At 37.8% G+C, this 72,089-nt stretch overlaps 1 protein-coding gene across 1 annotated transcript; it reads left to right on the forward strand.

The window, feature by feature from the left end:
• The first annotated feature begins 1,338 nt into the window (after positions 1 to 1,338).
• LOC127503714 (cytochrome c oxidase assembly protein COX19) lies at positions 1,339 to 39,448 on the forward strand. Its single transcript, XM_051877808.1, has 6 exons — positions 1,339 to 1,555; positions 29,771 to 29,882; positions 29,975 to 38,520; positions 38,646 to 38,720; positions 38,813 to 39,019; positions 39,135 to 39,448. The coding sequence occupies exons 1-3, from the start codon at positions 1,474 to 1,476 to the stop codon at positions 30,069 to 30,071; spliced, it is 291 nt and encodes a 96-aa protein (XP_051733768.1). The 5' UTR covers positions 1,339 to 1,473; the 3' UTR covers positions 30,072 to 38,520; positions 38,646 to 38,720; positions 38,813 to 39,019; positions 39,135 to 39,448.
• The last annotated feature ends 32,641 nt before the right edge of the window (positions 39,449 to 72,089 follow it).

Below are 72,089 nucleotides of genomic sequence, written 5' to 3' on the forward strand. Positions count from 1 at the left end.
AACTAAAATTTTAAATACCTTTTCGGCCGACGAAAGAGAAAACTCAAGGCCTCATCTGTGAAAATCACCGCAGGATCGTTAATCTACGCGCGTTGCCATGGATACATGCGCGTACCCTAAAGAATGACGTCACTCGATCGTCACTTGCTTGTATCTCCCAGTGTGGCTATATTATACTTTTTGCCACATGCTATACCTGTCTTAAGTGTAAAAACTAATTTTTTTTTTTTTTTTTTTCTAAAATAACTTTTCTTTAATAAAACCATGTTTGTCGCCTGACCAACGTTTGACAGGTATTTATGGGTATAGGAATTGTCTTACCTGTGTTATTTTCCGATTTCTTTGCCAGCAATGTGCTTTTCCATTCTTCATCTTTTCTTTGGCTGCATTCATCATTTGAAGTCAATAACATTATTTTAGAGCTCCATGGGATTAAATTTTCTTCATGCATGGGAATACATAATAAATTGTATAGGGTGAGTTCAGGGTGATTGGGACACTTTTTGCTATTGAGATGACCTGGATAATTAGTTAATTAGTTAATTAGTTTGTAGGTTGAAGTTACTCCGGGCATAGCAGAAGTGACATCTTTGGTACCCATGGATAGGAGAGGAAGAATTGTCTAAAATTGTTAAATAATCGTCTGCGCACATACACATTGAAACGCGCAAACATATAGACTAAACAGGTAAATGAACAGCAAGAATGCATTAAAGGTCTTCGGATTTCATTTAAGCGGCCCCTAAGTTAATAATTAACAATTTTTTCAACTAAAGTGATTCAATCAAAAACCTACTTTAGCTCGATAATAATATTTTCTTAGAGCTGCTGTAAAGTCAAAACAATCTCTGTAAATTAATTTTCCTATTATCACTGTGAAGCTGCTTTGAAACAATCTGTATTGTGAAAAGCGCTATTTAAATGAAGAAGACTTGACTTGACTAATAGTAATAAAATAATAATAATAATAATAATAATGTGCACTGATAAATCATTTTTTAATAAATACTGCAATATTCCATAAAAAAACAAGAATGGACGATTTTGATTTCATGGTGACTTTAAAGCAAAAACACAAAATAAATCATGAAACATAAAAAAACATCAAACTATCAGCAAAAAAAAAAATATATTAACTTACAAAATTACGACATATTAAATATGCATAGTTGACCCTTGTCTGAATCTATGAAACCAATATAAAACCACAGAAAACTAGCAATTTTGTATTTCGGATGTTTGATTCAAAACCTACTAGTTACAAAGTTGCTAAATTTATATGTAGGCCTAGCCATAAGATTAAGTCCGTTTGTTCCGCGTACCTTTATTTTGAAACCAAAGTCTAGTGTTACAGAGGAAGTAAACTGTCAGGTTGTTGCTTAATTCACAGCTTCACATGAGCGCCCATTAAAACCAAACAGTGCGCCCTCCTTTACCACTAAATGTTGCAGTGAGACCTCATATTAAGAAACAATGTCAACAGCGATGAACTTCGGAACCAAGACGTTCCGACCCCGTCCACCGGACAAAGGAGCGTTTCCTTTGGATCATTTCGGTAAGTGATTGTGCGTATGCACCGTTGAGCAACAGGCAGTCGCAATTGCTGCGTCCCAATTCTCCTACTTATACTATGCCGTAAAAGTACATACTGTTTTTGTGAAGAAAAAGTACCAGCTTTGAATACTTCGAAGTACTTCATAATTGCGTCTTTAATTGCTCGTTAACGTCTATCCTGTCACCGTTTAAACTACCCCGTCATTGCCACAGTTAAAATCTGCCACATTAAATTTGATTTAATTTCATACCGTGTCCACCTTTTTCCTAACGAGCCCAATGCGTTTTAGAGCATGAGAGGCACTTCCGATTTGGGGAAGTTCCACTCAAAAAGACTAAAACAATTTCAAATTATAAGGTAGCGCTACAAATAATCTTTATCCGTCGGTTTGAGCGCTACAAATAATCTCTATCCGTCGGTTTTAGCGCTACAAATAATCTTTATCCGTCAGTTTGACTGAATGGGCTGTAAAATTCTCTTCATGTTTTATTTGCTAGACGTCGGGAGAACAACGTAATATGACGTATACAACAGCATCTGGTGAGGGCTCTTTTCAATCTTTTCGTCCTGATTAAATTTGTATTCAAGTAGATAAAATATTTATTGGCTGTTATGAATGACAATGGATAAATGACAAAGATTACTTTGAAATGTTATCACACAATGTTCCAGTTAATGAAATTGTTTTATTAAAGGCACAGTATGTAAGTTTGGCTGCTAGAGATCGCTTATTCAAAACAATAACAAAGGCATAGCTTGATGACGCAATGAATGAGTGTGGAATCATGGGAGTTGTCGTCTTCACCTCCTCAGCCAATCTAGAAAGCAATTCGAATGGAGTCAGGCAGAAATCTTGTTCACGTCTAATGTTTTAAAGACCCTCTGTGGTGAAAATCAAGTTTTTAATGTTATGCCTATGTGGTGTTTTTAATATGCTTTAAAACAAACCATGTGCAAATTCATCAGTCAGTAACATTGCTGAGTATTTTCTCCTTAAAACCACAGTTTCCCATAGACAGTCTCAAAAAATGCATTTTGAAATCGCCTCTGATCTCTGTCACAAATATGTTGTAACCATGGGCTTAGCATATCATTAAAGAGATAGTTCACCCAAAAATGAAAATTCTGTCATTAATTACTTACCATCATGTCGTTCCAAACCCGTAAGACTTTTGTTCATCTTCAGAACACAAATGAAGGTCTTTTTGATGAAATTTGAGAGCTTTCTGGCTGCATTTACACTGCAAGTCTTAATGCACAGATCCGATCTTTTAAACATAACTGATTTTTTGGCACGCCTGTTTACATTTACTTTAGACACGAATGGTATCCGATATCTGTGTTTACATTAATTCCCACTCAAAATGATTGTCGGTGATCGCTTTACTACGCACATGGTAGACCCTCGGGATTTCAATGGCTGTGCTATTAAAATTATTTATATATTTCACATGGCCATGATTATTTACCAACATGGATGTTTTGCAGCGCAAAATTAGACGGATATATCTGAACGGATATAGACTGAAAAAAGTTGATTTTGAAAAAATGAAAGTTTATTTTATCTACGACTCGTTAGATCTACAGTTCTGAAGTGAAATAAAGTAGCCTGATAAGAATACATTTATTTGAATGAATTCTGATAAAGAGAGAAAGAGCAAGAGAGAGAGCGTGCAAGAGTATGAAGCTGGAAAGTTATCACCTCATTGCTGAGAAATATAATGTTTTCAGTAGTGAAGCTTATTTATAAAATTCACCAGACAAAGGTTGAAAACCAACTGCTGAATGTGTGTCCGCGAGCAATTTCTTTCCTATAGGAAAATATATCTAGATATATAGACAAAGTTCTCACCTACCTCAATAAAAAAGCTGCAAGTTTTAGTGCGAGCATATACATCACATCTGCTTCATAATACAACATTAAAATTATATATTTTTATAGGCAAACGTGTCGCCCTCAGCAGTGTAAATGCAGCCTCTGTCCCTCCATTAACAGCTATAAAGCTAGTCAAGTCATCTTCATTCATATAGTGCTTTTCACAATACACATTGTCTCAAAGCAGCTTCACAGTGACAGTAGGAAAATTATTATCTAGCTAAAGTTGGTTTTTGATTGAATCACTTCCGTTGTAAAAACTGTTAATTATTACTTTAGGGGCTGCTTAAATGACACCTTTCCTACTGAAAAACCGGATACCTTTAATGCATTCTTGCCGTTCATTTACATGTTTAGTCTATAGGTTTGCGTGTTTGATCTATGCGAACTGGAATAATTTGATAACGTTCTATCTATACATAGGGAAAGGAAAGGGAAGGGAAGGAGGCCTTCACAGGGGATAATTTAGTTGACACTTCAGGGCTGCGTTATCGTCATGTCTAGATGCAGATCCTTCAACTCATCTGGATACGGCCTGGATCTGGCAGGCTGTGGCAAACCTCTGGATAAACAGAGAGAGACTAATATTAGCGTAGACGCCATTCTTCTTATGATGTAGCGAGTACATCAGGTGTTATGGGAAGTGTTCCCGGTTCCGGCCTACCTAATCTATGCAGCCTAATAATTTACATGAATTGAATTCTAGAAGTAGATAATGTGTTATGTGTATGCAAGTTTAAACAGATGTGTTTTTAGTCTAGATTTAAACTGACAGAGTGTGTCTGCTTCCAAAACAGCGATTTTGCTATACCGTGGATACCGTTAAATATTCATAAATTCTAATTTTTCATTTGTATTGTTTTGTTTAATTTTGTACTCTTTACAGCTTTTAACACAAGTAATGACGATACAGAGTCGAGGCTGAACGTTTAACTTTTTGTTCTCTACCGTGTCCAACGCCTCACTACACAGGCATTAGTAATCAAAGACAGAGAGCATTGAAACAGTCCAAATTAATAGAGCAAAAACCACGTACTCAAAAACACAGCAGCAACAAAGCGTGCATATAGACAATAGGGGTGGGAGAAAAAAAATCGATGCATAGATGCAACGATTCTGGATTGATTATGAGCTTAGTTTTTAACCGATGCGTGATGACGCTGCGTGTGCTTGGTGCATGTCCACTGGCACGTATCAGAGCGAGCATTTTCAATTAATTCCAACTGAAGTTGAGCGTGAAGCTCGGAAAGTTCGGAAAAGCTGAAGCAAATTACATTCGCGAGATTCATTGCACAGGGTATGAGAGAGCTGTGAGAAACGCGTGCTTTTCTTGATGTAGTTTGTGGTCTCACCCGCCGGTAGGACTATTTTCCTTACTAATGCTCCACGAAGGCATCATTTATGTTGTTTGGAATGCTGTGGGCTTATATATTAAAATATGAAATTCACTGACAGAAGGCTGCTTTCGATTTCAAATTCTCACATTCGCTTTGTGAAGCGCGCTCGCGCATGCGGCTGTGTGCGACTAGTGCTTTAATGTACTTGCTTCTCAAAATGCTTTTATGACGCGAAATTGATATAAACACAATCAGTTATGTCTTTAAGTATTAAACATACAGGACAGAAACTTCTTATATTTCAAAAGAGATCTGTGCATAGTCTGGATGCAGCTTATTAGACCTCCCGCTATGGCATCAATAATCAAACAACCGTAAAGCTGAGAAAGTGAAAAATCACTCACAGCTCTTGAAAGGTAAATGTTCTGAAAGCACTCTTTGTTTATTGCTTGTAATGTTTCATTGTTCCTCTTTATTATTTACTAGGCGACTCGCTTGTTTTGAAACTTTATATATGTTCCTATATAAAATTCTTAACATACAGTTGTATTTTTTAACTTTTAATTATTTACAAAGTAAGCTACTTATAATTCTATATGTTATTAAAAAAAATAATTAATAAGCAAATTAATTAATACGAAAAAAAAAGTATCAAGAATCCTTTTGGAATCGGATCGTGACTCCTAGAATCGGATTTCAACCCCCTAGATAAGATACATATATTGCCTGCAATTTAACTAAGGTCTACTAAAATGTGATTCCAATTTTTTTTTTCTCATATCGCGATATAATGTCGATATCGTCTGGACAGTGGAAAATATCGTGATATGAATTTTAGCTCATATCGCCCACCCCTAGTTCTCATAGATATAAATGTCTATAACTCCAAAACAAAATGAGATATTTTCACCAAATTTATCAAGTATCAAGAATCCTTTTGGAATCGGATCGTGACTCCTAGAATCGGAATTGGATTGGATTCGTGAGGTGCCTAAAGATTCCATTTCCCACTTCCTAGATAAGATACATATATTGCCTGCAATTTAACTAAGGTCTACTAAAATGTGATTCCATTTTTTATTTTTTTTTCCTCATATCGCGATATAATATCGATATCGTCTGGACAGTGGAAAATATCATGATATGAATTTTAGCTCATATCGCCCATCCCTAGTTCTCATAGATATAAATGTCTATAACTCCAAAACAAAATGAGATATTTTCACCAAATTTGACACACATGTATGGGCTTACTTTGAAGACATTAAAAAATGGTAGGATTGTGCCTCTTGATGGTGCTATAATAGAAGAAAACATGAACTTGCCATTACAAACAACAACAACAAAAAAAATAACAAGAGGAAATTAAATAATTGAAATAAAAGAAGAAATTGTTGAATAAAGTCATTATTTTTGTTTTGTTTTTGCACACAAAAAGTATTCTCGTCACTTCATAACATTAAGGTTGAACCACTGTAGTCACGTGGACTATTTTAATGATGTCTTTACTACTTTTCTGGACCTTGAATGTGGTACTTACGTTGCTTTCTATGGGGGATCAGAAACCTCTCTAAAGGTCTTATGGGTGTGGAATGAAATGAGGGTGAGTAATTAATGACAGAAATTTCATTTTTGGGTGAACTAACCCTTTAAAATCACATATTACACACAATCATGAGGATGGATACTACTTACCTATGGCCAAGTGGAGTCTGTGCCTGAAGCACTGGAGCGTCACCCATCCATTCACGTCAGCTTTGGCTTTGTTTGCGGTGTCCATAGTAATACAGATGAGTTTGTCTTCCTTTAAGCTTTAGGGTTTACTCTTCTTTTTGTTCCTTTATTGTATCATCATAAACCACTTTGTGATTGAATTTCAGGTGTAAACAAATTGGTCGTATTGCCTTGAGGTGCGGAACACCACTGTGTAAAAAATTTGTTGTTCCACATCAGACTGCTTGAAATTAAAGTGTTTCCTAACAGCTGCAACTGTTTTTTAATCTCCGTAAACATGCAGCAGCAGCCTCGCGGGTAGCTAGTTTGTGCTTTTAGGGGGAGGGGCGAAAGTGTGTCGCTGTCAAGGAAAGGGGTGTGCTGTGGATTTAAAGCACGAAAGGGAGAATCCTTGTGAAACAGAATGCGGAACAATAATCGTTTTACCTAGATTATTTTGTTTTCATAATCGTTGGAGGCCAGAATTGAAATTGAAAAATCAATTACGATTAATTGCACAGCCCTACTGCTGATAACGCAAAAAGACGTGCTTTTGCCATTAAAGGTATGGCATGACATGCAGTGGCAACATCTCAAATAATTAGAATCTCAAGTAATTACCCGGCGTGGGTAAAATAATTATAATGCTGAAGGTGAGGTACAATTACTATTTATTTATTTATTTTTTTTATCTATTTATTTATATAAAAAAAATTTTTTTAAATAACTTACTGAGTAATTTGAAAACTTTCTGTAAGACAATTTCACAAATAGTGAGTGAATCACAGCACGCACTCTTTCTTTCCCTCTTAGGCTTCACATCACCACTTCGCGTTTGCACTATAAGCGAGCTGCACACCGCACAGTTGATGAAATTGTCACTTGCACAATCGAGACAGTGTCGCATTGTCACTAAAGTTTATAATTTGCATTTCTTTTAAAGTCTTGCCAATGTTTGAACTACTCAGCTCACATAAACAGTCGGTTTTGTCTTTAGTGAATGTAAACAGTTGAGAAGAAAATGCATGTGTAACAATATGCGTTTTGTTGTTTGATTAACATTAATGACACTCTCTGCTCTTGAATGAATAACTTTTGTAACTTTAATTGGAAGAATGAATCATTATTTAACTTATTCAGGGAAGACTATCCAGTATTATTTTACATTTGAGTCCTTTTTCAATTTCTTTAGTATTTCTTACCTCAATATAACTGTTAGACCTACCTGGAAAAAAACAAAAAACAAACTTAAAAGCATTTTTTTATCTTTATTCTGTTTAATTTATTTGTGCTACTTGTAATTTGTTTGTTTGTTCTTATTTTATTGCTGACTGTTTAGTTGTCTTTTTTGTGAATTAAATTCAAGTCAGTCTTGTGCTGTGTGTAAGCTATTGTGCAACAAAATTGCTCCATTGTAAAAACAAAAATGCAATGCATGATCAAACATTTTGGTGAGAATTTTTTTCAGTCCAAATTCGATTTTTGTGCATATCCGAATGAAATCCAATCAGATTTTGCAAGTCTGAATGGCCAAAAATCACATGAAATGCGATTTTTACAAATCCGTTTCGAACTACATTCATATGTGGTTTGAAATCCTATTCAAATCGCATTTCTGGTAATCCGTTTCAGTCTGACTGTCTTGAACGGATTTCGCGTGGTTTATGTGACTTTCTCACACTACGTAAAACAAACGTCAGACGTTGTTATAGAAAACATGCTGAAAATCGCTGCAGAAACAAGGTTGTGTTGTTGCAAAGTGCCAGACATGTTTTGAGACTGGCGGAGACGACAGCATGGAATAAAGCCGCTCATACCAGCCTCCTATGTTTCTGCCGTTGCCTCATCATAACGCAGTAGTCCAGTAGAAAAACAGTAGAAAAAACACGACAAATTCATGTTGTCTGTGTTTTTGGCTGCAGTGATGAAGTAGACTCTTCATCTCTGCAGTCATGCACTAGTGTTGTTACAATACTGGAATTTCTAACTTCGATACTATAACTTGAAAAGTATCAATATTCGATATCACAGGGGGAAAAAAATGCTAAATATACTGCCATATAGATATTTTTATTTATTTATTTATTTTTATTTTTGTCCATCCATTGAAAGTCTAGGCAATCAAAAAATTCATCTGAAGAGATCACTTTATATGATAAAGCTTTTAAGGTTTATTTATATATAAACGTTGATCAATTACCATTACAATTGTCTCACAATTATTTGCTAAATCATTTAACTATTTGTTTTTACAATTGGGTAATTTTGTTGCAATAGCTTACAGCAAAAGGAAGCTTGATTTCAAATGAATTTAAAAAAGACAAGTAAACAGTAAAAAAATAAATAAATAAATAAATACATAAACAAACTGCTAACAATAGCACAAATAAATACAATAGAATAAAGATACAAATGTACCTGAATTTTTTTTTTTTTTTTTTCAGGTAGGTCTAACAGTATTACTCAAAACTGAAAATAAAGAAACTGAATAAAGAATCAAAGTAATCAAATTTAAAATAATATTGGATCATTTTCATTGCAAAAATTAAATACAGATTAATCAAAGTTACACAAGTTAATCACTCAAGAGCAGTAAGTGATTTTCTCTTTGTCTTTTGTTGTTTAACATTATTAACAACATAGAGAGCAGCACATTTATTAGGCTGCTGTCTCTTTAAGATGCATGCACAGATCCAAAATACTGTTACTGTTACACATTCTTCCTGAACTGTTTATGACTGTTGATGTTAATACTCTCCAAGATGGGCACTGTGACATTATTTTTGAGTGTATTTGACCATCAATAAGCCACGATGAGCTCATTTTGGCACTTGTAAGCTGTATGCCAGAGGCAGCTTATGTGTGTGCACTTCACTTCGGATGCTGGTGCAAAATCTGTGGGATGTGAGCATGAAATTTGCGGAGAGGAGAGCAAGAAAGCGCAGCTGGTATCGGTGTATCGATACTGCAGAAAGGACTATTGGAATCATTTCAGATATTTCAGTATCGATACATATCGAAATATTGATATTTTTGACAACACTATCGTGCACTCACCTATATGCACATTTCATAACATAATCTTAGAATATTTGTTTTCCATTTGAATCAGTTTATTTTAAAATGGAAATTTCAAGCTTTCAATAGATGTATTTCTCATGTCTGTGAGGAAAATTCATGCTGAGTTTCGGTTTATTTTTTTACACGCTCAAGTTCACAGAGACCGAGAAGGCAAAAAGTGCATCCTGTTTGTTTTCTTTATTTTACAAAAGCACAACGTTTAGTTGTTATTGTGAGTGCACACAAATAAAATTAGTCCGTTTCGAATGATGTATTAGTCTACTCTTGATACAAGACCAAAAATTATGGGGTATTTTAAGTTCAATGCAAGTGATCATGCTCGGTGTGCAAGCGGTTCTCACACTCAAAATCCGGTCACTTGCGCATGCTCAGCTCTTCATTATAAATAGAGGTTATAGGGTGCATATAAATATTACGCACACAAAAAGGTGAGCTACATGACCTCTCTTCCGCTTTCTTTCACACACATAGGCGGAGGGTGAACTCCAAGGGAAGGCAGAGAAGTTCCCCTTTAAAAACACATACATTTCCTTTTAATAGTTTAAATTTACGTGTCGTCGCACATCCTACACAGCCCAGCATAAACACTCCTGATAAATCATTTGTTATTAAAGCGTCTACGTTCACAAACCACTGTTAATTTTAACAGAAAAATATTCATACTGTTAAGGGATTTGGCATGTCAAAGTGCGCAAAGAGCGCTCCCTCTATAATCACTAAAAAGTTGTCATAGGCTACATCATCGCGATCTCACAAAGTTCTGTTATAATAAATGAATCTGTCTGCACAACAAATCTCTTATGTACATAATGTCTACACTTTGTTTGTTATTATGAGAGGATTTGTGAGTGTGCAGAATTCAGAGTCCACTCACCACTCAAAACGCCAGAGTTTTTGTTCAGTGCTAACTTAAACACCTCTGATTGGCCATAGCGAAATCAACAGATAGACCCATATGCCGCTCTTGGTTAGGGCGGGCAGGTATTGGTAGCTACTTGGTAGAATGGAAAGATAATTTAGATTTAGAATAACTAATCTGGTGATAACTTTTTGATGTAAGTGAAATAATTCCAAAGGAATGTGCAAAAAAAATAAATACATTAATTAAATTAAAAACTAAATCCCTCTCGTTCTTGCTGCCCTAACTGTGCTGCTGCCCTAGGCAACTGCCTAGTTCGCCTACAGGCCGGCCCTGAGTACAGCCCTATGGGGTCAGTCCATATGTACATCTCACATAACTCTTTCGGGGAAGGATGTGGCTTCCGCAGCGTTCCTTTCCCAGTGAATAGGTACACTTTCCCAGTGTTATCCAATAGGTTCACTGAATGGGATCGACACTCTCTGTGTTAGCCCTGTCCCACCGTCCTTTAGGCAAGGGGGTGCAGGAGGCTTGCACAGAGCACGGTAAGGGGGCAGCGCTTGTGGCGCTTTGGTAGGGATTCTTATTCGTTGGTCTGTCCAACGTACATCAAACGTGACCAAATAATGGGAACGTCTAGGTTACAAAGGTAACCCTCGTTCCTTGAAGGATGGAACGGAGACGTACTTCCCGTCGCCACAGTCACTGTACCCCACTGGGCGGCCGGCAGTTACCTTTGTAAGCGAGACGTTTTCCTTGCCAATGTTCTATAGAGTCGGCAGTGATCAATACCACGATTAGTTTTAACGGTATGTAACCACTGTATATCGACATGAAATATTAATTCAAAATCACCTACATGCACAATAGCTTCATATTTTTACCTGTGAATGATTTGACGTGCTACCATGGCGCATGATGAAGGGAACGTCTGCCAATTTCACCAAGTGGTTAAAACGTATAATTTGTATTTATTAAAATTACTTTTAACATTTAAAAACAGACATGTTCAAATTCCAAAGCTTGTAGTAGGTTTCTATTGGTAAGACTGACTTACTACAGGTGAAATTATACCTCCCTGTATGTATAATGTCAAAACGTCACCTGTAGTATGTCAGTCTTACCAATAGAGAATGAGAAGGTTGCGTCACAGCGTTTTCACTCGCGTTGCATTTCGGGAAGGCGTCGCCATATTAGCAGGATACGCTATCCGTTGCCATGGTTATTTTGACAGTGAGACCGAGAGAAATAGCGTGATATTTGTTTGCATTTTTGCGATACGCTGCAGTTTCTTGGAAAGAAATGGATAATGAGGAAGCGAAAGGAAAGGGGCTCTATCAGGAGAAACTAAATAACACCGCCAAGGGACATTCTAAAACACTTAACGTGGCTTAATGTACTAAGACAGTGATATTAACAGACCAAACTCACTAAACATCATCCTAATAAAGTATACTATGTAGGCCAACAAAAAAATCAGATGAGTCCTGAATGATCTTAACGCGTTTCATAACACGTTAAGCCTTTTCCTCCCATAGAAAACCGTTATAAGAAAACGCTTGATATGGCTTAATGTACTAAGAAAGCCTGTGATATTAACAGACCAAACTCAGTAAACATCATAGGGCCTACTAATAAAGTATACTATGTAATACTGTGTACAAAAAAGCAGTTGAGCCCATAATGTGAACGCAACGTGTTTAAATTCACGAGCGTTTTCCTCAGAAAACTGTTACAAAGAAAACGTTTAACGTCGCTTAATGTAGCCTATAAGTGATATTAAAAGATCAAATTCGGCACAAACCAATTTTTCCTGTATATTATGCTTTATTAGTATAGTGTTTACTAAGTTTGGTCTTATAATGGCACTGTCTTTTTCTTTATGGGAGGAAAACAATTAAATGTGTTGCGTTCATATTCTGGGCTCATCTGGTTTTCTGTCCGTAGTAGGCTATGCTGTATTATACTTATGGTGTTTACTAAGTTTGGTTTGTTAATAACACTGTCTTAGTAAACAGGTGATGCTTCAGGGTCTTTCGTAAATTCTGTAGCTGGCAGGTCGTACGGGTCGATGCTGTTAATGTCAAGCATTTTCTCTAAATGATGCTGCTTGGCGGTGTTATTTAGTCTCCCCCAATAGAGCCCCTTTCCTTTCACTTTCTCCTTCTCCATTTCTTCCCAAAAAACTGCACTGTATTTATTAAATTAATCTGCTCTTTCTCTCTGTTGCTCTTTATCTCGGGCTCGCTGTCGAAGTTACCATAGCAACGGATAGCGTATCCTGCTAATATGGCGGCGCCTTCCCGAAATGCAACGCGGAGTGAAAACATTGTGACGTAACTCATTCTCTATAGGAAACTACTACAAGCTTTGGAGCATGAAAAAACCCTGAATTATTGTTTAAAAAAAATAAATATATATATATATATTTTATTTATTTATTTATTTTTTTTTTAACAAATTGTGTACTGTACATAACTGTACATAAAATAAGTTTCACCTGTAGTTAGTCTGGTCACTACTACAACCTTTAGTTAGTCTGGTCACTACTACAACCTTTGGAACAAAAAAAAAAAAAACTTTTAGTAAATTACAGTGATTTTTTTTTTTTTTTTTTTTTTTTTTTTTTTTTTAATAAAGTCAGTCTTACCAACAGGAACTACAAGCTTTGAAATTTGAACATGTCTGTTTTTAAATGTTAAAACAAAGTCATTGTAATGAATAAATATTATTAATTTTAACCACTTGGTGGAATTGGCAGACGTTCCCTTTATCGTGCGCCGTGGTAGTGCGTCAAATCATTCACAGGTATAAATATGAAGTTATTGTGCACGTAATTGATTTTGAATTAATATTTCATGTCGATATACAATGTTTACATACTTAAAGCTAATCATGGTATTGATATCTTTGTAAGACTGTCAACGTTATAGAACAATGGCAAGGAAAACTAACTTTACTGAGCTCTAAGTGCCCCCTAGTGGTCGGGAGCATTTCCGTTGTGTTGTGGCTCGATTTCGTTGTGTTGTGGCTCGATTTCGTTGTGTTGTGGCTTGATTTCGTTGTTGTGGCTTTTTTCCATTGTGTTGTGTCTTTATTTCATTGTGTTGTGAACTTATGCCTTTTTTTTTATTTTGTTGTGTTTTGCACCACTGGGCCACCGTACCTGCACCGCACCCGACACGTAAATATTATTCCACCCATTACATAAAATTTGGCATCACCTGAATGTATTTTAGATTTTCTATCTTATGTTAAGTTGAAATGTTTTATATAATAACGTAAATTTTGTGGATAATATTGACCTTTTGTGTTTGCCATGTAAATAACCATGATGCTAACATGGCGTAAAAACTTAATAAACAAAGAAAACAAACATAAAATTTGGCAGGTCACCCGTCGGGTACCCGCCCGTGTGCAGGACTCTGTGTCCTGTCACACACACGACGCACAGAAAGACGCGCGCCAGTATTGTGTGCACAGACAGCGCGCCAGAATCAAGTTCTCTGTCACGCTTGAACGAACAATAACACATAGGCCTACAGTAATGCCAAAAATGTCCGTTTTGTCGAGTATCCTCATTAGAGCAGCCTTGAATGAGTTAAATAAAGTCTTAAACGAAAGTAAAGAGTTGTGAGAAAGTGGGACACGTGTGAGATCCGTGTCATTTGCAGCAGCCGCAACTCTTAAAGTGACAGCAACCAATGTCATTGAAGATAATCAAAGAACAGAGGTAACAGAGAAAATTATTCACTGCTCTTGACTAAAGAACTTTTATGGCTTTAATAATGATTAATCTATATTTAATTTAGGTTGCAGTGCAGACTATTTGGTAACTTTATTCAATTTTTGTATTTATGTATCTGATAGACAGGTAGGGAGGGCACAAGTAAATATGAGATTTATTATGGGTTTATGTGAGGATTATTCTGAGTTCACTTAAATTAAAAGTTGTTATATTTTTGAAGCCTAATAAATGTGAAAAAAAAAAAAAAACAACAAAAAAAACCTTTCAATTACACTGTAATGTTGAATGGCTATAATTCATGTTTAAAATTGGGGGGGGGGGGGGATCAATTTAACCGATTAGTAGCAGTGATACTGGCCTTCATTCATAAAAAGATGCCTTTAAACAAGTATTTAAAATATACTGACTTTATGTTGTTTCTTTGTTGTTTTAATTTGGAGATCAACTGTGAAATTATTACATTATAAAATATATTAAAAAACATAACTTAAGTGTTTTAATTGCGATTAATCACAGAAAAATGTGTGATTAATCCAGATATATTTTTTTTAGTCGATTGACAGCACTAATTCTTCCGGGAAACATGCAAGTATCTTCTGTTGCTTCCAAAGGGCAGTACTAAATGAAAAAAAAAAAAGATATTTCAACAAAACAAAGATTTGGACATCTTCATACTGTTCAAAAGTTTTCACCCCTGGGCTCTTAATGCATCGTGTTTCCTTCTGGAGCATTAGTGAATATTTGAACCTTTTTTTAATAGTTGTGTTTGAGTCCCTCAATTGTCCTTAGTGTGAAAGATGGATCTCAAAATCATACAGTCACTGCTGGAAAGGGTTCGAATAGGCAAAAGATTAGAGATCGACCGATATATCGATTTACTAATATTTTCCCCGATATTTAAGCATTTTACCATAATCGGATATCGGTTTTGTAATATCGGATTTACCGATAAACGCCGCCATCTTGTGGGTGTTTTGAGAATTGCGCGCGCAGGATCACCATTACAGCGCATCTGAGGGGGGACGAGACAATGGTGTGCACAGGTAAAGTATACTTGCCTGCTTTGCTGTAATTAGTAACTTACTAGCTGTGCAAACTTTATTTAACATAACAGCCATTAATGCACAAATTAGGTGTGTTACATAAATGCCTGAAATGTTTATGCAGCTTGTCTCTAAGAAATAGAGACAGGCTCACGGAGTCACGTAAGATAATCCGTCAAGTCCTTTCCCAATAAAGATGTAACTTTGCATGAATTAAATAATACAGCCATGAATGAGCATATGTTGGAAATAAAAGCGCTGAATTTAATTCTCTCTCTGTTGTCTATGCTAATCTTTAGTCTCGTGAAGTCGTCTACATTTTGCTGTTCACTCAGCAGGTTGATGCTCAGGAAATGCTCCAGCATGGCCACCACATGTAACTTTTAACAAGATTCACTTGTTTAAAACGCTGTAATTATATAAACATTTACTATATGACCATTAATTCACTAATAAACATCCAAGTAAACACAACTCTATGGAAATGTATTATCTCAGCGAGTGATTGCAGTTTAAGTATAGTTCTGTGTAAATGCATAGATAAACAGCGCTTTGTCAGCAGATATTTTATAATCTAGAACAACAAAAACATTATTAATAATTTTGATATAATATACCAGTTGAGAAATGCAATAAAATGTTTTTTGTTATATTCCAATATTCCAGAGAATATTTAGTTATTTAACATTATCCAGCAAATTATTCTTCACTCTTTAGCCTATTAAACAGCTTATAAATCTACTAAAACTGTAGTTTAAAATGAAGTACTTTCTGCAAAGTTGATATGACTCTTTGTCTTTTATTTTCTCCATTTGAAAACATTAGACATTCTACATTTATTTTGCTTATTGTTAACATTAGTGTTGCTGCGGATGCTTTTTATGAATAAAATTATTTTTGTAATATGGAGATTAAAATTAGCATGAGACTTCTAATTTTCAAGTTTAGTAACAGTGCACTTTTTTATTGTCTGCACTTTCAGACCCCTCTATTTATTGGTGTATAAATAAGATTTGTTTTGTTTTCTATGCAAGGATGGAGTGATTGTTATAAATAAAATGGCTTGTTCAGTTCAGTGGTGTTGTAATCGTGTCAGATTACAAACAGAACAAAAGTATAACAGTAAATAAATATCAGTTCTGCATAAGTTATCAGGCACATAAAAACACAAATTATCGGTCTCGGCATCGGTTCTAAAAAAAAATCAATATTGGTCGATCACTACAAAAGATGCTGGAAAACTGAAGAATTTGCAGGACCTGGAGGATTTTTCTGAAGAACAGATCTCAGTTTTGCTCAGAACAAAAAAGGGACTCATGAACAACCATCACAAAACAAAACAAAAAACAGTCATAGATCATCCAGGTAACCACAAAGAGTATTAAGAACCAAGGGTTCCCAAACGTTTGAACGGGGTTATTTTAATAAATTCAGCTATTTTTTTTTTTTTTTTTTTTTTTTTTGGTCTTGTGGACTATATGTAAACATCTTTTATGCAAAATATCTTACTCAGGACAGTACTAAATAAAAAATAACATTCATTTTCTATGTTTATTTTCTCTTTTATTTTATTATAATTATTCACATTTTCACAGATTCTGCAAGGGGTTTTCGTCAAGGGGGTTCAACTTTCGCATGCCACTGTATGTTTTGATATTATAGTGTTGTTAATAAAATACAATAAAAAAAAGCCATTCTTCTAATCTCCTCACATTCTTTCTTTTGTCCCAGTCCTATTGACATGGATAGGGCCGTTAGGGGAGTGTCTTTGTTTTCCCAGGTTTGAAACACTCAATATTCATGATGATTCACGCCTCCTCGCATACAGTCTTTCTGACACAAAATTTGTCTAACAAATTTTAAATCAATGTGTTTTATGTGAATGAGTGCTCAGGAGGATTTTCACATCATCTTGGCGTTAAAAATTCTTGTGTACAAGAACCAGTTCTCAAAAGTCTTGTGAAAATAGGCTCAGTCTGTGTTTTATGGCCTTATTTCAGTGACTAAAATTTTTTATTTTTCACTAACCACGCATAAACATAATTTTCTCAAATACAAACTCATACATACATTATACTTAGATATTACCATAGCAGAGTTTGTGCTGGACATAGTGTAGTCATATATAAAGCCATGAAAATATTTTAAGTTATTGAAAAAGCACAAATGTCAGGGCATGTCAAAACATCTCCAGGGCCTCAAAACACCTCAGACCCCAGAGGGTTAACGTTAGAGTGAGCTGCCAGGTAAAGTTGTTGCTACTTATGTTTCAAATGATAAGCCGTACAGTCATGTGAAAAAGTTAGGACACCCCATTGAATTCCATGGTTTTCGCTATCAGTGCATAATAAAAAAAAAATCTGGTCCCTTGCCAGGTCTTAAAATTTGGAAAATAAAACCTCAGATGAACAACACATGACATATCACACTGTCATTATTTATTTAGAAAAAATAAAGCCAAGATGGAAAAGCCATGGGTGACAAACTTAGAGCACCCTTACTGTTAACATGGGTATTATGAGGTTAAGTAATGGTCAGGCATTGATAATCAAATCGCTTTGAATAACTGATCACCAGCAAGTGTGATCACTCTGCTGGAGACTTCAGATGTTTGTTAACACAATGCCGAGGAGGAAAGACATCAGCAGTAATCTTAGAGAAGCAATTGTTGCTGCCATCAATCTGGAAAGGGGTACAAGGCCATTTCAAAACAATTTGAAGTCCATCATTTAAAATGAGGAAGATTATTCACAAGTGGAAAGCATTCAAAACAGACCCCAATCTTCCCATGAGTGGATGTCCCAGCAAATTCACCCCAAGATCAGACAGTGCACTACTCAGAGAAATTGCAGACAGCCCAAGAACCACACCTCAGATTCTACAGGCCTCAGTTAACATAGTTAAATGTTAAAGTTCATGGCAGTACAATTAGAAAAAGACAGGACACGTATGGCATGTTTGGAAGAGTTGTCAGGAGAAAACCTCTTCTCTCTAAAAAATATGGCAGCACGGCTTAGGTTTGCAAAGTTGCATCTGAACAAACCATAAGACTTCCAGAACAATGTCCTTTGGACAGATGAGAACAAAGTGGAGACGTCTGGCCATAATGCACAGTGCCATGTTTGGTGAAAACCAAAAGAGCATATCAGCACAAACACCTCATACCAAAAGTCAAGCATGCTGGTGAAGGGGTGATGATTTTGGGCTTGTTTTGTAGCCTTGGGCCATGGGCACTCCACAGTCATTGAGTCGACCATGAACTCCTCTGTATACGAAAGTTTTCTAGAGTGAAATGTGAGGCTATCCATTCGACAGCTAAAGCTTGGCCAAAATTTGGTCATGCAACTGGACAATGATCATAAGAACACCAGCAAATCTACAACAGAATGGCTTAAAAAGAAAAGAATAAAGGTGTTGCAATTGCCCAGTCGAAGTCCAGACCTCATCCTGACTGAAATGCTGTGGCGTGAGCTGTGCATTAACAAATGCCCACACACCTCAATAAACTGAAGCAACGTTGTAAAGAAGAGTGGGCCAAAATTCCTCCAGAATGATGTGAGAGACTGATAAAGTCATACAGAAAATGATTACTTCAAGTTACTGCTGCTAAAAGTGGAAAAAACTGAATTATAGGGTGTCCTAACTTTGTCACCCATGGTTTTTCCATCTTGGCTTTATTTTTGCTAAATAAATAATGACATGTTGTGATATGTCATGTGGTGTTGTTCATCTGAGGTTTTATTTTCTAAATTTTAAGACCTGCCAAGCACTAGATGATTTTTTTTTTATTATGTCCTGATATGGAAAACCATGGAATTCAATAGGGTGTCCTAACTTTTTCACATGACTGTATTTGAGGTAGATGGATGATAGGCAAACATCTGAATTTATTGCACATACTGCAATTACCACAAGGACACGGCATTAACGATCTGGCCCTCGCAGACTGTGTGACTTTGCCACCAGTTTTTTTTTTTTTTTTTCTGCGACTAACCGACTAATAAATTTTTTTTACTGTACCATATTTTTTAGCAACTATGTATGACACCTATCAAGAGCATAGTAACATCCTAGCAACTGCCTAGCAACACCCTAACAACCACCCAAATCACCCTAGCTACTGTACAGCAACCAAATGGCAATGCCCTAACAACCACCCTGAACATCCTATCTACTCTCTAGCAAGTCAAGTCAACTTTTATTTACGTAGCACTTTTTACAATGCATATTGTGTCAAAGCAGCTTTACAGTGATAACTGGTATATAATTTTGGCTGCACAGCAGCTCATGATCCATCTTAAATAAATTTAGTATTGATTCATTCCGATGTAAGAATGAATAGTTATTAATTTAATTTATCTATATCAGCACTGGAGTAAACAGTGATGTCATCATCCAGCTCAGTTCAGTTCGCATACAATGGTGTCAATGCAGGCAGATCAAATGTCAAGTGTCCCCAACTAAGCAAGCCAAAGGCGACAGCGGCAAGGAACCCAAACTCCAACAGGTGACATCAAGTGGCAAAAAAGGTGTTAAAATGGAGAAAAAAACCTTGGGAGAAACCAGGCTTCTCCTCTGGCCAACAGCGAACAGTGCTTTATTATGATTCAGGCAGCTATCATAAGTCCGATGGGACAGTCCGACAGTCAAAGTATTTCTTCCAGTTCCATCCAGTTGAGGATCTTATTCATCACGCTGGTATGGACGGTTTGTTGAGGAACTGTGCTACTGGCTGTCGTGTCGATGAGGCCTTTACAGTGGATGATCTAGACTCAATCTCTGCTGACACTTCAGGGCTGCGTTGTGGTCGTGTCAAGGCGTAGGTCCTCAATCTCACCTGGATGTGGCCCGGATGCAGCTGACTACGGTAAACCTCGGGATAAGCAGAGAGACTAATATTAGCATAGATGCCATTCTTTTTCTGATGTAACGAGTGCATCTGGTGTATAGGAAGTGTTCCTGGTTCCGGCTGACCTAATTTATTCAGCCTAACAATCCTTTAACGGATTTGAAAACATAAATTGATAATGTGTTGTGTATGCCAGGTTAAAGAGATGCGTTTTTAAGTCTAGATTTAAACTGACAGAGTGTGTCTGCTTCCCGATCAATGCTAGGAAGATTGTTCCAGAGTTTAGGTACCAAATAGGAGAAAGATCTACCACCTGCGGTTGATTTTGATATTCTAGGTATTATTAACTGGCCTGAATTCTGGGATCGCAATAGACATGAAGGACTATAATGCGTTAAGAGCTTGCTCAGGTACTGGGGAGCTAAACCATATAGTGCTTTGTAAGTAATTAGCAAGATTTTAAAATCAATACGATGTTTAACAGGAAGCCAATGCAGTGTTGACAGAACTGGGCTAATATGGTCATACTTCCTAGTTCTAGTAAGAACTATAGCTGCTGCGTTTTGGACCAGCTGTAGTTTGTTTAACAAGCGAGCGGAACAACCACCCAGTAGAGCGTTACAGTAATCTAGCCTTGAGGTCATAAACGCATGAACTAACTGTTCTGCATTTGTCATTGAGAGCATATGTCATAGTTTAGATATATTTTTAAGATGGAAGAATGCGGTTTTACAGATGCTAGAAACATGGCTTTCAAATGAAAGATTGGTATTAAAGAGCACACCCAGGTTCCTAACTGACGACGAAGACTTAACAGAGCAGCCATCAAGTGTTAGACAGTATTCTAGGTTATTATGTGAAGAAGTTTTTGGTCCAAAAATTAGAATCTCTGTTTTTTTCTGAATTTAGTAGTAGGAAATTACTGGTCATCCAATTTTTTATATCAGCTATGCATTCCGTTAATTTTGTGAATTGGTAGAGTTTCGTCAGGGCACGAAGAAATATACAGCTGAGTATCATCAGCGTAACAGTGAAAACTAACGCCTTGCTTCCTAATGATATCTCACAAGGGTAGCATGTACAGAGTGAAAAGCAACAGTCCTAGTACTGAGCCTTGCGGTACTTCCTATTGAACTTGTGATCGATATGACATCTCTTCGTTTACTACTACAAACTGGTTTATAAAAATATATATAAAAAAACTTAAAATAAATACTGGACTGAGATTAACACTGGATTTAGACTTACAAAATTTTGAGCTGCAAAAGATAACTGCTACAATGCTTCACATTAACAATGTAAATTCAAGGCAGCAGATTTTGCCAAACCTGAACCTCACAAAACCGAAAGAAATGCCAATCAATAGTGCAATTGTATCAGCTGATCGTGCAACAGGGGCCAGCAGGGAATGTGCACTAGCCATCGTACCAGTTCAAGTTAAAGGTGCCAAAGGCAGTAAGACCATAAAAACCTACGCCTTTCTTGACCCAGGCAGTTCGGCGACGTTCTGCACTGAGAACCTCATGAATCAGCTGAATGCCAAAAGACGCAGAACTGAAATCCTTCTGCGAACAATGAGGAAGGAGAGACCTGTTAAAAGCTATGAGTTCACAGGACTAGAAGTAGGCAGTATAGATTGAAGTGCACACCTAGATCTTGCCTAAAGTATATATTCAACCTAAGATTCCTGTGTCAAAAGAGAACCTACTTACCATGATCTTGAAAAATGGCCTTATTTGAAAGAAATCAAACTGAAAAGCATCAACGCTGATATTGAAATTTTGATTGGAATCAAAATTTTGATTGGCTGTTCTAAGATGGGTGGTAAACGGCCCACTCCATTCTTGTTCTATGGATGAAACTGGATTGATGTCGGTGACTGCAAATCACATCTCTGTGGAGAATCTCAAGGACCTGCTTATAATATAATATAAAATAATCATGACTTTCCTGAAATGTCAGAAAAAAAAAAGAAATGTCAGTTGAAGACAAAATGTTCATGAACAGCAACAACTTCAGTGGAATTCAAAGATGGTCATTACCACTTTTCTCTACCTGTTCATGATAAAGATGTAACCTTGCCTAACAACTATGAGGTGGCAGTACAATGTACACTAAACCTCGCTAATAGATTCTGCTTATGCAAATGAGTTCATGGAGAATGTTTTGAGAAAGGGATATGCAGAAAAGGTGCTGCAAGAACAACTTCAAAGGAATGATGGTCGTGTGTGGTATATATCACATCATGGTGTGTATCACAAGCAGAAGGGGAAGCTTTGAGTTGTTTTTGACTGTTCATCTTCATACAAAGGCAAATCTCTTAACTCCAAACTCCTCCAAGGTCCTGACTTGATCAACCCACTTCTTGGTGTTCTGCTTAGTTTCAGATATGAAAGGATTGCAAAAATGGCAGACATTATAGCGAGGTACTATCAGGTACGAGTTCAAAATCATCATTGTGACTTTCGTAGATACCTGTGGTGGCCAAGGGGATGTTAACCAGCCACTGGAAGTTTACAGAATGAATGTTCACCTCTTTGGTGCAGAATCATCCTCAAGCATTGCCAACTTTGCCTTAAAGCAAACCGGAACTGATAATTCTGAACGGTATAGCACACAAGTCATTGACACAATTAAGCATAGTTTTTATGTCGATGATTGTCTCAAGTCTCTGGTCTCTGTGAAAGAAGCAATCAAGCTCACTAAAAACCTCAGGGAAGCATGCACCCTAGAAGGATTTACTTTGAGTAAATGGGTGAGCAACAGCTGTGAAGTCCTTGAGACAATTCCAGAAAGTTACAGATCCCCTCTTGTGAAACAGCTAAACTTGGACAGAGAAAAACCTCCTCTTGAGAGGGCACTCGGAATTTAGTGGAATATCCAAAAGGATGTGATGTCTTTACCTTCCGGGTAGTCATTAAGAACCGAGCTCTGACAAGACGAACAATCCTTTCTATAGTCAGTTCCATCTATGACCCACTTGGTTTCCTTTCCTCCTTTGTTCTCAAGACTAAGCAAATCCTGCAAAGACTCTGCCATGAGAAGTGTGGATGGGATGAAATAATCCCAAATGAAATGAAACCCTGGCAAAGATGGCTCAGAGAGTTAGACCAGCTGAACAGATTTCAAGTGGACACGTGCACGAAGCCTGAGAATTTTGGTGTTGTAAAGACTGCTCAACTGCATCACTTTTGTGATGCGAGCAAGTTAGGATATGGGACAGTAAGTTACATCAGACTTACAGACAGTATCAAAAATGTTCATGTCACCTTTGTACTGGGAAAAGCCAGAGAAGTCCCTCTGAAATGAATGACCATTCCAAGACTTGAGCTTGCAGCTGCAACACTTGCTGTGAAAGTGGACTGAATGCTGCAAAAGGAACGTCACATGGAACTGGAAGATTCTACTTTTTGGACAGACAGTACAGTAGTACTGAAATACATCCATGACCAAACGGAACGATTCCATACTTATGTTACCAACAGAATTGCATTGATACATAACCTCTCGCAAGTTCATCAGATGAGGCATGTATGTTTTGGAGACAACCCAGCAGATGACACTTCACGTGGACTACAGATAGAATCCCTCTTGAATTCCACCAGATGGTTGAATGGTCCTCACTTCTTGTCAAAAGAGGAATCTGAATGGCCTGAAGTGCCAAAAGATCTCAGTTACATCTCACCAAGCGATACAGAGGTGAAAAAGGAAATCACTATGAACTGCTTGAACCTACAGAACAATGCAACTACCAAAATAATTGAGTATTATTCTTTATATTCATGGAGGAAACTATTGAGAGCTATTGCATTTTGGCTAAAGCTCAAAGGACTGCTTCAAAATCAAAAAGACAAAGCTATTATTCGAGATTCCAAATGGAAAGTTGAACAACAAGGATTAACACTGGAAAACTAGGATGAAGCAGAGAAGTCAATAATTCGCTATGAACAACAGCGCTACTTGGACCCAGAGCTTACAGTCTTGAGAGAAGGCAAACCCATCAAATCAGGTAGCTCCATATACAAACTAGATCCAATCATTGATGAGGGCACTTTGAGGATTGGAGGAAGACCAAGTAAAGCAGTCATGCCAGTGAGTCTGAAGAACCCATTGATTCTGCTAAAAGACTCACACATATCCAAACTGATGCTGCGTGATATCCATCAAAGGGTTAGGCACTCAGGAAGAAATCACATGCTTTCACAATTGGGTCAGAGGTTCTGGTTACCGTCTGCCATCTCTTCTGCTAGAAAGATAATATCTATTTCATCTTTTGCAGAAGAATGCAAGCTAAAGTTGGAGAACAGAAAATGGCTGACTTGCCAGAAGAACATGTTGCTCCTGATCTGCCACCTTTCTCACATGTAGGTATTGACTATTTGGACGTATAGAAGTCAAGAAAGGTCGCTCTCACATGAAAAGATGGGGAGTGTTATTCACCTGCCTGGCGAGCTGAGCCATTCATCTTGAAGTGGCAAGCACCCATGACACACTCTTGTATCAATGCTATTCGACGGTTTTTATGTCGGAGAGGACCAGTACTGACCATCAGGACTGATTGTGGCACCAATTTTGTGGGCGCACAGAAGGAATTAGAGACCACTTTGAACCAGATTGACCATCACAAAATTCAAGAGGCATTGCTGAGCAATCATGTCAAGTGGATGTTTAATCCACCATTTGCAGCTCACTTTGGAGGAGTCTGGGAGAGATTAATCAGACTAGTGAAAAAAAGTACTGCTTTCAGTGCTAAAACAACAGACATTGGACGATATGTTACAAACAGCTTTGTGTGAAGTCAAATGCATTCTCAATGACCGACCCATCACAACTGTATCAGGTGACCCAAATGATCTTGAACCCCTAACACCAAATCATCTTCTGCAGCTGAAATCCAAACCCCTCTTGCCACCTGGGCTGCATTTACACTGCAAGTCTTAATGCATAGATCTGATCTTTTGACCATATCCAATTTTTTTTTTTTTTTTTTTTTTTTTTTTTGGCCAGTCTGTTTACGTTCACTTTAGATGCGACTGGTATCTGATATCTGTGTTTGCATTAATTCTCACCCAAAATGATTGTCATTGATAGCTTTACATGCACATGATAGATGCTCAGGTTTTGAATGGCCGTGCTATTAAAATTATTTATATATTTCACGTCGAGTGGCCATGATTACCTGCCAGAATGGATAAGTTAACAGCTGTTTTGCAGCGCGAAATCTGACTGAATGAATATAGACTGGAAAATAAAGGTAATTTGCATTTATTTTATTGGTAACACTTAACTAATGTTAACTAATGAACCTTATTGTAAACTTCATTAGTTAACAAGAACTAATAATGAACTGCACTTACACAGCATTTATTAATCTTTGTTAATGTTAATTTCAACATTTACTAATACATTAAAATCTTGTTAACATTAGTTATTGCACTGTGAACTAACATGAACAAACAATGAACAACTGTATTTTCATTAACTAACGTTAACGAAGATTAGTAAATACAGTAACAAATGTATTGCTCATGGATAGTTCATGTTAGTTAATCCATTAACAAATGTTTAACTAATGAACCTTATTGTAAAGTGTTACCATTTTATCTACAGTCGTTAGATCTAGAATTCTGAGGTGAAATAAAGCAGTAGGTAAGACTACATTTATTTGAATGAATTCAGATATAATGATAACGAGAGAGCGAGCGAGGGACAGAGCGCATGCGAGAGAGAGTAGTCTATCCAGTGAAGCTTTTGGTTTATTTAAAACAAAAAAAGAAAAAAACACAACGGTCTCTTAAATTAACCAGGCAGAGGTTGAAATTCAGCTGCTGAATGTGTGTGTGTATGTGTGCACGATTTCTTTCATGGAAAAAATAGATAGACATAAAGTTCCCACTTTAATAATAAAGCTGTGAATTTTTAGTGTGAGTGCATACAGGCAGGCTGCTTCATAAAACAAAATAAAAGCTACCTTTTAGTGAGCAAACGTGCTGTCCTTGCCTTGTGGTGGCTTGGAATTCCAAGGGGAATCGGATATGCGTGTTTAGACGTAGGTCGCATGTCCAGATATCGGAAATGTATTTGATTTTAAACCACATTTGGAAGTGGACGTGTGCAACAAATTCAGATCTGTGTCAGATTTGAACAAAAAATTAGATTTTTTTTGTGCCAGTGTAAATGCAGCCCTGGACTCTTCAATAAGGATGACTTGTATGCTAGAAAAGGATGGAAACAGGTACAATACCTTGCAGACCTTTTCTGCTTAAGGAGCTGACAATACAATAATAGTATGCACGCTTAAAAAGTTTGATAATACGCACATTTTCACACATTCTGACAAACCTATATATACCGTTGAGTGCTCACACACACCAGTACATAACTTTACATACACTGACTTTTCAAATTGCACCACAAGAATCTAAATATGGCTCCTACATCGAGGCCCCTAAATGTAAATGCCAAAAGCAGAACAGTTACCAAAAACCAAACTGCAGTGACCTTCCACCCAGTGAACCCCACTGAAGTCCCCTATATGGAGAACTTTCCTGCTTCTAGTCACTGATCTCACCATCATATTCATGCAGAATGTCAAATGTGGGCCAATATCTGGTCACTGTGATTATCATGCTGATAACAGGATAATATCAACTATTATTTTCATGTTAATATAATGTCCATTCTTAACAGAAAACATGAGTTTTGCAATCTCATGCACGCACATATTATTGCACATTATTTGAAAAAAAAAAAAAAAAAAAAATTTGTATAGGCCTATTATATTTAAATTGTATACAGTACCGGTCATTACATTACTATTTTTAATATTTTTGAAAGAAATCTCATGCTCATCAAGCCTGCAATACTTTAAAATATTTTTTTTTTCTGTGATGCAAAGCTGAATTTTCATCATTCATTGTGAACAAAAGCTTCATTTATGTGGCACTAGGCCATTTCACAGTAAACACTTCATAACCTGTCCAAAACTGGCCAAAGAAATCTTGTCTAAACATTCATATTACCTCTATGACATTTTATGTATCATATTTATTACATTAGAGCCTATAAATTTTAATGTGCAGTTTAACACATTTTATTTCAATATTTAAGACATATTTCAGTCGATTTCACTCATCTCAGTATAGCAATATAGTTTGGGAAAAGCCAATATGGCATGTTTACTAATGTAAGTTATTTATTAACACAGAGTCACACAGAACATGCAGGATTCATATTTAAACAGTCTTTTTGTGGTTTGATATTCACAGACACTATATCGCAATTAGAATAAAGAACTTAAGAATAAAAAACTTACCATTCACAATCATCGGCTTGATCAAGCGGATTCTTGCAATGATACTGAAAGTCCCAATCTTCCTCTGAGGTAAATTCTGCCAGAATTATTCCTCACCGCGTCTTAAAAACGTTGCACGAAACTAAGCTTGATTCGTTTTTTTGAGTTGATGCGTGCGTTGACTCTGTTGCATGCATCGCATCAGAATTTGCCTTTGAATAGTGAGCGCTCTCCGTGGGCGTGGCCGCATAAGCGAATAATGAGGTGACGACTGACATCTCTCTTTTCAAACCGATTACATAAACAAAGAATATTTGTTTTTTGTTTTTTTTTTTCAATTTGACTTGCATTATTTAAAACCTGACATTTCAACATTTCTTTAGACATATGTCTCATGTTTGTGTGATAAGCATTCTATAAGTTACAGTTCATTTTCTGAGGAGTATCAGAATGGACTTCATTGAGAAAGAGACGGCAGATCGTGCATCATGTTACTTTTCTTTATTTTGCAAAAAGCACAAATTTTGTTTTTGTTTTACATTTGTTTTTACACAAATAAAAGAAGACATTTCAAAGTTCTGAATGATGTATAACTCTTATTTGTATGTCCAAAATTGACAGTATTTTGAGTTTTGAGGTGGTATCACCGACGCGACCGCCGATCCCAGGGAGTTAATATACCCGGGCGGCCCACGTCACATGGACTATATTAGCCCCCGGACTGAGCCTGGTTTCTCCCAAGGTTTTTTCTCCATTCTGTCACCTGTTGGAGTTTGGGTTCCTTGCCGCTGTCGCTCTTGGCTTGCCTAGTTGAGGACACTTGATGTTCAACAATGTTTTTGATCTGCCTCCATTGACACCATTGTATGTGAACTGAACTGAGCTGGACAATGACATCACTGTTTTCTCCAGAGCTGCTGTATAAATAAATGAACTAAATTAATTACTAATGATTTTTACAAGGGAATAATCTATGTAATCAGTACTAAACTTACTTAAGCAGGACAATGACACTGTTTTTTTCTAGAGCTGCTTTACAGCTAAAATTATGTTTCCTCTATCACTGTAACGCCATTTTTTTTTTTTTTTTTTCTCGGTGTGCATGTTAACCAATGGATGCATTCACACCGGGAGCAGGAGCAGCGTGTCAGCGTCAAGCAGGAGTGTCGCGTGAGCAGCAGTGAAGTGGAGGTTTCGGCGCAAAGTCTATTTTTGCTGCGCTGCTGACGCTCAATTCAAGTGAAAGCACACTTCTGATGGACAAAATAAATATGATTTCATACAAAAGTGCTCAAAATGCACAGAATAAGTATGTCTATGTGCTTTAACAAGAACAAGAATGTCAGAAAAGAAAATTAAGAATAAAAAACATTTATATTAGATTTACCCATTTAAACATTTTTTTTAATTATTCAGTTTGGATGAAAGTATTTGGTTTATTATAAAAAACTAAAGTAAACTAGCCAGAAAATATGATATGTATAAACAGTCTTTTAGTTATTACACAGACATGTATATATGCTCTTGCCCTACTCAAATCAAACCAGAGTTTGCTGTCTTTTTTCGCCGAGTTTGCCGTCTTGTAAACGTGCACGCGGCAGATGATGTAAAACACAAAGTTTACCTCATTCGTGTCCAGCAATGGATGACACGAGGCTTTTTATTTATGTATTTATTATGTTTACATGGGAATGTTGTACAGCTCCCCATGTTAACAAACTTTCAAGACTATCAAGCTTATAAATGACCAACTTATAAAAACAAATTTATAGCTGTCTTTGTAAAGAAATGCTCACTTTATATGTAGCTTGCTGTGACGCTATACAAATGCTTCCAGTGTGAATTCTCGAGTGTCTCTGCAGCTGCAGTGGCGATGTAGTTACGCTCACGTGCCGCTCAAGCTTGCAGTGTGAAACGGGTGTTAAGCTGCTTTGACACAAACTGCATTGTAAAAAGCGCTATATAAATAAAGGTGACTTGACTATTTTAACGATGTCTTTACTGACTTTCTGGGCCTTGAAAGGTGCAGAGACGTTGCTGCCTATGTGTGGTTCAGAAACAAAGCACTCACGAAATTAAGGTAATTACAACATGGCATGAACACAGCTCAAATCTTTCTACTTAACAGTCGGCCTCATCCATCCATGTTTTTAGTTTTTAGCTCTTTTTATTCATGTTTGTAGTTCTAATCGAACGTGCAGTGGATTGTGGGCAATATAAGCCTTTAGAGTGTGCATGGAAAACCATCCAGGTATCTTTTGAATACTCATTTTAACATACTGTGATTTGGGACACACTAATACTATTTAAGACGGATAGTACGCAAATTGGGATGCAGCATAAGACTTTGAATTCACATATATTATTTTCACAATAATACTATTATGAAAGTAATATTATATTTTGTCTACATAGGTGAATGTAAATCATTCAAAGAGATATATATGCGATGCCTCAGAGACAACCATTTTGACAACTCATGCTGTCGAATAGAGTCAAAGGAGTATCTGGAGTGTAGGATGGACAGGTGAGTTTTTCCTGACATGATTTAACCTAAAGTTGGAAAATTAGGGTCAAATACATTAGGAACTAATCGTAAACATTTTATTTACTTCACAGACAGTTAATGGCAAAGGAACCCCTTGAAAAACTTGGCTTTAAGGACTTGATGGGGGATCCAAGTGATGAAAGTGAAACAAAATATAATTTGGGCTGATGTTCATGTTTTGTTCAGTTTTATTTTATGTCTCTCTCCATATCACCTGGTGTAATCTGCTATATGCTTTGTGCATATTAACAAACGTGTTAAAAAAAAAAAATCAGGGTGTGTATGTGATTAATCATCATCATTGCTACTGGTCAGACTTTGGAGATTTGGTTTTGTAAGAATGATCTGTTAAAAAGGTTTAATCATTTGAAGTTTTACTGGAGCTTTAAATATTTCTCTGGAATAAAGAAGGAGCTTAGTTTTCATCACTGCTATGAACGGCCTTTATCATATAAAATAAATCTTATGTAAATAATATACTTTAATTATTAGGAGCTTGTCAACTTTGCATTTAAAAGCATTCACTTTTATTTGGCTCAAATAAATGCACTCTGAACAACACAAATGAAATGTAGCACAAATATTTACAGCACAAAAATATAATGGTGTGAATATATGAAGTTTGATATAAGGGTCAATGACATGATGTACATATTATTGTGTCCAAGTGCATTATTTCCTTTAAAATAATTTGATAAATTCATAACATGTATCACTTTATTCTATAAAATCTATTTAGATTGAATTCATTTTCAGTACATTCAAATAATAAATATTTTATGTTTTGGTATCTTAAATCCCCAAAATGTCAGGTGGTGCAACCATCCACACAAATGAAAAGACTAAGAAAAGTATTTAAAATGGTGTTTTAATAATAAGAAATTAAAAATAAAATACTATGCCATAATTTTATGTTTGAAACCTTTCATCTACAACTATCAGTAACTGCAACTATCACAACTGCAAACATGGGTCTTTTATTATGAACTGACAAGGTAATAGGCCTAACAATAAGCATGATAATGCAGCATCCAGAGGACCCCAATTGATCCTTGTGGCAGAGAGAATACCCATATGAAAAAAAACCTGTTTCATATACAGCAACCATATATCTTCCTTACTCAAATCGGCCAGAATTACCTTATGTGTTTCATGTAAGTCCAATACATGTCATATACAAAATCAGACCGATTATGGCCACTTTCATACTAAAAATCACATATACAACTTATATGGGATTTTTAGGTCATATATGAATACTGTAAAAGTCTTATATGAGTTTTACATGACAACAGTATGCAATGGTATATGATTTTAGTAGGAAATGTGTATGAATATCAGTTATTTCCTATACAAATCATTTAAAATTCTTGATTGAATCATATGCTAGTCATATAGGATTTATTTAAATTTTGCATCATTTGTTTATATGAATTTTATACAGATTTATGTTTTTAATAGGGAAATGGTGTGCCTGTTCTTCAAGCTTTATATGTTTCCACCTAATTCCTCATATTACAACAATAATATTATTATATCTCTACATATAATTATCTTATATGATTTCAGTCAATATTACAATATCTCTGCATTAGAGGTCTGCATTCCCCCGATAAGATTTCTTGCTGCGCGGGATTAAATTTTGAATGAAAGGCGGATTGCGGTCGGTAACTTTAGTATACAGGTGCTGGTCATATAATTAGAATATCGTGAAAAAGTTCATTTTTTTATTGTAAATTATTTTAAAAAATGAAACTTTCATATATTCTAGATTCCCTACATGTAAAGTAAAACATTTCAAAAGTTTTTTTTTTTTTAAATTTGTTGATTAGAGCGTACAGCTAATGAAAGTCCAAAATCCAGTATCTCAAAATATTAGAATATTTACATTTGAGTTTCATTAAATGACCATCCCTACAGTATAAATTCCGGGTATCTTTTGTTCTTTGAAACCACACTAATGGGGAAGACTGCTGACTTGGCAATGGTCCAGGAGACAATCATTGACACCCTCCACAAAGAGAGTAAGTCACAGAAGGTCATTACTGAATGGGGTGGCTGTTTACAGAGTGATGTATCAAAGCATATTAAATGCAAAGTTGACTGGAAGGAAGAAATTGGGTAGGCAAAGGTGCACAAGCAACAGGGATGACCGCAAGCTTGAGAATACTGTCAAGTAAAGCCGATTCAAACACTTGGGAGAGCTTCACAATGAGTAGAATGAAGCCGGAGTCAGCGCATCAAGAGTCACCACACTCAGACATCTTCAGGAAAAGGACTACCAAGCCACTTCTGAACCAGAGACAACGTCAGAAGCATCTTACCTGGGCTAAGGAGAAAAAGAACTGGACAGTGAACAGTGGTCGAAAGTCCTCTTTTCAGATAAAAGTAAATTTTGCATTTCATGTTGAAATCATGGTCCCAGAGTCTGAAGGAAGACTGGAGAGGCACAGAATCCAAGCTGCTTGAAGTCTAGTGTGAAGTTTCTGAAGTCAGTAATGATTTGGGGGGGCCGTGACGTCTGCTGGTGTTGGTCCATTGTGTTTTATTAACTGCAAAGTCAATGCAGCCATCTTCCAGGAGATTTTGGAGCACTTTATGCTTCCATCTGCTGACAAGCTTTATGGAGATGCTGATTTCCTTTTCCAGCAGGACTTTAGCACCTGCCCACAGTGCAAAAACCACTTCCAAGTGGTTTGCTGACCATGATATTACTGTGCTTTATTGGCCAGCCAACATGCCTGACCTGAATCTATGGGATATTTTCAAGAGAAAGATGAGAAACAGTCGATCCAACAATATACAGATGATCTAAAGGCTCAATAGTGCCTCAGCAGTGCCACAGGCTGATCACTTCCATGCCACACTTCACTAATTTGTGCTAGGAGCAAGTCATTTGCTGTAATATGTCCTGCCGATCAAGTATTGAGTGCACAAAAGAACATACTTTAAAGAACTTGAACTTTTCTGTTTTGCAAATCCATTTTTTGATTGATCTTAGGAAATATTCTAATATTTTGAAATACTGGATTTTGGACTTTCATGAGCTGTACGCTCTAATCATCAAAATTTAAAAAAAAAAAAACTTTTGAAATGTTTTACTTTACATGTAGGGAATCTAGAATATATGAAAGTTTCATTTTTAAAAATAATTTATAATAAAAAAATGAACTTTTTGATGATATTCTAATTATATGACCAGCACCTGTACTTTAGGCGGGAGCGGGCGGTCTGACAATAACCCGGTCGCTCCCGAGATGCTTTGGCATCAGCGCATCTGTGCTTGAACTTGAAGTGAACAAAACTTTCTGCAGTGGTGGCGTTCACACAGTCCCCAGTTCCCTGTCCTAAAAACCTGGCAAGATATGTTATTTGCATTAGAGGTCTGCGCGAGTGCACCTTCAGAGAACATTCAACCTTTGTGATCGGATTTTGAAGGAGAGACGTTCTGAAACGGTCGTCAGTCAGCATCATTCTGTTCTTGCGTGGATGTTAAAAAAGATTTCATTTTGCAGTAGGCTAGCTAGTAAGCCAACAGTTTTCGTTTATGTAATTTTGGCATAGCCTATAGTTTTGAGGGACATGTTGTAGGCTATTTAATTTAGCCTACTTTTCTCTGTGATATTTAGCCTATTATTCTTTGTGACATTTTTTCTCTGACATTTTTTAGGGTGTTGACAGCATCATAGACAAATAACAAATACAAATCTTGTATATGCAACATTTTATATTTGTTATCCCCAATCACTCTCTTTCTTTAGGGAAAGTTTAAACGCGAGATTCTGGAAACGATCTTTAGCGGGACCCGTCGGGTCGGGAAGAAAATCACTATATGCGGATAGCGGGTGAACACAGAGTGAATTTTAGGCGGGAGCGGGTGCGTGCGGAATAGAACCATTGCGGGAGCGGGACGAAAAAAACAGTCCCGCGCAGACCTCTACTCTGCATATACAAATCATATATGATTTCAGTCAATTACTTGCACAGATTTGCATCAGAAATACTTTTATTTCAACACAATCAAAGAGACACAATCAAATTATACTCCACAAGAGTAATTTAGAATTACAACTTGATATCAAACTGAACTTTGCGAAGGCAAAACCCCCCACACACAAAACAACAATTTCAGTAAGTTTGGCATTGATGGTTGCACCAATGCTGGCAGGCACCACATGAGGACAGTTTCTGCAATGTTGCTTCTGTGAGACAAACAAATAAAAGGCAAAACATTGCTGTTGTTAGGAAGTCAGCTATTTTGAATTTCCTGTGCAATTTTTGTGCAGTTTTTGCCATTTTCAGGCCTCGTACTTTAACGAACTCCTCCTACAGTTTTATTCAGATCATCTTCAAATTTGGTTTGTATAATCATAAGGCTTGTGCGACACTAAATTGCGAAGATCTTGAGTTTTCGTAAAAGGCGTCCCTGGCAGCCTGACAAAGTTTGATGTTTCGCCATGAAACAGGAAGTTGCTGTAACTAAGGCAAACAATGTCCGATCTGCCCCAAACTTCACACACTTGATAAAAGTCCTGTCCTGAACACGTCCATGCCCATATTCAGTTATAGTCATAGCGCCACCTGCTGGCAACAGGAAGTGACATGTTTAACACTGTTATGGACTCCTAACAGCATATTAAAATGTGCCAGCAAGTTCTAAACAGGCTAGCAACATGCTAGAAAAACGTTAGCAAAACACTTAGCCAAGTGTTAAAGCATGCTATTAATACAGTGAAAGAGGAAGTTGCTGTAACTCAGGCATTCAATGTCCAGTCTACCCCAAACTTCACACATTTGATAAGAGTCTTTCCCTGAACACATCTACATGACAATATTCGGTTATAGTAATAGCGCCACCTACTGGCAACAGGATGTGACGTTTTTAACAATATGATGCACTATTAGCAACATACTAAAATATGCAATTGAGTACTAAACATGCTAGAAACATTCTAAATCATGCTAGCAACACCTAGCTGACTGTTAAAGCATGCTATTATCGTCATGAAACAGGAAGTTGTTGTAACTCAAGCATACAGTGTCTGATCAGCCCCAAACTTCACATGTGTGATAAGAGTCCTGGCCTAAAGACATCTATTTGCCAATATTCAGTTAGTCATAGCGCCATCTGCTGGCAACAGGAAATGGCATGCTTTACACTGTAATTCACTCCCTGAAACACATTTCGATATGCCACTAAGTAGCAAACATACTAGAAACATGTTAAAACATGCAACACTTGGCTAAGTGCTAATGTTTGCAATTAACGCCATGAAACAGGAAGTTGTTGTAACTCAGGCATACGATGTCTGATCTGCTCCAAACTTCACATGTTCGATAATAGTCCTGGCCTGGAGACATCAACATGGCAATATTCAGTTACGCTCAAAGCGCCACCTGTTGGCAGCAGGAAGTCTGGCACTTTGAAATGACTTCTCCACTGTTCACTGTTTCCCTGAGGCCAACGGGTGGCGGTGCGAGGGCCCTTTCATCGCTGCTTGCAGCTTTAATTAGGGCCCAAGCCACTAAGGCGCAGGGCCCTATTGTTTTTCTAAGGATTATTATTATTATTATTATTATTATTAGGGCCAAAGCCCTGTAAAGGGCTGAAGGCCCTATTTAGGGCCCAAGGCGAAGGCCCTATTGTTTTCTTTAGGATTATTATTAGGGCCCAAGCCGAAGGCGAAGGCCCTATTGTTTTCTTTAGGATTATTATTAGGGCCAAAGCCCTGTAAAGGGCTGAAGGCCCTATTGTTCCCCTAAGGATTATTAGGGCCCAAGCTGAAGGCGAAGGCCCTATTGTTTTCTTTAGGATTATTATTAGGGCCAAAGCCCAAAGGGCTGAAGGCCCTATTGTTAGGGCCCAAGCCACTAAGGTGCAGGGCCTTATTGTTTTTCTAAGGATTATTATTAGGGCCCGAGCACCGATGGTGTGAGGACCCTATTGGAATTGCTCCGTTTATTAGGGCCCAAGCCACTGGTGGCGCAGGGCCCTCTTGATCCCCTAAGGATTATTATTAGGGCCAAAGCCAAAGGCTGAAGGCCCTATTGTTTTCTTTAGGATTATTATTATTATTATTATTTTCTATGTTTTTGGCACTTTTGGGGCCCTTAACATGTTCGAAAACTCTTGAAACTTTGCACACACATCGGAATACGCGGCCATCAGGGCCGGGCAGAAGCTGGTACCCGGGCGTGGCAGGGGGGCTCAACAACGCAAACTTGGTCCATATATCAAACGCGCTTGCACGTATTAGTAAGAAACTCGGTACACATATAGACCTCATCGGGCCTAACAACTTTTGTGCTCTAAGTTATACGCCAGCTCAACAGGAAGTCAGCTATTATGGTTTGTTTGAAAAATGCAGAAGAATGCAGAAAAATGCAGATTCAAGACATTGATGATGAAAAATTGCCAGCAGATTTTTGATATCTCGAACGGTTTGGCTGTGGCGAGGCAACAAATTTATGGCGAGAAAAGGGAATCAGGAAGTGTGTTATAACGTCTGCATACATTGATTGATTTTTATGAAACTTCACCAGTGTGTTGGTTGTAGGAGTCTGATCACATGGATGTGACTATTGTGAGTCAAAGTTATAGTGCCACCAACTGGCAGCAGGAAGTGTGTCACTTTCAAAATGCTTTGAGATCACCCTCTTTTTTTTACCCGATTTCCTTCAAACTTCATCAGTGTAATGTCAATACACAGCAGATGTAGACCTGTGAATGTATTTGTGATATCTTAAATATTGTTGCCATGGCAACACGTCAAACTTTAATAATATTCTTAGGCATTTTTGAGCCTCTTAACATGCTTCAAATTGCATGAAACTCGACACACACATCAATATTGTCATCCAGTAGACATGGACAAAGCCTTAGAAATGGGCGTGGTGGATGGGCTCAGTAGCGCCACATTTTGACAAAAGTGGGGGGGGGGTTATTTTTACCTACAGTCACCAAACTCGGTACACATATTATTCTCATTAAGCCGGACAACTTTCTAATTTACAGTCATTAGCTCCGACCAACTGGAAGTCAGCTATTTTGGTTTGAATGTGGATTTTTTGAAAAAACAGGCTATCAATTTTATACTACTACTCCTACAGGTTTTATACAATTTACACCAAACTTGAAGTTGGTAAATTGAAAAGGGATGTTGGATATCTCGAACATTGTTGCCATGGTAAGTGATTCAATTAAAGACAAAGAAGGGAATATACACCCTTTATTTCAGTATATAATAATACAAATATTATAAATGAACACATTTTAAATCATTGTATAATTACAAGAAGTATGTGTAAGTTTAAATTAGGCAGATAACTGCTCTTTGGTTAAAATGATTAAAATATTCAAATGTCATATATAGAATAAGCACTAGAGGGCAGCAAATATCTATTTTTAAACAGGGTTGAGAAGACAAGAACACATTTTAGTTATAAAAGGCTTTAGTTAGTTTTATATTTTAATGTATATATTTAGAGATGATCAAAGACAAATTTCTGTTACAGTATATATTTTATTCTTATTGTTTAAAATATTATTGAATCATCTGACTCAACTAACTGGTCAGGCTCCAACTGTTCTGCTTCTGTGTGTGTGTGTGTGGCTGCGTCCGAAACCGCCTACTTCTCTACTATTTAGTAGGGGAAATGCAGTAGGCGAGCGAATAAGTATGTCCGAAGCAAAAAGAGTAGGCGAAAATTACCTGGGTGACGTACTAATTCTCGTGAGATTCGGACGTGCGTCTACTTAAAGTGCGTCCGAAACCGCCTACTTCTCTACTATATAATAGGGAAAAAGCAGTAGGTGAGCAATTAAGTATGTCAGAAACCTCAGTAATCATAAATGAGTAGTCGAGAAGTTCCCGGATGGCCTACTGCTTCCGCCCAGATTCTGAAGTGTTCCTCGATCGATACTTTTCTATCCCAGGAGGCCACGGGAGAGGATACGTCATAATTGAACACGGAGGAGAAAAGCGGTGCGGATGCTTTCAAATGTGAGTATTGAAAACTAAAAACACGGTTCCTTGTAATAAAATAGCATTTGTTGAACTACTGTAGAGTAAACCACTGAATGTGTAAAGATGCTAGACACTATAGTTGTGATTTTACAGTAAAAACACGATTTATTATGATAACAGGGGAGCTCTAGTAAACACACATAACTTAATTCTCCGAAGTGGATTTACATATTCTAAACCACATCTTATTCATCTTATTAAATGTTTATTTAACATCTGACAGGAACATCTTCTTTAAGTATTATGGCTTATGAGTGATGGATTATGTATGAGTAATGTATGTGTGCTATTATGTAGAATTCACTGTTGTCAACACTGCTTACATTACATGAATGAAAATAACGTAAATAAATAAATCTACATAAAATAAACATAAGTTTAATCTATTTTATTTGTCCATTAGTACTGTTGGTAAATTAAGGAACATTTGTATTGGATAAAAAGAGAGTTAACACATCATAAACATGTAAATGTAGATTTAAGCACATAAATCTCAGAGGAAACTTGAATCTTGTCTGAATGTTACAGGGACAGATGATCACACGTGTGTTTATCCGGTGATGAAGGAATGCTGCCATCAAAGGCTTTGAGTGAGGATACTACAGAAATTAATAAGTCTATTTAAATCTAAAGTCTAGTTTATTTTAATTATTGTAATTTAAACAGAGTTATTACAGCACTTTTCTGAATCTTGATTTCTGTGCATTTGCTGCAGAGCTTTGTGGTGAAGCAGGACCTACAAGACAAGGTGACTGCAGCAAAAAAGGAAAACCTGAAACAAAAATATAAAGTAAGATCATTTTGTTACTTCTAATACAGAAATCAAATGACACTGTGCTGTTAAGATGACTGTTTTTGTATTATATTTGTGCATTATTGTAGGATGTGAAATGTCCTCAGACTGGTGTGAGCACTGAGGATGGAGAGCCACAGCAGGTCCTGGAAATGGTGTAGAGCCATGGACGAGACCCTCCATCACTCCTCCTTCCAAGTGACTTGATCAAGGACACACTGGAGGTGATGCTGCAGAGATTGAACCAGCAACCTTCTGCTGACCAGCTCAGTGGTTTAGCCCACCACACCACAAAAGTAATGAAGGTACGACAAAAATTAGCAAGTAATTGTAAAAGTATTAAATGAAATATGGCAAGAAACAGAATGCTGACATTAATGATTTGTAAAATGTTTTAATCTGTTTATTTAGTCATGCTGATGGAGAGCACATGAATGTTTGCAGCAGACACAGCAGCAGCCAGATTGTCCTGCACATCTTCTCCCACTCTTGCTTCAAGGTTGTGGGGTTCAGGGGTCCATCATCATCATCTTCCTCATCCTCTGGATCAACGATGTCCCCATTGAGAAGAGCAGCAGTGAGGGACATGATGGTTGAAGGTGTTCATCAGCTGCTTCATCAGAATAAAGCTGCAGAATTGGCACAGCTATGTTGAGATGGCAGTAGGATTGTAAATACGTGATTGTTAGATCAATAAATTTGAATAAAGCTTTGTTTCATGTGTTGTTGACTTGTATATGCATTTATTTATTGTCATTATTACTTTTATTAATTCTTTTACTTTTTTTTATTAATTATGTTATTATTATCAGTAAATTTATATATTTTATTAAGCAATGAATTAATGCATGAATTGACTGTAAACTGAGATGTATTCACATCAGCTGTATTTGTCTAGTGTGTATTCATGCATAGCTATGTCATATGACAAAACATTACATTTTGCTTGTTTTACTAAAGAAGTAAAATGAAAAGTAATATAATGAAGTATTGGTCAGCATTTATCAATATCATTGTGTGTAAGTGTTGGGGTGGGCTAGCAAAGCAGTTCATTCTGGGGTAATCTTAATTTTAAGTAGTTATACTTACATTTTTTTGAGGATAAAATCAGTCTTCTCCAAAGGCGAGATCTTCGAGCAGCTGCTGATATCTTCTTTGGCTTCAGACATTGCTAACACTGAAGAAAACAGAACTAGGTAACAATAAACAATAATAATGACAAAACCAAACATACATCATAGTTTGAGATTATATACACAGACATAAAGCATGATGATAAGGTTAAATATTTTGAATACATCATAATGCATAAAAGTATTTATTTTATTTATTATTTATAAGCCTGAGGGATGACACTAGAGCTAATTCAACAAGAAAAAAGGAAAACAAATGAGATGTATGCCACTTTTGCTTGTGGATGAACATTTTTGCATATAAAATAAATTAACAACATATTCAACAAAAAATAAACTCACATTATAAAAATATAAGAACTTTAACCCAAAATATATTAGTTGTACTACAATTACAAAATTACTGGCAGCTGTTTCTTCAACAAGACCACAAAATAAGTGTGATCAATATCAAGATATTTACAGATAGATGAATTAAACCTGTCACTCATATCTTTTAAGTTGTTGCGCTTGTGATAACGTCGTAGGTCACATGATAACGTCAACATGGCGGATTATTTTCGGATCGCATTCATACAACGAGATTTGGCTATTAAGTACCTACTCTTTTAGCGCTCGTTAAGTAAGTACTTATTGAAATTAAGTACCTACTCATTGAGTAGGCGGTTTCGGACGCAGCCATCGTGTGTCTCTACTTCTCTCTCTCTCTCTGTGTGTCCGTTTTAGAGTCTTGCAGGTTTAACCCTTTCATTGCTGTGTCCTTTTTACTGCATTATAGGATAGGAAATCACTTAGGCCTTCTCTGTCTGCCTCGCTGCTCAGATTGGTTTGCGTCTGTAACTCCGTATAGCTTTGTTTTGAATCTCTTACTTTTATTCATTGTTGCTTATTTTTTTATTACCGTATATGTAATATTGCCTACCACACTAATCTGACGTCGCTAGCTTGTAATATTTGAATCTAAATCGCTGTTACAACGCATTTGCATTTGCAGCGCTAGCTTGTTAACTTGTTACCAGTCGCTCGCGCGCTCCTTTTTCAACGCGTTCTTCAAACAGCTGTGGTAAGTCGGATCAGTCTACAAACACGGTGAGTCATGTCATCCTCTCCCAGCATTGCTACCTGTTCCATTTGCCACATGTTTACCATAGCTCTCTCTGTCAGTGATGAGGGATTTACATGTCATAAATGTAGGGAAATAGTCAGGCTGACAGAGAGAATCTCAGAATTAGAGACACGCATCCAAACTTTAATCGAGGATAGTAAGAATGCAAGGGCTTCAGATACTGTTTTGGATGCGACTAGCTTAGTGAACTCTGTACATTGTTCGGTTCCGGCTGTAGAGCCCGCACAGCAGGGCACTTGGGTAACGGTGAGGCGGCCTAGCCGCGAAAAACACCACTCTTCCATTCCAATAAGAACATCAAACAGGTTCTCCCCACTCAGTGATACACCCACTGAGAATCCTGTTGAAAGTGCCCTAGTTATTGGCGATTCTATTACACGGAACGTGAAAATAGAGACACCAGCCACCATAGTCACATGTTTGCCGGGAGCCAGAGCACCTGACATCAAAGCAAATTTAAAAGTGCTGGCTAATGCTAATCGTAAATACTCTAAGATTATTATTCACGTCGGCACTAATGATGTTCGACTTCGCCAGTCGGAGATCACTAAAATTAACATTAAAGAGGTGTGTGAACTCGCAAGTACAATGTCAGGAGAAGTAATTTGCTCTGGCCCCCTTCCTGTTCGTCGGAGTGATGAGATAGTTAGCAGATTATCATCACTCAATGGCTGGCTGTCTAAGTGGTGTCCGCAAAATAATATAGGTTTCATAGATAATTGGAAAAGTTTTTGGGGCAGACCTGACCTGTTAAAAAGAGATGGTATTCATCCCTCCCGGGATGGTGCTGCTCTTCTCTCTAGTAATATGGCACATAGTCTTAGAACTGAAACATGACAAACTGGGGCCCAGGTCAGAAAGCAGCAGACAAACTGGCTAAACCGACCGTCTGCTAGCTGCCTCACGTTACAGAAGTCAGAAAATTCAGATAACTCTCAACACATAGAAACTCTTACACCTAGATATTTTCAAATAGAGACTGTGTCTGTACCCCGAATTAGTAAAAACAAAAAACTTCCAAACCCATTTAATGGTAAAAATTTAATTGATGTTCAACAAATAAAAAATAGAGATAATAATGCTAAACAAATGATAAAACTCGGGTTGTTAAATATTAGATCCCTTTCTTCAAAATCACTTATTGTTAATGATATTATCAAAGATAATAATCTAGATGTGCTGTGTTTGACAGAAACTTGGCTAAAACCGGACGATTACATTACTTTAAATGAGTCTAGTCCTCAAGGTTATGATTATCGACACAATGCCCGTCAGAAAGGCAAAGGGGGAGGTGTTGCTGTAATCTATAGTAATATTTACAGTATTAGTCAGAAGTCTTTCAAATATAATTCCTTCGAAACTATGGTACTTTACGTAACATTATGTAAGTTGACATTTGTGCTGGCTACTGTATACAGGCCACCAGGACACAATACAGACTTTATCAAAGAATTTGCTGACTTTCTATCAGAGTTAGTACTAGCTGCAGGTAAAGTCCTTGTTGTTGGTGATTTTAATATTCATGTAGATAATAAAAAAGACGCATTAGGATTGGCATTTGCAGATATTCTAAACTCTATTGGTGTTAGACAACATGTGTCAGGACCCACTCATTGTCATAATCATACTTTAGATCTAATATTGTCACATGGAATCGATATTGATGCTGTTGAAATTCTGCAGCAGAGTGACGACATCTCAGATCATTATCTAGTCTCGTGTATACTACATTTAGTCAAGGCGGCTAAACTGCCTCCATGCCATAAATATGGTAGAACCATCACTTCTACCACTAAAGATTGCTTTATAAATAATCTTCCTGATCATTTTCATCGCCTTAGCATACCAGACAGCTTAGAAGACCTCGATGTTGCAACAGAAACTATTGCCTCTGTCTTTTCCAGCACATTAGACTCAGTTGCTCCTTTGCGTTTAAAAAAGATTAAGGAAATTAATCCAATGCCATGGTACAATGACCACACTCGGGCCCTAAAGTTAGCAGCCAGAAAAATGGAGCGCAGCTGGAAGAAATCAAAACTAGAAGTATTTCGTATTTCGTGGAGAGAGAGAATGATTGAGTACAGAAAGGCCTTAAAATCTGCTAGATCTGCCTATTTTTCAAAACTCTTAGAAGAAAATAAACACAACCCTAGGTATTTATTTGATACAGTGGCTAAATTAACAAGAAATAAAGCTTCAACTTCTGATGTTTCCAAAAAGAGCACAGCAGTAATGACTTTATGAACTTCTTTACTTGCAAGATTGATAATATTAGAGAAAAAATAATAACCATGCAACCGTCTACTACAGTATCGTGTCAGATAGTGCATTGTAGTGTCCCTGAGGAAAAATTCAATTCATTTACTGCTTTAGGAGAGGAAGAATTGTCTAAACTTGTTAAATCATCAAAATCAACAACATGTATGTTAGACCCTATACCGACTAAGCTATTGAAAGAAATGCTTCCAGAGGTCATAGACCCTCTTCTCAATATCGTCAATTCATCTTTATCATTAGGATACGTACCAAAAACTTTTAAGCTGGCTATTATTAAACCTCTTATTAAAAAACCACAACTTGATCCTAGAGAATTAGTCAATTACAGGCCGATCTCAAATCTCACTTTTCTGTCAAAAATACTAGAAAAGGCAGTATCATCACAGCTATGTTCCTTTTTAGAAAGAAATGGTATCTGTGAGGATTTCCAGTCAGGATTTAGACCGTACCATAGTACTGAGACTGCTCTCATTAGAGTTACTAATGATTTGCTCTTATCATCAGATCGTGGTTGTATCTCTCTATTAGTGTTACTGGATCTTAGTGCAGCATTTGACACTATTGATCACAATATTCTTTTAAATAGACTCGAAAATTATGTTGGCATTAGTGGAATTGCATTGTCATGGTTCAAATCATACTTATCTGACCGTTATCAGTTTGTAGTAGTAAACGAAGACATGTCATATCGATCACAAGTTCAATATGGAGTACCACAAGGCTCAGTACTAGGACCGTTACTGTTCACTCTGTACATGCTACCCTTGGGAGATATCATTAGGAAGCATGGCGTTAGTTTTCACTGTTACGCTGATGATACTCAGCTCTATATTTCTTCGCGCCCTGACGAAACTTACCAATTCACAAAATTAACGGAGTGCATAGCTGATATAAAAAATTGGATGACCAGTAATTTCCTACTACTAAATTCAGAAAAAACAGAGATTCTAATTTTTGGACCAAAAACTTCTTCACGTAATAACCTAGAATATTGTCTAACACTTGATGGCTGCTCTGTTAAGTCTTCGTCGTCAGTTAGGAACCTAGGTGTGCTCTTTGATACCAATCTTTCATTTGAAGGCCATGTTACTAGCATCTGTAAAACCGCATTCTTCCATCTTAAAAATATATCTAAACTACGACATATGCTCTCAATGAAAAATGCAGAACAGTTAGTTCATGCGTTCATGACCTCAAGGCTAGATTACTGTAACGCTCTACTGGGTGGTTGTTCTGCTCGCCTGATAAATAAACTACAGCTCGTACAAAATGCAGCAGCTAGAGTTCTTACTAGAACCAGGAAGTATGACCATATTAGCCCAGTTCTGTCAACACTGCATTGGCTTCCTGTTAAACATCGTATAGATTTTAAAATCTTGCTAATTACTTACAAAGCACTAAATGGTTTAGCTCCCCAGTACCTGAGCGAGCTCCTAATTCATTATAGTCCTTCACGTCTATTGCGATCTCAGAATTCAGGCCAGCTGATAATACCTAGAATATCAAAATCAACTGCAGGTGGTAGATCCTTCTCCTATTTGGCACCTAAACTCTGGAACAATCTTCCTAGCATTGTTCGGGAAGCAGACACACTCTGTCAGTTTAAATCTAGATTAAAAACGCATCTCTTTAACCTGGCATACACATAACACATTACCAATTTATATTTCCAAATCCGTTAAAGGATTATTAGGCTGCATAAATTAGGTCAGCCGGAACCGGGAACACTTCCTATAACACCTGATGTACTCGTTACATCAGAAGAAGAATGGCATCTACGCTAATATTAGTCTTTCTGTTTATCCCGAGGTTCACCGTAGTCAACCGGATCCGGGCCGTATCCAGGTGAGACCAAGGACCTGCACCTTGACACGACCACAACGCAGCCCTGAAGTATCAGCAGAGATTGAGTCAACTAGATCATCCCCTGTGAAGGCCTCATCGACACGACAGCCACGACACAGTTCCTCAACAACCGTCCATACCGGCGTGATGAATACGATCCTCAATTGGATGGAACTGAAATAAATACTTTTAATGTTGCGATCCTATTGGACTTATGATAGCAACCTGAATTGTAACAAAGCACTGTTGGCCAGAGGAGAACTGGCACCCCGACTAAGCCTGGTTTCTCCCAAGGTTTTTTTCTCCATTTTAACACCAATTTGCCACTTGTCTGCCACCTGATGTCACCTGATGGAGTTTGGGTTCCTTGCCGCTGTCGCCTCTGGCTTGCTTAGTTGGGGACACTTGACTTGACATTTTGATATTCAACAGTGCTTTTGATCTGCCTGCATTGACACTATTCTTTAAGAGCTGCTGTGCAGTCAAACAATGTACCAGTTATCAATGTAAAGCTGCTTTGACACAATCTACATTGTAAAAAGCGCTATATAAATAAAGGTGACTTGACTTGACTTCTCTTCTATAAATTTGTATAACAAAATAAAGGCATAGAACTAGTTCATTTGTAGTGCACTGACTATATAGTTTTATATAATTAGTTTAATCATTTTGTTAATAGTAACTTAAAAGACCTTAAGATAAATTCATCTGGACGTATAACATTTTTAACTGATAATAATAACTTTTAGTTAGTATTATTGAATGTATATATTAAGAGATTATCAAAGACTAATTTCTGTCACAGTATAAATTTTATTCTTATTGTTTAAAATGATATTGAATCATCTCCAACTGGTTCTTAAATCTCACTTTGCCTCTCTCTCTCTCTCTCTCTCTCTCTCTCTCTCTCTCTCTCTCTCTCTCTCTCCCTCTGTGTGTGTGCACCAGCTGACTCCAGTATATGCGGCATATTCAAATGACTTTGACATATTCCTTTGACATATTTGACATATCCCCACCATGCACAGTTGCCCTGAAGCTTGGGCCCGCCATCGCTGCTTGCAGCTATATTTATTATTCTTTTCCAAACATTATCACATTTTTGAGGGCCTAAACATGCTTGAAAACTCACAAAACTTTGCACACACGTCAGGACTGGCGAAAATTGACATCTGATATAGGTTTCAGAAATGGGTAGGGCAAAATGGCTCGATAGCGCCACCTATAAAACTTCAACGGTGTGCGCCTCGGGCTATGTTCGACGTACATGTACCGTCCCATTACCTACAAAAAAGTCTTTTGGAGCTAAGTCCTAAACGCAACAGGAAGTCAGCTATTTTGAATTTCCTGTGCGATTTTTGTGCAGTTTTTACCATTTTCAGGCCTCGTACTTTAACAAACTCCTCCTACAGTTTTAATCCGATCATCTTCATATTTGGTTTGTGTAATCATAAGGCTTGTGCGACACTAAATTGCGAAGATCTTGAGTTTTCGTAAAAGGGCGTGTCCCTGGCGGCCTGACAAATTTTGATGTCCGATCTGCCCCAAACTTCACACACTTTATAAAAGTCCTGTCCTGAACACATGTCCATGCCCATATTCAATTATAGTCATAGCACCACCTGCTGGCAACAGGAAGGACATGTTTAACAATGTTATGAACTCCTGACAGCATATTAAAATGTGCCAGCAAGTTCTAAACAGGCTAGCAACATGCTAGAAAAATGTTAGCAAAACACTTAGCTAAGTGCTAAAGCATGCTATTAATACAGTGAAAGAGGAAGTTGCTGTAACTTAGGCATGGAATGTCCAATCTACCCCAAACTTCACATGTTTGATAAGAGTCTCTGAACACATCTACATGATGATATTCAGTTATAGTAATAGCGCCACCTACTGGCAACAGGAAGTGACATTTTTAACCATTTGATGCACTACTAGCAACATACTAAAATATGCAATTGAGTACTAAACATGCTAGAAACATTCTAAATCATGCTAGCAACACCTAGCTGACTTCTAAAGCATGCTATTATCATCATGAAACAGGAAGTTGTTGTAACTCAAGCATACAGTGTCTGATCTGTCCCAAACTTCACATGTGTGATAAGTGTCCTGGCCTAAAGACATCTATATGCCAGTATTCAGTTAGTCATAGCGCCACCTGCTGGCAACAGGAAATGGCATGCTTTACACTGTAATTCACTCCCTGAAACACGTTTTAATATGCCAAGAAGTACCAAACATACTAGAAACACGTTAAATCATGCAACACTTGGCTGAGTACTAATGTATGTGATTAACGACACAAAACAGGAAGTTGTTGTAACTCAGGCATACGATGTCCAATCTGCTCCAACTTTGGTAAGTACACATATGTCCCCAAAGTGGATTTACATACATTCTAAACCATATACATGATAAAGACGCTTACTAAATGTTTATTTAACATCTGACAGGAAAATCATTTATTGTCATACATTTATTGACAAAACAATCTCTAAAACAAATACACAAAAACCTTTTTGTTGATGCACAAGAAAAACCCAGCACTATACACAATCACAATGTAACGACTCGTCACTCGAGTTGGGATCCATAAGCAGGCTTTTATTAGAAGAATGCGTAGTACAACAGGCAGGGTCAAACAGGGGCAAACAGGAATGGTAAGGGACAGGCAGTATCGTAGTCAGGGTACAGGCAAGGAATCAGGGCAGGCGGATATCACTTACAGTCCAGGTAACAATGAACAGTCCAAAGGCAGGCGGCAGAGAATCGTAAACGAGAGGCAAACAGGATCAGTAACAGCCAGGCAAATAATACAAGAAAACGCTCAGAAATGTACACCGTGGCAATACAAGACTTCGCAATGGTGATGGGGAAATGAGAGTCTTAAATAGTCCGGTAAATGAGCTTCAGCTGGGTGTGGTGATTAGTCCAAGGTACGGGGCTGATGGGAAATGTAGTGTGTGAGTGTGTGTGCATGTCAGTATTCGGGAGAGGGTTCCCTCCGATGGCCAGAGGAGGGAATCACGGAGTTCGTCTCTGTGACACACAAACAATTACAACACTTTAACTCTCATTTAGAAAGAGTCTGGAGGACAGTGAGGCTTATATGCACAATCATTTTCTCCCTCACATACAAAGGTACCGAAACCAAAACCTACCAATCACAATACTTTCTGCATTCTTACATTTTCAGAAAAAATCATTCTGTATGATCTATAAGATGATAAATAAGATAACACCCATGAATTGATACAAACAAAATGTAAAGAAAAGATTCAAAACTTTGGGTAACACTTCACAATAACTTTTTATTACTTAACTACTTTAGTTAACATGAACTAAGAATGAAAAATACTTTAAAGCATTTATTAATCCTAGTTAATATTAATTTTAACATTTACTTATGCATTAGTAAAATCAAATGTTGCATATGTTAATAGATAATGCACTGTAAACTAACATGAACAATGACTATACATTTTATTAACTAACTTGAAAAAACTATATTTTTAATTACCTAATGTTAACAAAGATTAATAAATACTGTAAAAAAGTTAATGCACATAGTTAGATCATGTTGTCTAATATATTAATTGATGTTAACAAACGAGACCTTATTGTAAAGTGTTACCGAACCTTGTTACTTATAAGCTCTGAAAACTTTACTAGCACAAACATTAAACAGGACCAAAAGGTTTCTTCTTAAATCTTACTCCAGCATTACAGTGAATGTAATTTTGGAAAGGAAAGAAAAAAAATGAATGATGAATTCCGAAGGCACAAAAAAAAAAAATAAATAAATAAAATTGTCTGTCACCAACTTATTTGAAGTTGTAGGAAAAAGTGCTGTTTATGTCAGTGTCCCAGAAGCTCTCCATCGGCAGAAAACCTCAAATATCCATGAAGCTGCGCACCATCTCTACACAGTATGCGTAAATGGACATGTTCCAAAGAGGCAGGAAAGTAAAAAAAAAAATAAATACCTTGAGGGAAAAAAAAAAACAGAAGGAAAACAATCAGTCAGTCCATTATTATAATTGGCTCAATTGAATGAAAGCAATAGATATAGATATATAGTTGCACTCCAAAGTTAATATACACCTTTGTAGGTTTTAAAAATAATCAAAAATGAACAAAGACATTTGCTGTCCTTTTCCACCCCCCTCCTAGACCCATTTGGTATTCCTAAAGGCAAAGAGTTGCTGATAGTGATCGAAGCCTGCGGCCAAGATCTGTACTGTGTACTGATCATCTCCTCCACTTTAATACCAGTTACAGTGTGAAATAAATATGAATGAACATCTGAAGGTATGTTACAAGATACAGTACAACTTACCGAAATCCATAACATGTCACATTTAATCGCTAAATCAGTGTTTCAACCACGGAAAGACATCAATAAAACAGCTTGTAAACAATGTCACGTAATGTCACATTTATTTCATTTCTAATTCATTTATGTATTTAATGCATGTTTGAATAAATCATTTATGACAGCCACGATTTAAATGTTTATATTTCAAAAAATGAATTGGAGTAGAAATATGATTATGTAATTCTAAAGTTAGTATTATAACTTTATTATAAAAAACATAATTGAGTGTAATTTAAGTGTTTGTATGTAAATAAGTTAATTTTAACCTTCAATATTATAGTAATATAGTACCAAGTGACTCCCTTGTATAGTTTACAGCATTATTTAAGAGATTTTTTTTCCTCAAGAAAATTTGCCATTTCCTGTATCTGATATACATCCAAAATAATCGATATTGAATTGAAATCGAACCGTAAGCTTGTGAATAGAAATCGAATCGAATCGTGAAAATTGTGTCAATACCCAGCCCTACTGAATACTTAGCTGAAAAATATAAAGCACTATTTATTTCATTTGTATGTTTGTTCTATATTTATCTATGCTTGTAATTTGTTTATTATTTTCTATGTGCATTCACTCACCTACAAAATCAACACAATCATCCTTGAATGATTAATTCTTTCCAAATAGAGCTATTTAAGTCATCTGGTGAATTTTTTTCATATCGCAATATATATTGCAGAAAAAAATATCACAATGTCATTCTTTTTTCCAATATCGTGCAGCCCTAAACCAAATATTATTAAACTATTTCAATTATAAATTATGTGCTAACTAGTTTTGATTCGGTATTAACTTTGATGTGCTATGTATTGCAATATAATATTGTTTCACTATCATAATGCTCTCCCACATATTTTGCTATTGTAAATGCACTTATTTCCGTTGTTATCTCCGAACTGAACACTATGCTGGCAAAAGGAGCCATAGAAATGGTTCCCCCGGCTCTGAGCGAATCAGGCTTCTACAGCCGATACTTCCTTATTCCCAAAAAGGATGGCGGTCTCAGGCCTATCCTCAGATATCTGAATCGGGCCCTGATAAAGCACTCGTTCAAAATGATAACTTTGAAACAGATCTTCTCGCAAATTCGCCCAGGAGACTGGTTCTTTTCCCTGGATCTGAAGGATGCTTACTTTCACATCCAGATAGCCCCCTATTACAGACTGTAGGAAACTTTTTCCTCGTCGAAGCAGAGACCAGGAGACGTTATCCTCTAACACCTTCTCTGGAGTGTCAGCTATTCCACTGTATGCTGCAGCTGACTGACAAAATCTTTCAGTGTACTCACTTACAGTTTCATCCTTCTTCTGTACACAACTAGTGATCTTTGACCAGTCCACCTTTGGTCCAACAAGGTTCTGTAACACTCTCAGAACTCCTTCTCTCAATTCACCTTTGCTGGAATGCTGAAACTCAGAATTATTTACAGCACTTTCAAAATCACTGAATTCTGACTCTTTCAGGATTTGTGACATTAGCTGGGTGACTTCAGCTAGGGACATATCATAGAGCTTAATTTTCCTGGACAACTCTGTCCTAAACTCAGAAAAATTTCTCTGCACTGATGGCAAACTCTCAGCAAGTCTTTCTACGTTTTCAGGACCTAGAGCTGTACTGACTGCTTGTAACTGCAGTATGGGGGTTACAGATGTAACTGTGTCAACCCCTTTTACCCTACTCTGAGTCTTTTGTCTCACTCCACACACTTCAACTGCATTTACATCTTTATCCATGAATCCAGTATTGCTATTGCCCTCTAGTCTACAGAAAGACTCTAAGTCAGGATAGCTTTCATCTGACTGTTGGTCTTTTGAGTCACATTTGGTTGAGGCTTTGTTAAGGCCCAACTTCTGAGTGAGACGAGACACTCGAGTGTGCAACTGTTTGTTCTGCTTTTCTAACTTAGCAATACGTTGGATTTGTTCTTGTGCAATGGATAGAGTAAATTCTCTGTGGCAGCAGATAATGCCCTTCATATTTTTCTTCCGAATACAAGCACCAAGTACCTTTTTGCATTCTTCAATAGACCAAACTTTTTCTGGATCTGACTTCCAATCTGACTGACTCAGTCACTATTGAGTCCATGTGCTTTCCTAACAATGATTTGAACTCACTATCTGTCCATAAAGGGGTAGCTAGTCCACCTTTCTCAGTTGTTGGAATTAGTCTAGCGTTCTTTCTCAACATTTTGTAATGTCTTTCTGGCACAACAATACACTTCAACACTTCCCTGACAGAGCAGAGGTTAACCTAGTTAATACACATCATAATATATTCAACCTTCTCTGGTGAGCAGAGTAGAACCAACTTGCTTACACACTGTAACAGTTGTAACCTTCCCTGAATTAACAGAGGATGAACCTTCTTCTCTAGCAAAGTAGAGGATGACTATTCTGTTAACACACCACCTTCCCTGATTAAACAGAGGATAAACAACCTTCCCTTATAAAGCAGAGGATAAAACTTCCCTAACTTTACAGAGGATAAACCAATATTAGCACGTAATGCTAATCTTCCCTGCCTGAACAGAGGATAAACTTCATCTCTAAAAGAACATTTTTAGAGGATAACTTAGTTAACCAAACCCTACAGCTGTCTGTTAACTCTTCTCTGACGGCGCAGAGGATAACAACTTTGTACTGGTCTTAATGGTTCTTTTGGATAGAGTATCACTCACCAACCCTTGGGTGTACAGGAAAATTCAGCTTGGATCTTCTTTTGGATCAGATCTTTCTTGTGCTTGAAGTTTCAATCAGGATTGAGGTGAGAAGCTCTATCCGGGTCACGGCACCAAAACTGTAGGAAACTTTTTCCTCGTCGAAGCAGAGACCAGGAGACGTTGGGATATCTTTCAAGCAGAAGTTACTCTTTATTGAGAAACGCGCTGTGCGTCGCTGTAGTCATCCAAGTCCAACTAAGGCAGTGTACTTGGTAGTTCATATACATTCAAGGGGGAGGGATACATAGAGTAGAGGTGGAGACAATCTAAACAAAGCATGCAAATGCAGTACAGGAATCAGCCCATTCCCTACATTTCCCAGCCATGATCAGCATAACGGTGTCATTCAAATGCATAGGTGCTAATCCACTCAGTCTGACAGTATCGCCCATACCTTTACATTATCATAGAGACAAAGGCACCGCTGTATCTTGAGCTTTGTCCTGCCAAATGGTTAGGAAGTGCATGAAGACAAAAGGTTAATGTTACAGACACCTGGGCTGCCTGCCTTGATCTCCTTAAATTGTCATTATCTTTACCTCAAAATGTTAAATACAATATACTTCACCTTAGTATTTCATGTGAGGTTATGTCAGGATGTAGGATCAGCAGATCTTAAACAGATTCTTAAATTTGTAATCCCACAAGACGATTCTTGAGATTCGCCTTCGAAGGGGTGGCGTATCAATACATGGTCCTTCCGTTCAGGCTGTCTCTGGCTCCCCGCACTTTTAGGAAGTGCATGGACGCGGCCCTCTCCCCTCTGAGTCAGATGGGCATACGCATACTCAACTACCTGGACAACTGGCTCGTCCTGGCCCAGTCAGAGGTGGAGCTAGTGGCACACAGATCCCTTCTCCTCAGCCACTTAGAGTGCTTGGGGCTCAAAGTCAATTTTCCAAAGAGCTCTTTATTTCCCAGCCAACGTATCTCGTTCCTGGAGATTATTCTCGACTCAACCTGCATGAGGGCCGTGGTCTCGCCAGAGCGATCCCTGGCCATTCAGCAGGTCGCGAGAAGTCGTTTTCACAGACGCTTCCAAAATGGCTCTGTGCAACGGTCACCCAGCCTTCGGAGCTTGGACGAGCCAAGAGAGCGAGCTTCATATCAACCGCCTAGAAATGATGCCGGTGTATCTAGCTCTCTAATCCTTCCTTCCTCTCTTGGCGAGACACCACGTCCACGTCAGATCAGACAATATGACAGTGGTGTCCTTCATAAATCACCAGGGAGGGCTCTCATCCAAGCCCCTCTTCACTCTAGCGAGATCCATCCTAGAGTGGGCCCAGCACAGCCTGCTCTCACTCAGAGCAGCGCATATTCAGGGCATACTGAACAAAGGGGTGGACATGTTGTCCCGGAGCAACCTTCCCTCAGAGGAATGGTCGCTTCACCCCCTCACGGTTCAGGAGATTTGGGATGTTTTCGGGAAAGCAGAGGTTGACCTCTTCACCTCAGAAGACAACTTTCATCGCCCAATTTATTTTTCAAAGACCAAGGATGTGCTGGCCCACGACTGGCCCAGCCTCCTCCTGTACGCTTTTCCCCCGGTCGCTCCGATTCCCCAGGTTATCAGACGAATCAGGGAAGGTGCCCACAAAGTCCTCCTGGCTAGCCAACCATGGTTCTCGGACATGTCTCAGCTGACGTCCATGGAACCCTGGCCAGTTCCCCTGAGACGAGACATCCTCTCCCAAGCGGGAGGGACGATTTGGCACCCCAAACCCGAGCTGTGGGATCTCCATGTATGGCTTCTAGACGGGAGCCTTCAGACCTCCCTGAAGATGTCCTGAAGACTATATCACAAGCTAGAGCTCCGTCGACGAGACGTCTCTACTCCCTAAAATTGTCAGTCTTTGCTGCCTGGTGTACAGCCCGGGACAAGGACCCATTTACTTGTGACATATCTCTGATATTGTCTTTCCTTCAGGACTTAATGGATAGGGGCAGTTCCCCCTCTACCATTAAAGTCTATGTCACAGCCATAGTGGCCTCCCATGCTCCCGTAGCAGGACAGTCGATAGGGAAGAACAACCTTGTTGTTCGTTTCCTAAAAGGGGCTAGGAGGCTGAACCCTCCCCGCCCCCGCACAGCTCCCACATGGGACCTGTCTGTGGTTCTCAGGGGCCTTAAGGGCCCTCCCTTTGAACCGCTCCAGACTGTCGACTTATGTCCTCTGACGCTAAAAAATGCCTTATTGCCTTAAATGCCTTAAAGTTGTCCTGAAACCAAGACATGGATATGTCCCGAAAGTCCTGTCCACACACTTTAGGGCGCAAATGGTCATTCTCTCTGCACTTCCTTCTTCCCAGGATGATCAGGAGTTGAACTTACTCTGTCCAGTCAGGGCACTGAGGACTTATATTGATCGTTCCGCCTCTTTTCGTCAGTCGGAACAACTCTTTGTCTGCTTCGGTGGTCGTACGACTTTGTCAGATTTTATAATCTGGACGTCCCCGCATTACAGACGCAGGTTCTCTCTGCATAAGCCTCACTAATGTGATCAGCTTATGAGTACTCGTTTATGGCCCTGACCAAAGTCCGGGTAATAACATATTTTTTCCCTTTCCCTGTATATGCTCTAGGCCTCAAGGGAGCTCCTAGAATATATAGGAATGGAAGGACGACTATAGTGTCAGTGCTCCGCTCGGATGCTCTGTCGTTCCCCCTGCATAGCACAGCATGATTGTATAATTCCCGTTGCGTCTTGCCTAAAAAGGCAGACGACGCAGTACGTAGTGTAGTATCGAAAAGGAACGTACTCGGTTACTAACGTAACCTTGGTTCCCTTAGATACGTAATGGAGTACTGCGTAATTTGCCATGCTATTCGTAGGACGCCTCATGCCGTTGCTTCATCAAATTAAATCAGTTTGCCAAGGCGACACGGGCGCTATATAGCCCGAGACCCCGCCCATTTTGGCGGGCTCGAGCGGGCTCCCTCGCCATTGTACTGCGTAATTTTATTACACTCCACGAACCAATAGTCGTGGTTCGTGGAGTGAACCAATGGTCGTGCAGTTTCACTGCGTGATTGAAAAAGGCTTCAGAATTGGTGAAAACAGGAGTTTCCCCGTTGCGTCTTGCTTAAAAAGGCAGACGACGCAGTACTCCGTTCCGTATCTAAGGGAACCGAGGTTACGTTAGTAACCGAGTACGTTTTCTTCTTCTTTTATCAGCAAAGTCGCCTCAGAAAGATGGCTGAAATTGCATTTTTCAAACTCTGGTGAAGTATTGCGCCGTCATGACGTAGTATTTTGGCACATGCACATTAAACAAAAAGTTTATAGGCTATAATACGTGCATGATTTAATTTCTGTTCAAGTTGGTTTTTCTAATTCATTGTTGTAGTTAGACTGTAAGTTTACAGAACTCATTCACCTAACTAAACTCATTCACCTAACTAAAAGTCAATCATTTTTACAGTTTAGTCTGATTAAAATTAAATGTATTTTAACTGAATATGAATTCAAATTAATTTTGTTTAGATTTGTCAAACTTTTGCTTGCAATTAATGCAATTAAATATGTTTAATCGACTTAGAACAACATAATGATATTAAAAGTATTATACACATATGCAAAGTACAGCACTATTGCATTAAGTATCACAAATACAGCACTCCATAAATGACATTTTATGTCAAATATTATGTAGAAAACTGACACTAGTTGAGTTTAGAGCAGGAGCTGGTGATAAAAATTTCAACAATAAATTCCCAGGTGAAAAAAAAGTGCAGTAAAATAAATATATAAATAAAACTTTATTTTAGTACACTTAGTACACTTCCATAATGTACTTAAAGTGCTCTATTTTCGTGCACTTATTTTGTACTTAATGTACTAAAAGCACTTCTTTAGTACTTCTTAAGATAATCTTAAGAACATCTAAGTGTACTCAACTGTGCTATTTTGAGACACCATGAATTTGAACTAAAATGTGCTTTTAACATACTATATCTGTATTTAAAAAAATGTATTTAGTTACCACTCGTAGTACACTTGAACCCATCTTTCATACACTTTTAAATGTACTCATCAGACATAGGAAATACACTTCACCTTCACACATTTTGTATATATTCATTATATATTAATCTTATATTTGAAATACATCATAAGTCTATTTTCTATGTCTGATAAGTATATTTAAAAGTGTATGATAGATGGGTTCAAGTACACTACGAGTGGTATTTTTTAATACAGAGATTGTATGTATGTTAAAAGCACATTTTAGTTCAAATTCATGGTGTCTCAAAATAGCACAGTTGAGTACACTTAGATGTTCTTAAGATTATCTTAAGAAGTACTAAACAAGTGCTTTTAGTATATTAAGTACAAAATCAGTGCACGAAAATAGAGCACTTTAAGTACATTATGGAAGTGTACTGAAATAAAGTGTATTTTACTGCACTAAATATATTTAAATTGTGCTTTTTGGACACACTTAATATATTAAAATTATACTATACTAAATGCATATTAAATGTATTATTTTGAAACAACTTGAAGTATAATAAGCGTATTTCAAGATTTTTTTTTCAAGATTGCTATTTGCAATATATTAAATACATTGAAATTGTGTTAAAATGGACCCATTGTAAGTACATTTAGTGCAATTTAAGTGTATTTCTTTAAATACATTTAAAATATACTTTTAATACTTTTGCTATTACAGTTATAGTATATTTTAAGTATTGTTTTAATGTACATTTCCAATACAATTTCAGGTCATTACAAATGCATTAGCATAACACTACTTGGTTTATTATAAAGCTGTTTTTATCTGTATATATACAAACACATACACACACTTTGAAATCTAAAAACTTTAATGCACTACATATTGTGTACACCATTACAAATATTCTCACAGTACATTTAAAAAGTACAGCATTTAATCTTTTGACCAAAATACATTCAAATAAATAAATAAAACATTTCAGTTATACCTGTATTATTGAAAAGGTCAGAATTTTACATCAATGAATAAGAATTACAATGCAATTTTCCAAACAAAGAAACAAAAGAGTTTAAATGTCACATCTTCATTTTCAAGGAGGGTCACTTCTTTGAGCACAACTTGCATTTTCTGTTTTCTGCAACTGAGGGCTTGTAATTCAGACACTGTAGTATTTGAAGGCTGCTTTATCACAGGATCTGTGAAAGGGAAAAATTAATTTGTATAAAATTAACAAATGAATAACATTTTTGCATCCATGATTGAATATACAGTGTTTTATATTTTGCATTGATATTCATTAGAATTTTGTTGACTTCTCAGTTAACCTTTTGACTATATCCTCATCAAGCTTGACATATGAGTGTCCATTTTTATCCTCTTGTCTGTCGTCACTATGCAGCACTCTGAGTTACACTGAGCATAAGATTAGAAGAAGCCCAACAACACCATTTACAGTGAGCAGAGTTCAATCACAAAGTCACTGATATTGATATTTGAAGCAATAAAGCAACCTGTGAGTATTACAGGGTATGTTGTATATTGATAATTGTGGTTTATTTGAACCTAGGGTAATTCCCATGATTGTGTATTTTGTGGTTATGCTTACATGCATTCTCTACACCTCTGTTGCAAAGATTTAAAGAAATTAGAAGTTTGCAAAATATTGTATGCCAAGGCAACTACGACAAGTATCCTGCAGCTTTACCAAAAACAGAAACAAATATAGCTGCAAGCAGCAATTACGGGGCCAAGCACAAAAACGGCACAATAAGCCAGCCAACGTGGCTGTGAGCATCAGACCAACTGCAACAGTGAGCAATTAAAGACCTATTAAGATTATTTTAGGCAAAAGAGCTGAAAAATCACAAATACAGTCAATAATAAAGATTTACTGGTTTATCACTTTCGACCAATAGGTGGCACTGTGATTAAATTAATGAGGTATGGTCAGAGTGAGGTGACAATGACACTCGCAAAGTTTGGTGTCAATATCTGAAAGCATTGCAGAGATACAGCCTCAAGAGTCATTTTGGCATCAAGCCTCTAATTTGTTGCTGTGGTAAATGAATACGGTTTCGTCTATCAACACGAAATCCATAACATTTTACCAGCATGGTCTAAAGATGATACAATTTGATTTTGGTGAAAATTGGAGCAACGGTTTAAGAGTAGTTTGAAAAATGTATGATTTTCAATAAAATCAAAATGACTCACAGGAAGTTTGGCTGACTGTGGCAAAATTGGCATCAATGTTCTCAGCATGACCCACAGAATTAGTTAAGATCAGTCTAATTAAAAAAGGCCACATTTATATAAATCTATTAGCATTTTAAAATTTCATTATAACGTTTGACCACAAGGAGGCGCTGTCTCAAAACCTATTGTGTACCTTCAGAGCATGATGCCAATGCCACATCCTGAGTTTCGTAATGATACATCAATGCATTCGTATAATATAGCATTTTTTATCATAATACTGTATTGTAGTTAATGTAAATTTCATGTTTTGTTCAATTATAGCGCCACCAAGAGGCACAATCCCACCAATTTTTTTATGCGTCCTTATGGTGACCCCATACATGTGTGTATCAAATTTGGTGCAAATATCTCATTTCGTTTTGGAGTTATAGACATTTACATGTAAGAGATCATAAAAAATGACCCATGGACGAATTTGTTTAGATTTTTTTGTCACTTCCTATCAACATTTTGATATTTGGGACATGACTTTCAGTTAACCAGCTTAGGTTTCGTGTTTCCTACGCTGGTTTCGTCTCGATCGGATTAACGGTTTCAAAGATATTCGCAATCGTTTTTTAAGCGCTAAATCACCACGCCGCACGAACCGTAAGTCAAAACCTAACATGTTTGATATCGGTGGACTCGGCAAGGATTCAGGAGTCTAAGGATGTGACTCCCATGAAAATAAGCAAACCAGATCAAAAGTTATAAGCATATGAAAAAACAATTCTCCACTAGGTGGCGCTGGTCCGAAACTTCTCAGGCTCCTTCAGGGCATTGTCCTGATGACCCATACTGAGTTTCATAATGATACACTAATGCGTTCGTAAAATACAGAATTTTAGCACAAAATTCAAAATGGCCGACAGCCAAAATGGCCAAAACTGGATATCATTTGACTCGGCATGATGCCCCGAATCCAACGACACCAAATTTATGATTTTTGGACAAACCCATCAGAAGTTATAAGCAAAAATACCCATTTTTCGTATCTCCGGACCAGTAGGTGGCGCTGTGCCGAAACGTTGCATGTTGCCTCAGGTCATGCTTGTGATGACATATACCAAGTTTGGTCTGAATACATTAAAGCGTTACGGAGATACAGCCTTATGTCTATTTTCGCAAGTGCTACGTAAAATTTGTTTGCGTGTTTTTCGAAAACGGTTTAAGAAATCAACTTGAATTCCATAACTTTTTGTTGGCATGGTCTGAAGATGATCTGGTTCAATTTTCGTGAAAATCGGAGTAACGGCCTAGGAGGAGTTCGAATTTTGTTTCTAACCCTTATGGTTCAAAAGTTATTAACATAAACATGAGTGAAACTTTGGACAGCTGGTGGCGCTAGAGGGATTGAGTTAGAGACTCCAAATTTGCAGTGGTCATAGCTTAGACTGTCCTCTAACTGTGTGCCAAATTTCATACGTTTCCCGCTAGCGGTTCTGTGGGCTGCCATAGACTTCCAGAGCGGAAGAAGAAGAAGAAGAAGAATTAAAGCTGCAAGCAGCATTTACGGGGCCAAGCACAAAAGCGGCACAACAAGCCAGCCAACACGGCCGTGAGCATCAGACCAACTACAACAGTGAGCAATTAAAGACCTATTAAGATCATTTTAGGCAAAAGAGCTGAAAAATCACAAAAACAGTCAATAATAAAGATTTACTGGTTTATCACTTTCCACCAATAGGTGGCGCTGTGACCAAATTCATGCGGTATGGTCAGAGTGAGTTGTCAATGACAATCGCAAAGTTTGGTGTCAATATGTCAAAGCATTGCAGAGATACAGCCTCAAGAGTCATTTTGGCATCAAGCCTCTAATTCTTCGCTGTGGTATATGAATACGGTTTCGTCTATCAACACAAAATCCATATCTTTAATTCAACATGGTCTGAAGATGATATGATTCAATTTTGGTGAAAATTGGATGAATGGTCTAAGAGCAGTTTGAAAAAGTAGGTTTTAAAGAAAATCAAAATGGCGGACAGGAAGTTTGGCTGACTATTGTAAAATTGGCATCAGTGTTCTCAGCATGACCCATGGAACCTAATAAAACAAGTCTCATTACAATAGGCCACATTTACATTAAGCAATTAGTATTTTTAATAAATGTTATTACAACATTTGACCACAAGGTGGCGCTGTCTCGAAACCATTTGAGAACCTTCAAAGCATGGTGCCGATGACACATACTGAGTTTCGTAATGGTACACCAATGCATTCATATAATAGAACATTTTATATCATAATACTGTATAGCAATTAATGGCAATTTCGTGTTTTGTTCAATTATAGCGCCACCAAGAGGCACAATCCCACCAATTGTTTTTATGCGTCCTTATGGTGACCCCATACATGTGTGTATCAAATTTGGTGCAAATATCTCATTTTGTTTTGGAGTTATAGACATTTACATGTAAGAGATCATAAAAAAAAAAAATGACCCATGGACGACTTTGTTTTGATTTTTTTGCCGCTTCCTATCAAAATTTTGACATTTGGGCTGTGACATTCAGATAACCAGCTTAGGTTCCGTGTTTCCTACGCTGGTTTCGTCTCGATCGGACTAACAGTTTCAAAGATATTTGCAATCGTTTTTTAAGCGCTAAATCACCACGCCGCACAAACCGTAAGGCGAAACCTAAAATGTTTGGTATCGTTGGACTCGGCAAGGATTCAGGAGTCTAAGGATGTGACTCCCATGAAAATAAGCCAACCAGATCAAAAGTTATAAGCATATGAAAAAAAAAAATTCTCCACTAGGTGGCGCTGGTCCGAAACTTCTCAGGCTTCTTCAGGGCATTGTCCTGATGACCCATACCGAGTTTCGTAACGATACGCTAATGCGTTCGTAAAATACAGCATTTTAGCACAAAATTCAAAATGGCCGACGGCCAAAATGGCCAATATGGGAAAAGTGAATATCATTCGACTCGGCATGATGCCCCGAATCCAATGAGACCAAAGTAATGATTTTTGGACTAACCCATCAGAAGTTATGAGCAAAAATAGCCATTTTTCGTATCTCTTCGGTGCTTGGCCCCTAATAATAATAATAAAAAAAAAAAAAAAAGAACGCCAACAGATACAATAGGTGCCTAAGCACCTTCGGTGCTTGGCCCCTAATAATAATAATAAAAAAAAAAAGAACGCCAACAGATACAATAGGTGCCTAGTGCTTGGCCCCTAATTAAAAAATAAACAAACTTTTACATGAATGACTCAAAGGAAGCACAAATTAGACACCTGCACTGTAAAAAAAAAAAAAAAAATCAAAAGTTGAGAAAACTTAAAAGTTTAAGGCAACAAACTTCAGCAGATTTTTGAGTTTTCTCAACTTGTTGTATTCAGTTTATACAACAAGTTGAGAAAACTCAAATTTCCTACAAAAACAAGTTGAGAAAACTCAAATATGTGCTGAAGTTTGTTGCCTTAAACTTTTAAGTTCTCAATTTTTGATGTTTTACAGTGTGGAATGGGAACATTGCTAATATTTTCTTTCCAAGATTAAAAGAATCACCCTCTATTAGGCCTGATTCAAAAAAATCTCTATAACAGAGGTGATACGACATTAAAACGCACTCTTCTTCGCTTGTCTCTGCACTAAGATTTCAGTTTTTTATTTTTTTATTTATGCAAACAGCATACATTTTCTTTATGCAAACAGCAACTAAAAACTTTCCAGTAACTTCTGCGTGCAGCATCTTCATCTGATCGCGTCTGATTGGTCAAATTGAATGTAGCTGCATTGAAAAAGACACGCTGTTACACTTTGTATCAAAAATACGACTGGCACAGAAAAGTAAAGTTAATTAAATACAAATCTTACCTGGAGTCACAAAATAACGGGGTTCCAAAAGCCACACAAAAGAAAAACTGAGATATTTTAATATATCATATCCCTCCGATGAAAGACGATTCACCAAAACTGTTCACGTTTCAAAAAGTCATCGCAAAAAAAAAGTAATGATGAATCTTGTGGTCTCTTCCAAGTGTTCTAAAGTGACACGATTGCTCTAGTCTATATAATTTAACAGTTTAAATTTAGTCTTCTATTAACATTCAAGGCACATAGGCTACGTATGCACAGCATACCTGGTAAACAGCTTCTCTCAGGTGAGAGGCTGCAGCTCATTATCATAAGAACCAATCAGAGCTGTTCAACGACCTTGGAACCAATCAGGTTTCGTCACGTGTGTTACACGTGTTGATTAAATTTAAACACAAGTAAATATATAGGGATTTTTTAAACGCCTTTGGAAAATTGATTTATGATGCATTTCAAATAATATGATGTTGAAATCCTTGTGGGAATTCCAGTATTCTATTACAATTAACATATGTAATGGACAACAGCCTTTTAAGTAGCATAACCTTTTACAAGTACAAATAAGTAAAACTGAACAACATATTAATTTTAAATATGGTTATGGCAATGCTTAATAATAGTTGACAAATGTTTATAATACATTAAGATGGTACATTGTAAATCTTAAAATGTTTTTTAAAATATCTTTATTTTGAAAATATTAAAATTCTAAATATATAAATATTTAAAATAGGCTATATTGCAGTAGGCCTACACATGGTTATTAAGTACATTTAAACCCACTTAAAGCTGAATCATTTTGCTATTTTCTTAAAGTACATATAAAAAATACTTTAAGTAAGAGTAACATAACTATATGTTTTCTGTAAATACACTAACTTCAGTAAAAGTATACTTGTGTTTAGCATATTTTTTAAAAGTGTATCAAAGCATATATTTATTACCAATGTACTTCTAGTAAACTGTTTAGAAATTTATTAAAAGTATGCTTGTATTTAGCATATTCTTTAAAAATTTAACTAAGTATATATTTATTACCAGAACACTTCTAGTATACTGTTTGGAAATATAAAAAGTGTGCTTGTTTTCAGAATATATGTTAAAAGTGTAACTAAGCATATATTTATTACCAACATACTTCTAGAATACTTTTTTTGAAATATATTAAAACTATGCTTGTGTTTAGCATATTTCTTAAAAGTGTAACTAAGCATATATTTATTACCAAAGTACTTCTAGTTTACTTTTTAGAAATATATTGAAATGCAATTCAAAATATTTTTAATGCACTTCTAATAAGCATGTTGGGAATACAAATGTATTATTAACAACTTGCATTTCAAGTATATTTTTAATACATTTAATACTAGGCCTTTTTCACCTGCAAATTTACTTGTAATTAATTAATTTTTACTGTATTTTTCATGAAAATCCATTAAAATAGAACTTAGTGATAGTATACACAAAAACCCAGTAAAATTTTATGTAAAGCATTCATAGCACACTTTTAAGTAATGCACTGTATATTTGGTTTACTTTTTCTGACTACACTTAAAATCATTTGAAGTGTTAGTGCTAATTAGTGCATTTATATTAAGTAAGTATAAGTATAGTTAAGTACCACAGTTGGGAAAATGTACTTATAACTAGTACAGTAGTAATATATTTGTAAGAAAATCAATGTCATTTAAACTTAGGATTACTATATAAAAGTCTACTAAGATTGAACTAATTTTAAAGCATTGAAAGCACACTTTTAAGAAATACACTAATAAAACTCCTCTGTATATTTTTGCGGTAGTATACTTTATTTCAATGCACTAAAAAACTATTTAAGAGTTAGTGCTAATTAGTGCATTTATATTAAGTGTACTTAAGTACCACAGTTGGGAAAATGTACTAATAACTAGTACATTAATAATATATTTGTAATAAAATGAATTTCATTTAAACTTAGGATTACTATGTAAAAGTCCACTAAGATTGAAATAATTTTTAAAGCATTTAAAGCAAACTTTTAACAAATACACTAATAAAACTCCTCTGTATATTTTTGTGGTAGTATACTTTATTTCAGTGCACTAAAAATCAATTTAAGTAGTAGTGGTATTTAGTATACTTTTCCAAGTGTAGTGAAGTACTACTGAAGTACAAATATACTTTGAAATAGTGTATTTATAGTGTATAACTTTGACACTTTTATGTAGCACTAAAATAAAGAATGTACTACAAATGTACTTGCTTGTATTTAAGTATTTTTTTAATGCACTCAAGTATACTTTTTTTTTCACCTGGGTTGTACTGGATTATACTGTATAAGCAAGTGTATTGAAATTCAGAAGAAAAATACATTTCAAGTGTATTAATGCACTAAGCATTAAAGGGTTAGTTCACCCAAAAATGAAAATTCTGTCATTTATTACTCACCCTCATGCCGTTCCACACCCGTAAGACCTTCGTTAATCTTCGTAGACCCCGTAAGACACGCTGATTCACTATGCTCCGAAGCTTCCTGAAACAGTGTTTTGAAATCGGCCATCACTAAATAATTTGTTATTTTGTTTTTTTTGGCGCACCAAAAATATTCTCATCGCTTTATAATATTAATATTGAACCACTGAACCACATGAACTGATTTAAATATGTTTTTAGTACTTTTATGGATCTTGAGAGAGGAAACGTCATTGCTCCCTATGTAGGCCTCATGGAGCCATCGGATTTAAACAAAAATATCTTAATTTGTGTTCCGAAGATCAACGAAGGTCTTACGGGTGTTAAACGGCACGAGGGTGAGTAATTAATGACAGAATTTTCATTTTTGGGTGAACTAACCCTTTAAATGTGCTTAGTCTTTATATATTTAAGACTAAGCACATTTAAAATACATTAACAAATGTCATTTTGGACAACACACCTAAGTTGAAATTAAAATAAATTATTTTTCATGTGCTTTAGTATATTAGTCAATACATCAAAATAAGTGTACTTATTTAAAACACTATAAAGTCATAATTAAGTAAAAATTAAGTGCATTTTTAAAAAGTGCTCTTAAGCATGTTTAGAAATACTGTCATGAAAGTGTACTTTCTTTAAGTAAAAATTAATTAGAGATTATTACAAAAGTGCATTTTTAAAAAGTGCACTTAAGTGTGTTTAGAAATATTGTCATGAAATTGTACTTTCTTTAAGTAAAACTTAATTAGACATTGTTACAAAATGCATTTTTAAAATGTGCACTTAAGCGTGTTAATAAATATTGTCATTAAAGTGTACTTTCTTTGAATAAAACTTAATTAGAGATTATTACAAAGTGCATTTTTAAAAAGTGCACTTAAGCATGTTTAGAAATATTGTCATTAAAGTGTACTTTCTTTAAGTAAAACTTAATTAGACATTATTACAAAGTGCATTTTTAAAAAGTGCACTTAAGCGTGTTAATAAATATTGTCATTAAAGTATATTCTTTTTAAGTACACTTAAGTGGCATTTAATTTTAATTATATTATATTATCTGCAAGTGCACTTTTTAAAAAGTATACTTTTGAGATTTGACGTACACAAAAAGTACACTTTCAACACAATTAAGTGCACTTCTTTTTCACAAGGGTTAAAACGTACAATTTCAGACCTAGTGGAGTAATAGCTAGTAAATTACTCCACTATGTCACGATTGAGTCAACTGCACCAGATCTCCCGAACCGCCAGAGGGAGTCGTCACCGGAGTATTAGTTTACATTGGACTTCATTTCCCATGCACCCACATACCTGGGACTGATTACGCTTGCATCTGCCACCAATCATCTCCACGCACACTCACTATAAAGCTCACACTCACATTCAGTCCTTTGCGAAGTCTTGATTAGCCACGGTTGTCATTTCTGAGCATTTATTCCTGATTGTTGTTTTGTTGCTGACTTGGACTATACTTTGGATTGTGATTCTTGCTGCCTGTCCCGACCTCTGCCTGTTCATTGTTTACCCCTGCCTGCCGCCTGCCTCGACCCTTTGCCTGTTACTGTTTATGCTGTCTGCCGCCTGCCACGACCCTCTGCCTGTTTCCTGGTTTATGTCATCTGTATTGTCTGAGTTACTAAATAAACTGCAAATGGATCAATACACTTCTGACTCGTCACAGAAGACTTCACCAACAAGCGATCCAGCAGCCATTGTTCAGTTATCTACGGAGCTATCAGCCCAGGCCAGTCAGCTCGCGATGCACCAACACCAACTAGCCCGGGTAACTACTCTAACGGAGGATTTGGTGAGATCGCTACAAGGCCTCAATCTACAACCCGCCTCACCACCAGCGGCCACTCCACCGACACCAAGCCGTTCACCAGAGAATCCATCTGCCACAGTGAGTCCCCGACTGGCTTTCCCCGAGAAATTCGACGGTGAATCCACTAGATGCAAGGGCTTCTTGTTACAATGTTCCCTGTTCATCAATCAACAACCCACATTATACCCCACTGACTCTAGTAAGATCGCTTTCGTCTGTTCTCTGCTGATGGGGAGAGCTCTGGATTGGATCACTGCTGTCTGGAGATCCGACGGGACCAGTTTTTCCTCATTCGACCACTTCATGCAGCGTTTCAGAGAGGTATTCGAACAGTCTAACAGCGGCCGCAGCGCAGCCGCCAAGTATACGCTGGCCTTCCGCACCCTTGCTGCTCAGACGGACTGGAATGAGGACACACCAAAGCTGTTATATCGTCGTGGTCTGAGTCAAGCCCTACAGACAGAACTGGCCTGTCGTGATGAGGGTCATTCCCTGAACGAATTCATGGATCTAACTATTCAGATCGATAACCTGATGCGGTCACGCCATCCCGCACGCTTCGCTGCTACTGCAACTTCTCCCCCTCCGGGCAGTCCCGAACCCATGCAGCTCGGCTACACTCACTTGACACCCGAAGAAAGAGAACCCGTTTGCAACATCATCTCTGCATGTACTGTGGTCAGTCTAGCCACTACAAGTCAGCATGTCCAGTGCGACCCACCACAAGTAGCACCAAGACGGTGAATGACCAAATTCAATCCATCCATTGTGTCAAAGTTCCAGTTAAGATATTCAGCGGCAACAAGTTCATAGCTGTAGAGGGTCTAATAGATTCGGGGACAGCTGGCAACTTCATTTCCAGAGAGTTCGCTGACAAATATAACCTTTCTCTAACACCCTGTACTTCTCGCTTGGCAGTGGAGGCGCTAGACGGTCGGCCGCTCGGAGAGGGACGAATTTCGCACATCACTGACTACCTACAGATGCAAACCGGCTTGCTACATCATGAAACCATCCAATTCTACGTCATCAATTCACCAATTCATTCACTAATTCTGGGATTACCTTGGTTACGTCGACACGATCCATACATCTCGTGGAGAGAGGGGGAAATCACTCAGTGGAGCCCTTCCTGTCACCAGAGCTGCATCACCCACAAATCGCTCCTTCCAGTCAGCACCATCTCTCTCACTCAGCCCAAAACAAATGTTCCTGGACTTCCCCATAAATATGCTGATCTCTCTGAAGCCTTCAGTAAGACCCGTGCTTCCCAAATGCCTCCGCATCGTTCCTAGGACTGTGCAATCGAACTTCTGCCTGGCGCTACACCTCCCAAGGAAAGAATTTTCCCACTTTCGCAGCCTGAATCCGACTTCATGAAGAAATACATCGAGGAGTTAGCCAAGGGGTTCATTCGGCCTTCCACCTCCCCAGCTTCAGCTGGGTTCTTCTTCGTTAAAAAGAAGGATGGGAGTCTCAGGCCCTGCATTGATTATCGTGGTCTTAATGACGTCACCGTGAAATTCAGGTATCCACTTCCATTAGTTCCTGCTGCCCTGGAGCAACTCCGCCAGGCCAAATACTTCACCAAATTAGATCTGCGCTCTGCTTACAATCTAATCCACATAAGAGAGAGGGACGAGTGGAAGACAGCCTTTTCCACATCCACTGGGCACTATGAATACTCCGTTATGCCATTCGGCCTTGCTAATAGTCCGTCTGTGTTCCAATCCATGATTAACGACGTGTTCAGAGACATGTTGGATAGATGGGTGGTAGTATACATCGATGACATCCTCATTTATTCAAACAACATGGAGGAACATATTCAACACGTTCGTGCTGTCCTTCTTCGTCTCATCCAGCATCAGTTATATGCCAAGGCAGAGAAATGTGAGTTTCATCAGACTAAAACTTCTTTCTTGGGTTACGTCATCAGTCAGGAGGGAGTGGTGATGGATGATCAGAAGGTGAGAGCAGTGGTGGACTGGCCCCAGCCTCAAACTCTCAAGGAACTTCAGCATTTTCTGGGCTTTGCAAATTTCTATCGGCGGTTTATCAGAAATTTCAGCACTGTGGCAGCACCTTTAACTTCCATGACCCGTCGTAACTCCACCTCTCTCACCTGGTCCTCCAAGGCTTGTCGGGCTTTTCAAGAACTAAAGCATCGCTTCACTACAGCTCCCATACTTCATCTGGACCCCAGTAATGCCTTTATCGTGGAGGTTGACGCATCCAGCACAGGAATTGGGGCGGTTCTCTCACAACGACATGAGCCATCCAACAAGGTATTCCCCTGTGCTTACTTTTCAAGGAAACTGTCTGCGGCTGAACACAACTACGATGTGGGGAATCGAGAACTGTTAGCCATGAAGGCAGCTATGGAGGAGTGCTGCCTTCTACAAAAACTCACTACAAAAACCAGCCACCGGTCTCACTCCATTCAAGTGTGTGCTGGGCTTCCAACCTCCATTATTCCCTTGGTCAGGGGAACCGTCTGAACTACCAGCAGTCAACGAGTGGTTGCAACGCAGTGACTCGAGGGTGCTCAGCAACCCTTCAATATCCTGACCGATCATAAGAACCTGAAGTATTTGAAATCTGCTACACGTCTGAATCCACGTCAGGCCAGGTGGCACTCTTCTTCACTCGCTTCCATTTCTCTGTTACTTACCGACCTGGTTCCAAGAACACAAAAGCTGACGCTCTGTCCAGAATTCATGAGGGGAATGAACAGATCAACACAACGGAGACCATAATCCCCGAGAACCTGCTGGTAGCACCTATCCAGTGGGATATTTCCACCGAGATCAACATTGCTAACACTCAGACACCACCACCTCCCAAATGTCCACCAGCATTCACGTATGTTCCAGAACAACTCAGAGACAAACTACTGCACCACATCTACGACAACCCAAGTTCAGATCATCCAGGTATCACAGCAACACTCCAGTTATTAGAGAACAAGTACTGGTGGTCTTCAATGCCCGAGGACACAGCACGCTTCGTCTCTCACTGTGCAACGTGTGACACTTCTAAGTCATCACATCAAGTTCCGGCTAGCTTGCTACAACCTCTGCCCATCCCACAGCGTCCCTGGTCACACATCGCGATAGACTTTGTCACAGATCTCCCCAACTGACACGGTAATACCACCATACTGACTGTAGTTGACCGCTTCTCCAAGTCATGTCACCTAATCCCTCTGCCAAAGCTCCCCACTGCCATGGAGACCGCCGAGTCTCTCTGTAACTTCGTGTTCAGATTTTATGGGTTACCCGAAGACATAGTGTCCGACAGGGGTCCTCAATTCACTTCCAGAGTGTGGTCTGCTTTCTTCTCTTAAAAGTCAACATCAGTCTTACCTCCGGGTACCACCCACAGTCCAATGGCCAAACTGAACGTTTGAACCAGGAGCTCACTCGTTTCCTACGAACTTACTGTCAACACAACCAGTCTGACTGGAGCCGATACCTCATGTGGGCCGAATACGCCCAGAACTCACTACAAAAACCAGCCACCAGTCTCACTCCATTCAAGTGTGTGCTGGGCTTCCAACCTCCATTATTCCCTTGGTCAGGGGAACTGTCTGAACTACCAGCAGTCAACGAGTGGTTGCAACGCAGTTAGGAGACCTGGAATCGGGCCCACATCCATCTGCAGCGAGCTGTGAGGAGACAAGAGACTCAGGCCAACCGCCATCGCCGCCCTGGTCCCGAATACACACCTGGTCAGTGGGTTGGGTTATCCACCAGGGACCTCCGCCTTCGGCTTCCGTGCAAAAAGCTTAGTCCTAGGTATGTGGGTCCATTCAAAACAAATCACACCTGTTTCATTCCGTTTAGAACTTCCTGCTAATTATTATATTTCTCCTACTTTTCATGTGTCGTTGCTGAAACCTGCTGGTGGTCCGGGAGAGGGTCAGGGAACCGTTGGCACCGAGGACCAGAGACCCCCGCCTATGCTGATCGACGACGAGGAGGTATATCAGATCAGAGACCTGCTCGACTCTCGACGTCGCAACGGGGTGCTCCAATACCTGGTTGATTGGGAGGGTTACGGCCCGGAGGAATGGTCCTGGATCAATGCCAAGGACATTCTCAACCCCACACTCACTGAGGAGTTTCATAGGATGCATCCGGAGAAGCCGCCCCCAGACCCAGAGGGAGACCCCGACATCGCTTGCCTCCTCGCGTCAGGAGCTGGTCGCAGGGTGGGGGCTCTGTCACTATTGAGTCAACTGCACCAGATCTCCCGAACCGCCAGAGGGAGTCGTCACCGGAGTATTAGTTTACATTGGACTTAATTTCCCATGCACCCACGTACCTGAGACTGATTACGCTTGCACCTGCCACCAATCATCTCCACGCACACTCACTATAAAGCTCACACTCACACTCAGTCCTTTGCGAAGTCTTGATTAGCCACGGTTGTCATTTCTGAGCGTTTATTCCTGATTGTTGTTTTGTTGCTGACTTGGACTATACTTTGGATTGTGATTCTTGTTGCCTGTCCCGACCTCTGCCTGTTCATTGTTTACCCCTGCCTGCCGCCTGCCTCGACCCTTTGCCTGTTACTGTTTATGCTGTCTGCCGCCTGCCACGACCTTCTGCCTGTTTCCTGGTTTATGTCATCTGTATTGTCTGAGTTACTGAATAAACTGCAAATGGTTCAATACACTTCTGACTCGTCACACACTAGGTCTGAAATGGGTCAATATCACTGTAGGGTGCCTTTTGGTGTCCTGTACATAAATAACTAATTTGTCATGATAAATTAACATAAAAATGACTATCAAAGGGTGTGTGATATAAGGCTAAGTTTTTATATTCATAACAAAAGCATTACCTGGCTCTTTAGATACATTTTCTAGATTTTTTTTAGTTTTGTATAAGAGGATGGGTGTTATTTTGCTATGTCCCATGCACTGCTCTTTAAATTTGAAGAAGAGTAAAATATAGTCAAATCATAAATTCAAAATTTTTTGTTTTCCTATTAATATTTTGTTAAATAAGAGATTACTCAATTTGAGTGTATTGATCATTTGGTAATAAAAACAATATTTTTATTTAATAAAAACATACGTTTTTTCATGTCTCTTGAATGGTTGTCCACCCTGTCGTATTGGGAAACTGTCCCTTTAAGAAAAGGCCATCCCCTTTAGTAACATCAGGATAACCGATTTTTTGTCTCTTCAGTGGCGGGAATTTCAACGGCTGAAGTGAGTAAGTTGGTGACTTTCCATTTGACAAATTTTCTTTGTTTGAGTTTACTTACTTGTTTTGCCAAAGCTTAACATGTCCACCCTGTCGGCATAAAATATGCCAGAAGTGTTTAGAATACAATATTTTCAAAATATGTAAGTTTAAATATACCAAATTCTCTTCAAATACCAGACTAACTATTTAGCTAGTCACAGTTTGTTGTAAGCTAATATGTTAATTGAAGCTCAAAATGTCCACCTTGTTATTGTCCCAAAATGTCCACCCTGTCGGCCACTTAAGACTCGATAGGGTGGACATTGTCACAGACACGCCAGGCTCTACACTCTCACAGACACAACGCACAACA

Source organism: Ctenopharyngodon idella, chromosome 2 (genome assembly GCF_019924925.1).
Source record: "Ctenopharyngodon idella isolate HZGC_01 chromosome 2, HZGC01, whole genome shotgun sequence".
In the NCBI taxonomy this organism is placed as follows: domain Eukaryota; kingdom Metazoa; phylum Chordata; class Actinopteri; order Cypriniformes; family Xenocyprididae; genus Ctenopharyngodon; species Ctenopharyngodon idella.

What these genes read in the sequence shown, in the direction of transcription:
- LOC127503714 (XM_051877808.1), top strand. Translation starts at nt 1,474, where the DNA reads ATGTCAACAGCGATGAACTTCGGAACCAAGACGTTCCGACCCCGTCCA. An exon ending in GTTTCCTTTGGATCATTTCG is followed by an intron (nt 1,556 to 29,770) that starts GTAAGTGATTGT and finishes TTGTCTACATAG; the next exon opens with GTGAATGTAAATCATTCAAA. An exon ending in CTGGAGTGTAGGATGGACAG is followed by an intron (nt 29,883 to 29,974) that starts GTGAGTTTTTCC and finishes TTTACTTCACAG; the next exon opens with ACAGTTAATGGCAAAGGAAC.